The sequence below is a fragment of the Thamnophis elegans genome, chromosome 1 (genome assembly GCF_009769535.1).
Source record: "Thamnophis elegans isolate rThaEle1 chromosome 1, rThaEle1.pri, whole genome shotgun sequence".
Lineage (NCBI taxonomy): Eukaryota > Metazoa > Chordata > Lepidosauria > Squamata > Colubridae > Thamnophis > Thamnophis elegans.
In genome coordinates, this window is record NC_045541.1 from 139,628,636 (window position 1) to 139,700,724 (window position 72,089).

General features: G+C 38.3%; 2 protein-coding genes and 1 long non-coding RNA gene across 3 annotated transcripts; 1 reads left to right on the top strand and 2 right to left on the bottom strand.

Annotated features, from left to right (window-relative positions):
• The first annotated feature begins 4,479 nt into the window (after positions 1–4,479).
• PSMC1 (proteasome 26S subunit, ATPase 1) lies at positions 4,480–29,458 on the top strand. The gene is made up of 11 exons (XM_032232870.1): positions 4,480–4,546; positions 5,812–5,865; positions 7,320–7,416; positions 7,996–8,120; positions 17,123–17,308; positions 18,327–18,455; positions 19,090–19,186; positions 22,338–22,527; positions 26,112–26,263; positions 27,587–27,741; positions 29,104–29,458. The coding sequence occupies exons 1-11, from the start codon at positions 4,544–4,546 to the stop codon at positions 29,236–29,238; spliced, it is 1,323 nt and encodes a 440-aa protein (XP_032088761.1). The 5' UTR covers positions 4,480–4,543; the 3' UTR covers positions 29,239–29,458.
• A 3,998-nt stretch (positions 29,459–33,456) lies between these two features.
• On the bottom strand, positions 33,457–57,445 carry NRDE2 (NRDE-2, necessary for RNA interference, domain containing). Its single transcript, XM_032232893.1, has 14 exons — positions 57,302–57,445; positions 55,967–56,066; positions 55,035–55,241; positions 52,341–52,487; positions 50,110–50,572; positions 47,253–47,658; positions 44,952–45,085; positions 42,334–42,457; positions 40,561–40,733; positions 39,751–40,137; positions 37,777–38,687; positions 36,973–37,111; positions 35,490–35,561; positions 33,457–34,304 (listed from the first exon to the last, which is right to left on the bottom strand). The coding sequence occupies exons 1-14, from the start codon at positions 57,372–57,374 to the stop codon at positions 34,179–34,181; spliced, it is 3,462 nt and encodes a 1,153-aa protein (XP_032088784.1). The 5' UTR covers positions 57,375–57,445; the 3' UTR covers positions 33,457–34,178.
• An 11,188-nt stretch (positions 57,446–68,633) lies between these two features.
• LOC116512246 lies at positions 68,634–71,282 on the bottom strand. Its single transcript, XR_004255860.1, has 2 exons — positions 70,344–71,282; positions 68,634–69,903 (listed from the first exon to the last, which is right to left on the bottom strand). It is a non-coding gene; the product is annotated as an uncharacterized LOC116512246 (long non-coding RNA).
• Positions 71,283–72,089: the final 807 nt, after the last annotated feature.

Consider the following 72,089-nt stretch of genomic DNA (forward strand, 5'->3'; position numbering starts at 1 on the left):
GTTTCCTGTAACATTAATCAAAAGGGTTATCGGAAGAAATACAGACCAATCTGATATTAGTCCTAAAGATGTCATTGTTTAATTTTAATTAAGGCTCTAATCTCTCCTGGATTCATTTTAATGGCTTGAAGGATAGTGGATTGTTCAATTGGACTATTACAAGCACTTTTCCTAACTATCAGTTCCATTTATTTACAATGCATAATAGTGGATTCACATTTTATTACCAGTCTCAAAGACAGGGGTTCTACCGAGTAACAAAAATTCAGATGATTGCACAATGGTATCAAAAAGATATAGAAAAGCCATTGCCACTTAGGGATCATATGGATATTTGCAGCCCATGCATGAAAGCCCTACTAAATAGTGATCCCAAGCTGGCACTCAAATACAAGAATTTATCACGTGCCCAACCAGGTGTTGAGATTACTTCAGGAAAATGTCAACTGATTTAAGCCAATCCAGTTTGCATTATTAGCACTAAATATAATTAATTGTGTATGTCAACGCATTACTGTGAGATAGCATTGCAATCAGGGGTTCATTAAAACTAAAGATGCGTTTATTTAAGGTTTGAAGTGATCTCCACAAGTTTGATGTGCCACAATTTATCAATCATAAGATGTATTTCTGAGTGTCTGTACAATCAACAGGCTGAAGATAGACCAAGGGTCTGTGTCACATGGAGCCAACACTTAACATAATATGCATGAATAAAGGGCATAAAGCAATCTTTTTCTATGCAACCTGTATCTGGAATCATGTGACTTCTCTGGTCTAGTTGGGCTTAAATAAGCATATATCCCTTTTCAATAAATCTTGCAAAAGAAAACTCTGTTAGAATCACACATTCATTTTTAAGCAGTGGCCAAAGATCCTGAGGGTAAAGCATCAACACTGCAAAATTCAGTAATCTATAATCACCTTATAGGGGAGATGATTTAATAAATAAATGATAAAAATAAAATAATAAAACAAAACAAATCCAGACCGAGAAGAACTGGACAAACACTGATGACAGCAAAGAGTTACAGTTTGCAGCTTAGATATTGTATCCTAAGGCAAGAGGTCCCCCAAATGAGCTGACCTGGTAAGAACTACTGCCATTGAGGAAAGAGCCACCCAGAGGCCAAAAAATATACTTCTTTTTCTTTTGAAAATACTGGAGAGCACACCACATTTCATGAATGATTTGGAAAAAAATGTTACTTATTCTATCCTCTGCTACATCTATAACATATATTTCTCAGCTTTCTTTCAATGGCTTTAGAGCAGCGCATCAAATATATTAAGTCATTTCAGAAAATGTCCTAGCTTTGAATCTAATAATCCATTTTTTTCTTTATTTTTGTTGTTGTTCCTGAGGATAGGCAGCCCACATCTTATTGTTATATATATATATATGTTATATTTATGCTGTAACAAAAAAGGCAACAGTAAAAAAATATTGGGTTTCTGTCTGGATGGTCTCTTGTGACGAGCCTAATGACAGAGAGTGGAAGTGTGACCTTCCTCCCATACTTGGGCATACCAGGGGTTGTGACTTTAAGTGTGTATATTATAGTTATAACTCCCAGTATGCCCAAATATAGCAATAGCAGTAGACTTATATACCGCTTCATAGGCCTTTCAGGCCTCTCTAAGCGGTTTACAGAGTGTCAGCATATTGCCCCCAACAATCTGGGTCCTCATTTTACCCACCTCGGAAGGATGGAAGGCTGAGTCAACCCTGAGCCGGTGAGATTTGAACCGCTGACCTGCTGATCTAGCAGTAGCCTGCAGTGCTGCATTTAACCACTGCGCCACCTTGGCTCAAATATGGGAGGAAGCTCACTACTTCCATTCTCTGTCCATCGGCTCGTCGCAAGAGACCATCCAGACAGAAACCCAATATTTTTACTGTTGCCTTTGCTACATTTTGTGTTGTATTTGTGCTGATAAATAAATAAAGGGAGACTAGTATAGATCTATTTAAAGCTATTTAGCTCTCATCAGCTAGCCATACCCAGCACAGGTTCGAATCCCAGTAAGGGTATGGCTAGCTGATGAGCGCTAAATAGCTTGAAATAGATCTATACTAGTCTCCCTTTATTTATTTATCAGCACAAATACAACATATATATATACACACACACACACACACACACACACACACACATATACATATTCATATACATACACATATACATACATACATACATACATACATACATACATACATATATATATATATATATATGATAGAGGACCCCAAACAGTTACCTATGTTAGCCAGAAGGCTGGCTAAGTATGGGAATGTGAAAAAGGCAATGTCCACATAGGATCAAGAAAAGACACAGCCTTTTATTTCTATATAGAAACAGAAGAAGTTTTACACCCAAGGAGCATACCAGAAATCAGGCATTATTATTGTTATAAAACGAAAAGCGAAAAGATTGATTTGTGCAACTTTGATTTCTAAACAGTGACCAAAGTCCAATGAGAGAGAGACCTCTGCTGGTTTATTTTTTTATCACACTTTTAACAGCAATCAGTATAGTTGGAAGTATGGCTAATCTTATAGGTGTGTTCTTAAAATTCAAATTCCAGCACTCCTGTTCAGGAGAGAAAATAGGGAGGGCACAATTAGGCAATTGAGGGCAATAGTGAGAAAGACAGGACATTTTAATACATTTGCCAATATTATTTTTTGTATTTAAATCTCACATTTCTTATGAGCGGTCAAAGTAGCATACATGGTAGTCTCTCTGATATTATGTCCATAATAACTCTATAAGATAGATAGGGATGGGAGAAAATAACTGGTCCAAACTCATCCATGACCTGTGTGGTTAAGTCAGTACTTTGAACAATCTCACTAGTCAAAGTTTATTATTCTAACAACTATATTGTATTATTAAGAAGACAAATAGAATGGGATACTTAAAAATCTAGTTTGCATATTTGGAGACTCTTTATTAATTCCATGGGGGGGACTGAATTACCACATGTTTAGCTTAAAAATTGACTACAGGTAGTCCTTGAATTATGACCGCAATCGAGCCCATAATTTCTGCTGTTGAGACGTTTGTTAAGTGAGTTTTGCCCCATTTTACATTTTTTGCCACAGTTGTTAAGTGAATCATTGCAGTTAAGTTACTAACGTGGTTAAGTGAATCTGGCTTTCCCATTGAATTTTGCTTCTCAGAAGGTCACAAAAGATTATCACATGGCCCTGGGACATTGCAACTGTCATGAACGAGTCAGTTGCCAAGGGTCTGAATTTTGATCATGTGACCATGGGGACATCGCAACAGTCATAAGTGTGAAAAAATAACAATCATAAATTATTTGTTTCAGTGCCATTGTAACTTTGAATGGTCACTAAAATGAATGGGAAATTTTTGGTGGATGGGGGGGGGGGTGTTTGGGGATTGTCATGTGTGTTGGGCCTGGTCTCTGGGTGTTATGTGAATTTCGTTGTATGGGTTTACTGTGTATATACGTACAATGACAATAAAGTAAATATAACTGTGTAAGTTGAGGACTACCTGTATGTGAGAATATAACTGGTACCTTGCTGGATCAGATCTCTGACCCATCGAGACCAGCAATTTGTTCAGAGTGGCCAACCAACTTCACAGTTGCCCACAAGTCTCCCAGCATATGGCTTTCAGAGGCAGTCACGCTGACCTCAAAAGGCTAAAAGTCATTGATTCCTATGTTTTTAATAAAAGGGTCCAACAATTTATTGAAGCCAACCAAATTGGTAGCCAGTACTACATCTCATGGTTGTGAATTGTAAAGTATAATTGCACGTCTGCCCTAATTCTTCCAGGATTCAATTTCATTGGGTGATCTCTGATTCTCGTCCTTTAGGAAAACAGCTTCTCCTACATCTACTTATGCCATTGGGTATCCTGGCTTTTAACCATGCTTTTGTAGCAGACAGCTACCAAAAGTGTCAATGGACATAATTTGCCTCTCAAGAGATTATCGTTAAAATATTATTTCAGTGAGGTGCCTGCTTGCTATCTCTCCGCGGTTCAAAGCAAGACAAAAGAATTAGAGTTATCATGGACCACTGACATGGCATCTGAAATATATGAAAGCTTAATTTTATCACTCATCTCTTCGTCTCGTAGTCGAAAAAGAAGTCATTCAGTCGCAAGAAGCAACACGGTGATATGCTACGCAGGACATACACCCCCCCCCCCTCACACACCCACACACACACACACACACACACACACACACACACCTACTGACTTAATATGGATTTGTTATCTCACCAAGTATCGTTAGATGTAGCTCACATACACACCCGTCATAAACCAATGCTTTCTCTAACCACCAAAAGGCCAATTCATCCTTTCCACCCTCAATTCTCCCTTTCAACCTCCGCCCTCTGGGAGAAGACGAGCACCTAACTCCACCCCTTCTCTCTCTCTGGCTCGCGCGCTCTCGCCCAAACAGAGAATTGACCCTCCTCGCGCCCCGTACTTCCGCTCCGGTTCCTCTAGGAAGCCGTTCGATTTCCGGGGTTGGACTCTGAGGGAGCAGGATGGTGAGAAAAAAGGGGGTTTGCGGGGGAACGGGGCCTGCGAGGGGGCTTCTTAAGGCCCGTTTGGAGCCTCTTCCCAGTGTCCTCTGGGAGAGACCGATTCCCTTAAGCCAGGGTATCCTTTTCTCCCGGCCTGGGTCCTTTGGGCGCTGTTATGCGATGTCATGATCGCATCGTTTCATAGCTGATAAGTGCGGGGAACTGGCTTGGGGTGGGGGGGGCGGTTAGGCCGAAGCAGCCTTGGATATAAAGCGGTGGTGACGGGAAGAGCGCCTGATTTCCTTACCGTCTTCTGGTTACAGTCACCCGAAGACGGTAAGAAAATCAGGCGCTCTTCTGTCACCACCATTTTTAACTATTATCCCTCTAATTATCTGCTGGGCGGTTGTCCAATGGGCAGGTTTCGTATATAGCCCTCTGTGTGGATATACATTTTCCATATGTACACATGCAGAGATAAACACGAGATGCATTGTATTTACAGACATCCTTGTGTGGCGTGGGAATGTTGACAGTTTCTCTAGGGTTGCATGAGATTGTGAACAACAACATCAAAACAGAACATTCTTGCTTATTATTGCTTCGGCCAGCCACTGCCACATATGTAGCAGTTCAATGACTCCTAAGGGTGTTTTTGCTATTTATTCCATTAATTATGTTTAGTATTATTTAGTGACCTTAAATGCACAGATATTCTTGTCTGAGACTTTTCAACTGAAACAAATCTAGTAGAAATATAGTTGTTCAAATAAATTGCCATGCTGCCTTGTCATTTCTCCAAAAATTAACTGATAAATTGGTTGCTGCAGATAATTTAGGATGCTTAAAGTATAACCCCCCCTCCCTGTTTTAATTACCATTTGCTTACCATTTTGTATGAAATTCGGAATATGATTTTGCTTTTCAGTATTTTTTGCTGAAGTGGTAGTCACCAAAAAGATTCTTAGAAAGTAATGTCTTGTTTATGCTTAGAGGTTCATGAATTGGACCCAGGGGGAAATTAGTGTTGCCTGTATGGGTTTCTTCTTGCACATCAGAAACATTTTCTTATCTTTGTTGTGTAGCATTTCCCTGTTCTGGAGAGTTTTCTGGAAGGATTTTTTTTATAGTGTCAGAAGAATGAAGGGGGAATTACTTCGGTCTTCATTCTTTTGACAGTTGTTTCAGAAGGAAAAACTGAATTTGAGTTTGTACATAAACTATGGTTAAGTTGTCTTTTTTTTTTCCCTTTTCTGAGTTTCATTGATATTTTGTCTCTTTGAATATAGGGTCAGAGTCAAAGTGGTGGACACGGTCCTGGAGGTGGCAAGAAGGATGACAAAGTAAGGAAAAATAACTTTTACGTGGTTTTGGTTAAGAGCATATTTGTAGAAAACATTTTCCATGCTAATTAAGCAGCTTAAAATATATATTTTCCCTCAGTTGCCCTTATTATATAAACATTCAGAAAATCAAATATTGTGTTTTTATATATTTTGACCCACTGTTAAGTTTTCATTGCAGTGTTCTAGTTTTCGAAGCATGTAGTTTTACTGTAATATATATGGATAAATAGTTTATATATGCCTTGATTTATGTGCCTTTCTTTCATTTTTATTCATTGTAGTTTGTTATTTAACCTGGAGCCTATGATTTGATTTGATTTAATTTAATTTAATTTGAAACTGTCTTGTCTATGGAGATTCTCAGTCATCCAGGTCATGGTGGTCCCAAAGGTGCTTTTTCAAGAAACAACTGATCTTTCCGGTTTTTCTTTGAAGAGGCTTTGCTTCTCATCCAAGAAGCTTCTTCAGCTCTAACTGAATGGTGGGGAATGGGAGGATTTATATTGCTTGCAGACAGCTGGTCATTTGCATCCTTTTAAAAAGTTGTTGAGACACTTGGAAGTTATATGTGTCCTCAGGGTCATCTGAGTACTGCAAATGGCTCCTGTAGTCTGCAATTTTTCTGGAAATCCATCCATATTCCCACACCATTCATAGAACATTCATCCCAAATTGCATAGCTAAAAGTCTATAGAGATTCTCAGTCATCCAGGTCATGATTGTCCCAAAGGTGCTGTTTCAAGAGGCAACTGGTCCTTCCATTCACCACCATTCAGTCAGACCTGAAGAAGCTTCTTGGATGAGAACGAAATGTCTTCAAAGAAAAACCAGAAAGTCCAGTTGCCTCTTGAAAAAGCACCCTTACAACTATCTTGTTTCTTATAACCATAGTTAAGATAAATTATAAATCCCCAAAGGCACAGTGATAATAATTTATGAAACCTGTAAGACTCCCAGTAACTCTGGCCAGCTCACAACTGTAAAATTATTAAATAAAAATGGAAAGTGGGGCAGACCATATGGAATGAAACAAGTGTTCTCATTTTCCCTTGCCAAAGGACTGGGTCTTTACACCTCTTCTAAACAACAGCAGATTGGAGGCTATCCTAATTCCAGAGGTCAGGCACTGCTACAAAGAATATGTGTTACTGCGGTCCCAATAGATGATATTTCAACCTGGAACACACCAAGTCGAATTGGTTGAGTAGACACTAATGGGATACAAGCAGTCCCTCATGTAACCAGGCTCTATACTATGGAGAAATATGGAAGTAAAATCTCAATTTATCTAGAAAGCAATATAATAACTTTATAGTTTGGTTTAGGTGATTTATGAAATAATGGACAATTTAGGACTTTTGAAATATTTGACAAAAGCAAGAATTTGTGTTTGATAAGATACACATTACTTTTTATAAATTACTTTTTAACTTGTTTTTTAAAATAAAAAGGACAAAAAGAAGAAATATGAACCCCCAGTTCCAACCCGAGTTGGGAAAAAGAAGAAGAAAACAAAGGGACCAGATGCTGCCAGCAAACTTCCACTGGGTAAGCATGGTTTGTGCCATCTCCCTGAGTAGCTATAGCTAGGTTTTGGAATAGTTTTTTTCAGTGTGCCAAAAAAAAACCCAGTTTATACTTGAGCACCTTAGTTTTCCAAACTCTCAGCTTGAAACATTGAAGGGCTAAAAAGTAACTGGAATGGAACTAGGTTGCTCAGTGGTTTGTTCTGAAATAGAGCAAAATCTTAGATATTTTCATCTTCAGAGTACTATATCATAGGATCCGGAAAATTAAATAATAAGGTTGGAAGGAGCTAGATTTTTAAAATTGATTCCAGGAATTGATTACAATTATAAAAATATATAGATGTAGCCCTCTCAAGAATGTCTTTAAATCGTGTTATTGGAATTTGTTTAGACTCACATATTGCTAGATCAGTTCCATGCAAAAAAGCAACTTCCATCAAAAACCAGTGCCTGAAATAATAGGAACAAAAAGCATCCCAGACAAAAGACAGGAATTTCAAAATCATTTTATTACACTGTCTCTTTCTTCAGCTCACCTAAACAAGCTGAATATATTATTCCAAATTGTAAATTTAGAAAATCTTTTATTTAATTGTAGTCACTCCTCATACTCAGTGCAGACTCAAATTATTGAAGCTGGAAAGAATTAAGGATTATCTTCTGATGGAGGAAGAGTTCATTAGGAACCAGGAACAGATGAAACCTTTGGAAGAAAAGCAAGAGGTATGTATGCTTTGTATTAGAAAAAAAAGTTAAATTCATATTTTCTTTTGTTATCAATTTGCTTACCCTCTATTTTCTACTTCACTTCATTCACTCAGCAAAACAAACTACAGTGGGGCAAAAAAGTATTTAGTTAGCCACCAATTGTGCAAGTTCTCCCACTTAAAAAGATGAGAGAGGCCTGTAATTGACATCATAGGTAGACCTCAACTATGAGACAAAATGAGAAAAGAAATCCAGACAATCACATTGTCTGATTTGGAAAGAATTTTTTTTTGCAAATTATGGTGGAAAATAAGTATTTGGTCAATATCAAAAGTTCATCTCAATACTTCGTTATATATCCTTTGTTGGCAATGACAGAGGTCAAATGTTGTCTGTAAGTCTTCACAAGGTTGGCACACAATGTTGCTGGTATGTTGGCCCATTCTTCCATGCAGATCTCCTCTAGAGCAGTGATGTTTTGGGGCTGTCGCTGGGCAATACGGACTTTCAACTCCCTCCGAAGGTTTTTTATGGGTTTGAGATCTGGAGACTGGCTAAGTCACTCCAGGACCTTGAAATGCTTCTTACAAAGCCACTCCTTCGTTGCCTGGGCGGTGTGTTGGGGATCATTGTCCTGCTGAAAGACCAGCCACGTTTCATCTTCAATGCCCTTGCTGATGGAAGGAGGTTTCCATTCAAAATCTCACGATACATGGCCCCCTTCATTCTTTCCTGTACACAGATCAGTCATCTGGTCCCTTTGCAGAGAAACAGCCCCAAAGCATGATGTTGCCACCCCCGTGCTTCACAGTAGGTATAGTGTTTTTAGATGCAACTCAGCATTCTCTCTCCTCCAAACACGACGAGTTGTGTTTCTACCAAACAGTTCTACTTTGGTTTCATCTGACCATATGATATTCTCCCAATCCTCTTCTGGATCATCCAAACTTCAGACCGGCCTGGACATGTATTGGCTTAAGCAGGGGGACACGTCTGACATTGCAATATCTGAGTCCCTGGCAGCATAGTGTGTTACTGATGGTAGCCTTTGTTACGGTGGTCCCAGCTCTCTGCAGGTCATTCACTAGGTCCCCCTGTGTGGTTCTGGGATTTTTGCTCACCATTCTTGTGATCATTTTGACCCCACGGGGTGAGATCTTGCATGGAGCCCCAGATCAAGGGAGATTATCAGTGGTCTTGTATGTCTTCCATTTTCTAATTATTTGCTCCCAGAGTTGATTTCTTCACACCAAGCTGCTTGCCTATTGCAGATTCAGTCTTCCCAGTCTGGTGCAGGTCTATAATTTTGTTTCTGGTGTCCTTCGACAGCTCTTTGGTCTTCACCATAGTGGAGTTTGGAGTGTGACTGTTTGAGGTTGTGGACAGGTGTCTTTTATACTGCTAACAAGTTCAAACAGGTGCCATTAATACAGGTAATGAGTGAAGGACAGAGGAGCCTCTTAAAGAAGAAGTTACAGGTCTGTGAGAGCCAGAAATCTTGCTTGTTTGTAGGTGACCAAATACTTATTTTCCACCACAATTTGCAAAAAAAATTCTTTCCAAATCAGACAATGTGATTGTCTGGATTTGTTTTTTCATTTTGTCTCTCATAGTTGAGGTCTACCTATGATGTCAATTTCAGGCCTCTCTCATCTTTTTAAGTGGGAGAACTTGCACAATTGGTGGCTGACTAAATACTTTTTTGCCCCACTGTATATGAAAAAAGAACAAATGTTAAGTTTCTAAAATGACCTCAATGAAGGAAGCCAGGGCTTCAGTGGGGAAACCAAATTCACGTAACCTACTAATTACTAACAATCGTGTTAGTAACTTAACAACTGCAGTGATTCACTTAACAACTGTCTTGCTTAACAACAGAAATTTTTGGCTCAGTTGTAGTTGTAAGTCGACTACCTGTATGTATTTTGGGGTGGTGAACTTGAGCATATCAAAGAGATCAAAAACTTAATAGAAGTAGTAGTTAGTTTGAGTAATAATGTAGTGGCATATTTGCAATAACATAATAAAACCTAAGCCAAATCTGTGAATTCCATCATTCTACTCTACAAGATATTTATAGTCAACACTTTCATTCTGTTGATTACTATAATCCTAAAGTATTTTCTTTACTTCCTTTTCATCCACTCACACCCCATTGGATAATGCTGAGTTTATTTCACCTAGTACCTACTTATAGCTAAATGTCTTTGTTAAATGTATGTATTGAATGTCCATTTAAATGGCAGTCAAACATTCTTTCCTTATGGATTGGAAAAATCTTTTAGACTAATTGTCTCAAGTAGTTTGGTTTCATCAAGTAATTTCACTAAATAATTTTGCTGACCTAATTCAGATCATTTAAACCTCAGCCCCAATCTCATAGATGATCCTTGTGGGAATCTCTGTTTTCATTTCTTCATTATGAGAAAGGCAGAAATTAACCAGACCTAGTTGACAATAGAGATAGATAATATCAATTGAATATTTTAACTTGTTGCTAAGAATGTAATTAAAATAGCATTTGTGTGAGGTCTAAGTATTAATGTATTAAGATAATGCTTAGACACTTAATAGTGAAATACTTACCGTATTTTCACCCATATAACCCGCCCACGCAAATAACCCGCCCACGCGAATAACCTGCAGATTTTCAAGATCGTGTAAAATGTTTCCCGTATACCCCGCCCACTTATATAACCCGCACTGAGTAAGCCATCGGCAAACATTACATTAGCGCTATTCCATCGGACCTACCCATTAAAACCAATCGGAGGAGAAAGCCTGGGCGAGCTGGGGAGGGGTTGGAGGAACTCAACTCAAGGGAGAGATCTTGAAATTCAATAGGAAAAAAAATGCTTGGGTTTCGGGACGCCTTCGTGAAAACCCCACCCCTGGCTATGGGCGAAGCGACCAGGAAGAAGCAGGAGGTGAGAGGAAGCCTTCTCTGGGCTTGGAAGTCCGGCAGGAAGGGAAGGGGAGGATTCACCCCTCCCTTCTTTTGCTTTGCTCTGTGAAAGGGCTTCACTGCCGAAGCATTTTGGTTTAAAAAAAAAAAAAACACCGTCCCTTTCTCTCTCCAGTTAACAGGGCCAACCCAAGTGGTGCATTTTATCTGGGAGACGCCACGCAACGAGGGAATCTCCTTTTTGGGGGGGGGGGGAGACGCTGACAGAAAAAGGGCAAGCAGTGGCCGTGTGAGGCGGCCTTGAGAGCTCCAAACGACCTACCGTACTGGCTAGCGAGGTTAGTTCTCTAAAGGCCGTTGAAAGCTCCGGGGAAACCCCTTTTTCCGCCCGCGGAGCCCCCGGTGCTTCCTCAACCCCCCCCCCCACTTTTTCCTCTTTGGTTCACCCCACCCCCGCCCTCAAGGGCCCGGGACTCTGGGAAAGTGTGCAGCTGGGGGGCTGGGGAGGAGAGAGCGTCTACCGTTCCTCACGGGAGGCACTTCGAGCCCCGCCATATCTGAGAGGCTCTTAGTCGTCGGTGTGGGAGAGGAGAGAAAGGTTAAAATGTTTTTGAAACATAAAAAGAATCCTTTGTGGGCAAACTTAAAGCTGCTGGGCTGCACGGGCTTGCTGTAAATTGAGGGCATGTTTTGCCTTTATTTATTTTGCCCCCTTCCCTTCCTCGGAGGGGAACGCTCAGAGCAAAAGGGACCCCCGCCTCGTTAAAGCCGCATCCGACGCTTCACCTACAAACGATCCCGATTCTCCCGCGTCCTTCCTTCCTTCCCTCCCTTCAATGTACCGTACTCTTCCTATAAAGAGAAGGGAAGCGTGACAAACTCCGGGCAGGAGATGGGCTCGCGTAGAGGTACCAGAAGTTTAACCGTTTCACCTAAGCCACAGCTCGTCCTCTCTTGGGACAGCCTTCCGCCGACATTAAAACGATGCGTGAACTTGCGAAAAACTGTGGCAGGCACGGAGGGGAGGGAGGGAGCGAAAAAAGAAGCGAGAAACGGATATTTTCTCCCTCTCGTGAAGGGTGGAGGATCTGGTGCTTTCCGGCTCGGGCTCCTTTTCTCCCTTTTCCTGCTTGGGTTTCGGGACGCCTTCGTGAAAACCCCACCCCTGGCTATGGGCGAAGCGACCAGGAAGAAGCAGGAGGTGAGAGGAAGCCCGGTTTCTGCAGCCCCTCGCCTTCTCTGGGCTTGGAAGTCCGGCAGGAAGGGAAGGGGAGGAGGCGGCGGCGCGGCTGTGGCTCCGTTTTCACACACACACACACCCCTCCCTTCTTCTGCTTTGTTCTGTGAAAGGGCTTCACTGCCGAAGCATTTTGGTTTAAAAAAAAAAAAACACCGTCCCTTTCTCTCTCCAGTTAACAGGGCCAACCCAAGTGGTGCATTTTATCTGGGAGACGACACACACACACACACACACACACACACACGACACGTGCGGCAGGAGGAGCGGCGTCCTCCGCGCTCTCGGCTGCCACAAACGCCACGCAACGAGGGAATCTCCTTTTGGGGGGGGTGAGGCGCTGACAGAAAAAGGGCAAGCAGTGTCCGTGTGAGGCGGCCTTGATAGCTCCAAACGACCTACCATACTCCGTTTTCACACACACACACACCCCTCCCTTCTTCTGCTTTGCTCTGTGAAAGGGCTTCACTGCCGAAGCATTTTGGTTTAAAAAAAAAAAAAACACCGTCCCTTTCTCTCTCCAGTTAACAGGGCCAACCCAAGTGGTGGTGCATTTTATCTGGGAGACGCCACGCAACGAGGGAATCTCCTTTTGGGGGGGGGGTGAGACGCTGACAGAAAAAGGGCAAGCAGTGGCCGTGTGAGGCGGCCTTGAGAGCTCCAAACGACCTACCGTTTGAAACATAAAAAGAATCCTTTGTGGGCAAACTTAAAGCTGCTGGGCTGCACGGGCTTGCTGTAAATTGAGGGCATGTTTTGCCTTTATTTATTTTGCCGCCTCCCCTTTCCTTCCTCGGAGGGGAACGCTCGGAGCAAAAGGGACCCCCGCCTCGTTAAAGCCACATCCGACGCTTCACCTACAAACGATCCCGATTCTCCCGCGTCCTTCCTTCCCTCCCTTCAGAGCGAGGAAGCGGCAGCTCGTCCTCTCTTGGGACAACTTGCGAAAAACTGGAGGGAGGCATTAAAGGGGGGGGAGCCGGGGGGGCGGAGCCTGTTGCCGAGGAGGGCTCAACCGAGCTCCTCTCAGAGATCTGGTCTGTATATCTAAATAAGATCATAGATATCACCCCTTTTTGGCTAAGAAAGGGGCAGGGAGTAGCTCTGTGTGCTAGGGTCTATTTGTAATCCACAGCCTTTCTCTTTTTTTTTGGCTGTGGACAGAGATTAGATCCAGCGTGAGCGGAGCTTTTATCTCCAGCTAGTTCTTCTCAGCTGCCTTTTTTGCAGCCCCAGACAGGCGAGCCCCCCCCCCCCAGGACAAAGCAAAGTTGTTTGAAGCTAGGATTAATACGGGCGGGTCCCACTCCTGTGAGATTTATGCTTTTATTACTATCTTAAATACCAGCACCATTTGTCTTAGAGCCTTCTTTGTTTAAACGGACTTCAAAATGGCGGTTTCTCTCCGTTGGTGACTGATAGGGGATGTACTTAGCCGGTTTTACCTTCCTGCAGACCGCTCCTTAACAAAATAAATTTTTTTTTTTTGGAAACAGAGGGGAGCGAAAGCGCTGTTTATTTGTTTATTTATAATGGCACCCAGGTCAAAATCGAAGCGTCTCTCTGCAAATGTGCCTAAAGAATCTAAAGAATCTATACTGGAATCGCAGCCCTTGTCTCCTACGCCCTCTACTGGAGAATTTTTAACACAGGAATTTTTCTTTCAAATGCTTAATGATTTTAAACAAGACATTAAGGAATTTGTATTGGAGCTATATGATGATTTAAAGTCTAAAATTGACCAAATGAAGGCGAATACGTTTGCAGCCGTGTCTGCCCTGTCAGATTATTCTGCTGAAATAGAGAATAAATTGGAAAGCTTGGAGGAGGCTAATTTTAATTTGACTACTAATATTCAAATATTACAACAAAAAATTAGAGACACTCAAGAACAGCTCGTGATGATAAATTTTAATAAGAAGGCATTCGCAATAAGAGTCAGAGGATTCCGCGAAAAGGAGCGAGAGAATCTGAAACAGACCTTTGTTGAAGCCTTCAGCCATGCGGTGGGAAGCCCGGGACTTAACTTTGATTGGCAGATTCGGAAAATCTATCGCCAGAACTCGTTGGTAGCGGAACAGCGACAGCTCCCGAGGGACATAATTATATATTTTTCCACAAAAGAATCCAGAAACGCGATTATGCAAAAGTTTCATAATAACAGTCTGCGAGTTGATGACCAGGACTTGATTGTCTTCAAAGAAATACCTTTCCAGATGTTGAGAGCAAGAAGAGACTATGCATTTTTAACAAAAGAGCTTAGAAATCAACAGACTCAATATAGATGGGAGGCCCCAGCCGGCATTACGGTCACATTTGAGAACCAAAGACTTCGTCTCAATTCTGTTTCGGAGGCTCGAGATTTCTATTACAAGACTTTGAAGGCGGGACTTCCTGATTCACTTGGGAAAGAGGAGAGACAAGCTGAAGGAGAAGGCAAGCAACAGACCACATGGCTGCAAGATGGAGGGGGTAGCCTTTCCTCCCTCGGAGAAGCAGAAAAGCGGAGGTCGAGGATTTAGACATTTTAAAATATTTGCCAAAGTTGTGGACTGAATGGGGGTTTGCGACCTCTCTCCGGTAGAAAAAGCGGAACTTATTGGTGGGGTGATACTGATTGTATATATGTAAAATGAATGCGGAATGATCTATGTTGTGTAAATTCTGTTAGAAGGGATTACTTTAAAACAGAAGGTAAACTGATTCTTGTTGAAAGTATTATTTGAATATGTGGAATGATCCATGCTATTTAATTTTTATTAGAAGGGAAAGCTTGGTGAAATTATTTTGAGTTAGATTTTAAATTAATGTCTGCATAAATTTGATAGTGGTAAATATCAGAGAAGCAAGGGATGAGGGTAAAATGCATGCGGAATGATTTACGTATATTGGTGGGGTGATATTGAATGTATATATGTAAAAGGATGCAAAATGATTTATGTTGTTTAAATTCTGTTAGAAGGGAAAGCTGGACGAGATTATTTTTTTAAAACAGAAGGTTAACTGATTCTTGTTGAAAGTATTATTTGAATATGTGGAATGATCCATGCTATTTAATTCTTATTAGAAGGGAAAGTTTGGTGAAATTATTTTGAGCTAGATCTTAAACTAATGTCTGTATAAATTTGATAGTGGTAAATATCAGACAAGCAAGGGATGAGGGTAAAATGCATGCGGAATGATTTACGTTGTTTAAATCCTATTAGAAGGGAAAGCCGGTCGGGATCATCTTAAGATAGAATGTAAACTGATTTTTGTGTAAAGTAATACTTGATCCACGCTGCTTAAATTTTACTAAGAAGGGAAGGTTTGGTTAGATTATTTTGAATTACTGTTTGAAAATATGGTTAAGAAAGATTATTTACGCTGTTTAAATCCTCTTAGAAGGGAAAGTTTGATTATTTTTCTGTAAAGTAATATTTGAATATGTGGAATGATCCACGCTGCTTAAATTTTACTGGTAGGGATTACTTTTGAGTTAGACTGTATATTGATGCCTATACAAATTTGTATAAATGTTTATCTGAATACAAGGTTAAGGAAGAGGAACGGGAGAGTCTACAGGAGGTTGGGGTAAATAACAAAGAAGCAAGAGACGAGAATAAAATATAGATAGAATGACTTACACTATTTAAGCATAGATAAAGATGGGGGGCTGAGCTTAACACAAAGAGTTCTTTTTCTTTTTTTTCCTTTTTCTTTTTTCTTCTTTCTTTTTTCTTTTCTTTCTTTTTTCTTGTTTTTCTTTCCTTTAATATATTACTTTTATTTTTAATCCATACAAACACAAGATACTTTAGATAGAAGGCAGTGCCAGGTGTGGGCCCTGGGAAGTCGGGAGGATTAGGGATGGGGATTTATGGGGGGTGGGTGGGTGGGTGTTAACATAGTCTCAATAAGAACAAGAATGCACTTATATACGGTTGGTTTTTTGTTTTTGTTTTTCCTTTTTTTTTCTCTTTTCTTTCTTTATATTTTTTTTCCTTGGTTTATTTTACTTTTTATCAGATTAAACAACACTTGAATAAAGGCATACACCAAGGAGGGAGGTAGAGGGAAAGAAGAGGGAGGAGTAAGGAAGGAGTAAGGGGAATGTAAGGAGGGCGTGCTGGGAGTAAGGGGAGAAGGAAGGTTTGAGGGGAAAGGGAAGTAGGAGGGGAGTGTTAGAGGGAGGAAAGGAAAGTTGGAGGGGGTAGATGGGGTGTATGGAGGATGGAAGTGCCAGGTGGGGTTGTGAATGATGAGTTGTGTTTTCTTTTTTATTTTTTTTTATTTTTTTTATCTTTCTTTTTTTTTCTTATAGCAAATACCCTGTATATAAGTGATTGTAAAATGGAATGTGAAAATGAATAAAATATATTTTAAAAAAAACAAAACTGGAGGGAGGGAGCGAAAAAAGAAGCGAGAAACTTCCAAGCCCAGAGAGGCTTCCTCTCACCTCCTGCTTCTTCCTGGTCGCTTCGCCCATAGCCAGGGGTGGGGTTTTCACGAAGGCGTCCCGAAACCCAAGCAGGAAAAGGGAGAAAAGGAGCCCGAGCCGCCGAGCCAGCCCACTGCCGCGAGGAAAGTGGTGGTCCCAAGCTCTCCCTTTAGTTAATCTGTGTAAAATATTTTACGTATACCCCGCCCACTTTTATACCCCCGCAGGGGGCGCTGTGCATGTAAAAAAACGCATATAACCCGCGGGTTATATGGGTGAAAATACGGTAATACTGAGAGTACTTAGAATACTTAGCCATTTCTTCTATTTTGGGATTATTGAGGATGCCATCAAATTGTCATCTCTTGATTGTATAATAGATGTAGAAATTGTTGGGATGCATAGCAATTTGTAATACATAAACATACCTTCTTCTTTTGTGTGCTTGTTTGCAGGAAGAGAGATCAAAGGTGGATGATCTGAGAGGGACTCCAATGTCTGTAGGGACTTTGGAGGAGATAATTGATGATAATCATGCTATTGTGTCCACATCGGTGGGCTCAGAACACTATGTCAGTATTCTTTCTTTTGTAGACAAGGATTTGCTAGAGCCAGGATGTTCAGTTCTACTTAATCATAAGGTAATCCTTGCATTTTTTTGTCTGTGATTGAAAGCACTGAAAGTAGATAAATGTTATCTATACCTTAATATTCATTGTCTAGATTAAACTCAAAGTCTTTAAGACTTCTATCTTGATCAAAACAGTGTGGTGTCTCAGAACAGTTTGTATATGACCAGTAACAACAGGAGATTCCCTCTTGCAGAGATAAAAAGAGAAAAAGAAACCACTCAGGCATATATTCATAAATTATAACATTCTGACAGTGTTCAGATTAAAAAGGAAAAATCAATGGAAATTTGCTTAATGGAACTAGTCCTCTAACCAATATGGTGAGCCTGTTTGTTTCTTGCCTTCCCTCCCAGCTGTATGCTAGGTTTGCAGCTTTCAAGGTTTTTTGTTTGTTTGTTTCTTTCTTTTGGTTATGATTTTCTTTAGAAAGCTATACTCTCAACAAAATTTAAACAGCGTCAGAAGGAGAGATATTGCCCCCCACCGAAAATGAAATGAAGCAAGTTAAGTTGCAATTCTGAATTTTTGTTTATTAGACCCAACCAAGGTTGTAGCATTCTTTGACAAAAAGTATAAAGACAAATCATGACAGGATCATAATTTATCTACTACTCTGTATTCAGAGTGACACATATTGAGTCACAGCAAAGTGGACGTTGAGACCAGGTCTGTCTGCTGACATATAAAATTATTTGTGTTTGTGCAACCTGACACATAGCATAGAGAATATGAAACGTGACCTGGCTGATCCACAGTACTTGCTTATCCCTCTCCAAAAGGGTTGAGGTGTGTCCCCATAACCAGGAGGCCTTCTCTTTTCCCTGTGTTTGGGAAAGAAATTGGCATGAACTTAACTATACTTAACCAGAAGCTACAGATTGCCAGTCTCTGAGAAATAGATTGACCATGTGAAATGTCCTTATCAGTCTGCAATAATGCTGCTTACTACTTTATACTAGGCCTGTGATAGGGCAATGGCTTAAATGCTTTCCTACTATTGGATGCGTCTTCACATTGCTTTTAACAGGTCCATGCCGTGATTGGTGTCTTGATGGATGACACGGATCCTTTAGTTACAGTGATGAAAGTGGAAAAAGCCCCACAAGAGACATATGCAGATATTGGAGGCTTGGATAACCAAATTCAAGAAATCAAGGTATTAATATTACTTGCACTGTCCAATAATAGAAAATGCTAGAACAGAGAATCGCAGTACTTCTATTTCTGTTCCAAGTGACTTTCATATAAAATGGCTTTGGTATTTTGCTTACTTCAATAACTGCTTCTTTGAAATAGTAATTTGATAATTGTCACTGCCACCATCTCTTCTCCTTTAGAGATAGATCAAACTCACCGGAAATAAATTTTATTGATTTTATAATTTATCTTTACAGCTCTATAATTTTTTTTTCAACACTATTTACATTTTGAGTAATCTTTCATTTTCAATTATTTTGTGACTGAAATATGATACATATATGGCAAACTCCAGGCACAACTTTTGAAGGAGTTGTATAAAAAATGGGCAATGTAATTATTTGAAGTGCACCTTATTCAAATGAACATTGATTATACAATCAAGAGATAGGGAGCAGTTACTCCAGAATAAAGGAATTCAGGTTGAAAAATATGTGTTCATCTTCATTAATGGCAAGCACATTGTATTAATTAAATGTTAATATTGGGTATTATAGCAGTGCCTTCATCTCTGATTTTCTAACCAGGAGTAGTCACAGGTTAATAAAAGGCTTGATCAACCCTTGAAGGTATATGTAATTTCTTCCTTCTAGGAATCTGTGGAACTACCTTTGACTCATCCTGAGTATTATGAAGAAATGGGAATAAAACCACCCAAAGGGGTCATTCTGTATGGGCCTCCTGGCACAGGTATTTTTTTTCTTGTCTTTTTATATCAGCATGGGGCAATACATTAATTACAGAATAATATATTGAAGTGTTTATATCAATAAAGACCATTAATCTGCCTTAGCATATGTCTCATCGTATTGGCTGAAAACTATAATGAATGTATTATTGCTGTTTTTGAAATATGGTCTTTATGATTTGATGGTCTTCAAACATGCTTGAAGATGAGCTAAAGGGTAACATATTTACTTCTAGCTTATTTATCTCCATCAGAAAAAAATGGGACAGTGTTTTCAGGATATGTGATGCAGAAACTAACTGATACTGGTATTTCTCAAACAATGATATGAGTTACTAGTGACAGAAAGGAAAAAAGTTCCCATGAAGGAAAGAGTATAGCAGCCAAGGTATCAGGAAAAGAACATTGTAGCAGAATATTGTTCTAAAGTTGAATTTAGGAGCCATTATTCAGATGTATCTTTTAGCTTAGACTTCAGGGAAGACTCCTTCCTCAGTAAGTAATGCTACTTCAGTTCCTGTAAATTTTCACTATTTTACAATTAACAGAAAAAAATGATCAACATACTTATAGCAATTTTAAGGACCATAAAATTATCATAACTATCCTGTTTCCCCAAAAATAAGACCTCCCCAGATAATAAGCCCAATCGGGCTTTTGAGCACATGAACTAAAATAAGCCATCCCCCAGAAATAATCCCTCTCTGAAAATATTGCAATACAGCAGCAGCCATGAGGTGACCACGCTCGCCGCTTCCTGCACCTCAAAAATAATAAGACCTCCCCGAAAATAAGGCCAAGTGCTTATTTCAGGGGGTCAAAAGAAAATAAGACCCTGTCTTATTTTCAGGGAAACACGGTAATAATACCAGAATAGCTATACGAAAGCTTTTTATTTGTACCTTGATACCTTTTTTATAAAACAATTGGTTAATTTAAAACCTGGATATTTAGAATCACTGATCAATTTGGAATCTTAAGTGAATTGATACTTGTTTTAGTAAATCTATATGATGGTTTATTTTCATTTTGGCTTTCTGTCCAGTTTATACAAAGTGGTAATCAATTTGTAATTAACATCCGGGTACTTGTTAGATTCATTCCACAGAGTTCTTAAAGCCCAGTTAGGCTTTAATTCTTCAACTTTGGAGATTTGATTTGGCTTGATAAGCTATCTGCCCTCTGGTTCCCCATGGGTACACCATCCTTTGGAGAAAAAGGGGAGAATCAGTTTTTAGGGCAAATTTTATCCAGGAAAGGATGGTGTACCCATGGGGAACCAGAGGGCAGATAGCTTATCAAGCCAAATCAGATTTTATCTGTTTGGAAAATGATAGTGCTAGAGATACATGTGTGCGTGCACATGGAGAAAGTAGATAGAAATATATGAATCGAAATGCTTCCACTCATATTAGGTATGGAAAATTATGAAAAATGTTTTTGAAAATTAGGACATTATGGATGATTACCGTATTTATCGGCGTATAACACGCAGTTTTAAAACTAAAATTGCAAGCTTAAACCCTGCCTGCGTGTTATACGCCGATACTGCGTGTTATACGCCGGGTCCACTGTTCCCTCTAAGGTGGCAAGAAACCCCCGCGCAGAGGTTTCTTTCAAAGCAAACGTGGGGAAGTCCTTTGCAGGCAGCTAGAACTGGCTGCCTGCAAAGGACCTCCCCAAACTTGTTTCAGTGGCAGCTCTCAGCCTGGCGGCAGCGTCACACAGACTGTGGAAGGAGGGGGAGGAGGAGGGAACCAAAGAGAGCTTTTACCGAGTCTGCGCCCCACAGCCAGGACCGTCCTGGCGCCTCCAGCCGCGTTTCTTCCTGCAAAGCCCTTCGGGCAACCCAAGAGTTCCGCTTGACGCCAGAAGGGCTTTGCAGGAAGAAACGCGGCGTTTCTTCCTGCAAAGCCCTTCTGGCGCCAAAAGGAACTCTCGGGTTGCCCGAAGGGCTTTGCGGGGAAGAAACACGGCTTGAGGCGCAAGGACGGTCCTGGCTGTGGGGCGCAGACTCGGTAAAAGCCTCTCTTTGGTTCCCTCCTCCTCCTCCCCCTCCTCCTCCTCCTCCTCCTCCTCCTTCTTTCTGGAGCCCCTTCCTCAAAGATTTGGTACCAAAGCAATGGCGGTGAGGAAGTTGTGTCTTTTGGATTTTGCTGCACTGTTGTCCTTTCAATGGTTCTCAGACTGGTTGAACCTTTAGCAGCTGGGGTGATATTCTTTACTGTTAAGGTTACAATTGGATGTGTTGGACAAATCTTAAAAGATGAAACTTTTATTAAAACGTTTGACTTAACTAAAAACGTCTTCCTTTTTCTTCTTCTTCTTAAATATGATTTATTTATTTATTTTTACTTCAGAAGTTTGATGACCGTTGTACAAACTAATCCAACCTAAATGTAGAGGAGGAGAAGAAGGGGGGGGGGATTTAAAAAGAGCAGAGGAAAAAGAAAAGAAAGCATGAAGAAAACATAAAGAAAGGGATGGGAGGGAGGGAAGGAAGGAAGGCACTTTATGTTGAGGAGTTAATGTTATAATTCATGTTCTAATGTTATAAATTTTAATCCAACATTAAGTTCCGAGCTTCCAAGTCATTTATTTTTAATGAAAAAAAATTTTACTCAAATTTTTGTGTTAAAATGGGGGATGCGTGTTATACGCCGGTGCGTGTTATACGCCGATAAATACGGTATATACCCCAAGTGAAACTATGCTTCTCATATTAACTTACATAGACATAGTGTGTGAGATCTGTCAGTCCATTGATGCTGAAACTGCTGTCTTGATTTGATTACTTCATTCTATTACGTTTTTTGGGTAGATTCACCATGTAGGAATAAAATAATTTCTTATTCCAAATATGAAAGTGACAAAGAGTACTTTTTAAATTGGCAGGAAATCAGTTTATCTGCTTCTCCTTCTCCACTTCAGACAGTGAATTCAAATAGGAAAATGTTGTTAACATGTCTCAAGCATGTAAGGACTTCCAAGGTATAACTCTATTGTTTTTTGATTTAAAATGACCAACTTGATCTATAGTAGAGAGCTTGAGGACTTTTGTCAATATTCAGATTTGGGTGATTGCCTTCATGCATGAATGTGTAACACAAGTTGGAGCATGTGTTAACTTTCTGGCATTTTGTAATTAAACAGGTAAAACGTTATTAGCCAAAGCCGTGGCAAATCAGACTTCTGCCACCTTCCTGAGAGTGGTTGGTTCTGAACTTATCCAGAAATATTTGGGAGATGGACCAAAGCTTGTTCGAGAACTTTTTCGAGTAGCTGAAGAGCATGCCCCGTCAATTGTCTTCATTGATGAAATTGATGCCATAGGTACCAAAAGGTAGGACGAATGTCATAGTCATTCCCATGCTGAGCATAAATGGTCAACCCTTATACTTGTAGGGGCACAAGTGCTAAATGCTTCAGACAAAAATGTCTGAGCTTAATCATTTCTTGGGATAGTTGGAATGGAGGAAGCAGGAGAAGAGGAAATCCCATTGTGGTTACTTTTGCCAATTAATGGATTTATTGAGGGCATCACTCCGTCCTCCCCCTTGAATGTAGAAAGACTGTGGCTGGATTTCATAACATTTCGGAGACATAACATTAGAAATCCAAAGCACACCTTCCTAGGAGTACAGTATAAACTATTAACTTCAATAATGTTTACTACAGATTAAGTCTGCATAAAGTTTCATCTCCCTTTTTTTTTTCTCTTCCTCTCTTCTCATACCCCATGCTCATTCTGTTTTTTCCCTCTCTCTCTTTTCTGCTCTACAAGGAGGCAGAGTATGTGTGTGGACACGAGAGTAGTTCATGTGTATATGCAGATAGAGGAACAGATTTATTTTTTTAATATTTTTTATTGTTTTTATTAAACAAAAAACACAACAAAAGAGTCATCTTTCATTACATCTTGTAGAAAGCGAGTCAATTGGTTACAGGTACATTTCGTGCGTTCTTCCACAATCATTACATATATTTCATTCAGGTTGAGTTGTACATTTTAGAATTTATGTATTTTACTATCATTGTACCACAATTTTCATTTAATTACAGTTACTTAGATGTGTTTTTTTTCCCTAAGATCATTTATATTTGAAGACACAACCACCTACTGGCATACTTTCATAATCTCAATGTATCTGCCATAACTTTACATCTTTGTATCATCCTAAAAAAAAGTCAGTTAGGAAGATATCCAACATTCCCTCTCCTTTTTTCCCTCCAATCTCACAGATTAACGCTTCTGTCTATTTAACTTTTACTGGTATAACACACCTGTATGTATCATTAAATATCCATTAACATTTCTGTGTTGTTATTGTAGTTAACTAAAGATTATTTACTATTTATCTCTCCTCTCCTCTCCACAGGCCCAAATGAGATTATACCTTTATAACCATCTTTAAACAAAGATTTATTAATAAAATTTATAGGTCTTTTCCTCAGTCACAGATTAGTTAATTATGTGTTAACAAGATAAACTTTAAAAATCTAAAACAATCTAAGAGATGTTAACGTTTCTACTTAATAATCACCAAAAATATACATTAGCATTTCCTTATTTATATCACGTCTTCTTTCTTCTGACCCAAATTATTTATACCTTCATAACAAGATCTAAACAAAAATTTGTAAGATTTGTACATCTTTTCACCAGATCCCAAATTACAATTTATGGCCTGGTTATTTCTCCTAATTAAGGTTATCATTTTACTATTAGTATCATAGTAAAATATATGTTACCAAATAAATATTCAATGATAATCTAGAACAGTCTACAAAGTACTAAAATCTCTACTTATTAATCAATAATTAGCTAACTTTTTATCATCATTATTATTAACCAGTGTCTTTCCAGTAGCAAAATGGTCTTTTCTTCTCTCCAGCTGTTGTGTCAATTCTCTTTTCAGGACCTTTCCAGAATTTAAGGCTTCTCTCCGCACTTTGTAGCTTAAAAGATCTCTCGTGTAGTTTTGTTGCCCTTGAATTGTTATTAACGTAAGCTTCACTTTGGTTGTCAAACTCATTTCTTGATAGATTTGTCTTATTAACTCCATCCTTTTCGCTCTTTCTTTTTCTCCTGCATCTTGGAATTTGGAATGAAGCACCAAGTTATCAAAGTCACTTTTCCAGCTTCTCTTCTTTCCGCTTTCACTTACATTTACTCCATTAATAAGTTCATCTAACATCTTATCTTTGTTTTCTGTATTTTCATTCTCTTCTTTAATTTCTGGGGCTCCAACCCCATCATTTTTTTCTGAAATACCCCATAGTCTGTCCCATTTATTATCAAATCTCTCAAATCCTTCTAAAATATTTTGAAGTCCAGCCAGGATGTTTTGGATTATTAAGTTTTCTTCATCTGAATATTGATCCATTTTTCAAAGTAAAAAGCAATATAAAGAAAAAGAGGAATTTGATAATTACTGCCACTCTAGCTTGTCAAATATCTTTTGAAGAATATATATATATATATATTTATTTTAAATCTTAAGCACAAGTTATTTTATGGTTTTCAAAGTAGAAGGGTTCTTATCTTTTTCTTTCCTTTTCCTTCTCTTGCCAAAATATTTTCCAAGAGCACCAGCAGTACACTGTTCGTGTCCTTGAGTCTTTATCAGGTTTTAAAAACAAGTTCCAAACCCTTCTGTAGCAAAGTCAGTAAAGTCAAATAGGAATGAACAAAGGATACATTGTTTCAAAAAAAAAACAAACTTCAGAGTCAGGCTTCCAAGTGGCAGATTCAACTATTGTTTAATACTTTTTCCTTAAGTATCTTTAATATAATTTTATAACAAATAGAAGGAGAAATTTATTAAAGTAAAAAAAGTTTTAGTTTAAGCCCAAAAAAATTAAAGTAGTAAAAAAAAATAGAAAAAAAAAGATCAGTCCATTCCCCTCAAGCAGAGAAACAGGAAACATTGCAATCACTTCAATCCACAAAACATTGTTACAAGCAAGAGCAAAAAACTTTCTAAGGTAGTCCAATAAGGATTAAATTCGCCACTTTATTCTTACTTAAAGGACTAATTTAGCTTTTAAAAAAAAGTTTCTTAGGGCAATCTTCTAAAAGTAAAAAAAAAAAAAAAACCTCACCAGATGGAACACTTTCACTCTTTCATTCCGGAGCTGTTTCCGACTATGTCAGCCTGGGGGCTACCTGTTTGTCGCCGGTTGGAAGCACTTCCCTTGGGTCAATCAGGGACTTTGCAGTGTCCCTGCGACCAGCAAGGTTTTGTCTTCCCAGTTACCGTCTCTTCGGGATGGTTTGGGTCCTGCTGGATCATCCAGGGGCAAAAATGTCATCGGCAGACTCGGACTGTCGAGTCCACACGATGTAACGTGACGTTGGGTCCTCCTCTTTGTTATTGATTCATTTAATATTGACTTAATTTTTACAGCTTTGCCCTTTTTTGAAGTTTACTTTTTGGCAAATATGTGCATAAATAAAAATATATCATGGGTGCTTGTCTGTTGAAGAAAGATAATCTTTAGTATTGACTGAGTGAACATGGAGAGGAAACGGGTGATGAATTATATATGTGCTTATAATAATTTATTATCTAACATTTAATTTTTGAAGGTTCATCTTTGAATAGAAATCACTTAGAGTAGGAAAATAGCTATAAATACAAAACTGCTATCATGGATTATAGATTAGTTTTATGATATCTTAACTTGGAAATTAAGAAATGCTGCTCATAGCATTCTTTCAGCTGCAGAACCTGTTGTACTCTAATCAAGTTTTTAATTAAACTTCAGAAATGATGTCTTATCCTGGGTTAAACAGTGTTCTGTGTATTAGCAAAACGTAATTCATTGCCCTTTGGCTTCTCAATGGATTACTGTTGGTAAAGAAAAAGATGGTGTTCTATGGGTATTATAACCTCAACTTAGATATTTTTTCCTATTCCAAAGGTATGATTCTAACTCAGGTGGAGAAAGGGAAATCCAGAGAACAATGCTGGAGTTACTGAACCAACTAGATGGGTTTGATTCACGTGGCGATGTAAAGGTGATCATGGCTACTAACAGAATAGAAACATTGGATCCAGCTTTAATCAGACCAGGTAAAAAGTATGATGGTCATGTCATATTTAACTACTTAAAATCTAACTGCTTCTAATGATTAGTTTCATGTAGAACAATGTGGTCTATATGTCATGGTGTTTCCTAGAGCATTCTGTGTTTTTCATTAGAATGGATTGATCCAAGCTGATCTGGGAATAGTTTGAAAAAACTTGGGAATTAGATCACATCCAAAGCTTGAAATGTTTTGCTCTTTCAAAAGTTTCACATTTCACTCAATTTGGTCTGCTCAAGGAAAAAAAAAACAGTATTCTAGAGGGAATTACTGCATTTTCTACAAATTTTATAGCTTGCTTTCTAAAGCTTTTATTGTTAAGTTTGTAATTGTGTGTGTATATGTATGTCTTTGATTTTATGTCTATCACAAATATATAATTCTTAGGGACTAACAATATTAAAAATAATAACAACCTATACAAAAACCCTAACCCTATGCAAAATCTTAAAACACATAGCAGTCAAGGGAACATTGCAAAAACATCAATCAATGCAACCAGGCAACAAGCTCAAGCACAGAACCAACTCTTCAAGACCTGGTGCAAGACCAGCAGGGTTGGGACCAGTCAGATCTCCAGCAAGAAGATGGATGGATAGCATGGTAGAAAGGTTCTGTGCCAGCTCACACTCAGGATCCAGGGTGTGACCCACTTGCTGGACCAGATGGATTGAATAGAAACAGACATATATTAAATTTTAGAATAGAATATTGTGTAAGCACAAATACACACACAAAGAAAGGATCTCCCTTAAGACTTGTCATTGTTTTGGGGTTGGTAGGAACGTGGAATTTTGGGGAAGTGTCATGACTACAATTTCACACAAAGAGCTTGCAAGTATGGGAGATAGTTCTTATTACTCAAATTCTTTTTTTTTTTTAAATTCAATTGTCAATTTGCCACTTCTGCAGCCAAGACCGAAAAAGCATGGTGCAACAACTGATACTAATTAAATCAATATGTGATTGGGATTAAGAAAGTACATTTCTGGAGTGCCTATTCATGTAACTTGATATTGAACAGTACGTGAAAAAAAATTTAATATAAATATTTGTGTGGCTTATGAAATTTGAGGGCAGAAGAAATGTTTTGGTCCATCAGTAAGGAGAAATAATTGTATTTGTGCAGTGGGCAGGAAATAAAAATAAAATTCTATGCATCTAACATAACTGTCCAAAAATGCACTATTATTTTCTTAGGTAGTATCAAGGCTACTAAATAATGATGTTATTTTCCAAGGAAAGCTTTCTATTTTTGATTCCACAGGTAAAAAAACTGAAACTGCTAATTTTTTTTTCTAAATTCTAGGACGTATTGACAGGAAGATAGAATTTCCTCTCCCAGATGAAAAAACAAAGAAACGCATCTTCCAGATTCACACCAGCAGAATGACTTTAGCAGATGACGTTACTCTAGATGAGTTGATAATGGCGAAAGATGATCTGTCTGGGGCAGATATAAAGGTAAAATCCTTGATAACAAATGATTTCTCCCCCCCCCCAAAAAAAAATAATTGAGCATTTGTGTCGTGCAATATATTGCATCCCTTTCCAATGAAGACTTTCCTACAAATGTCCTTTATTTAACCTGTCATAAAAGAAATCGTGACTCTCTAGTTTTACTTCCAGAAAGCTCCAGTTACTGTCTTTCTTTTCTCTTTTTCACCCATTTAAAAAAACAAACACTTTTTTTCTACTTTCTGATACAAGTAGTCCTGGACTTACAATTCGTTTACTGACTGTTCAAAGTTACAATTGCACTGAAAAAAGTGACTTGTGACCCCTTTTCAAACTTAGGACCATTGTCATCACTGTGATCACATGATCAAAAGTCAGACGCTTGGCAACTGGTTCATATTTATGATGGTTGCAGTGTCTATGGCCATGTGACCACCTTTTGCTATCTTCTGACAAGCAAAGTCAATGGAGAAACCAGATTCACTTAACAACCATGTTAATAACTTAACAACTTCAGTGATTCACTTAACAACTGCGGCAAGAAATGTCGTAAAATGAGGCAGCCACTAGCTTCACAACCATCTTGCTTAACAATAGAAATTTTGGGCTCACTTCTGGTCATAGGTTGAGAACTACCTGTAGTAAATATTTCATTGTTACGGCAATCTTTTCTGAGGGAGGGAGATGTCCGTCCGTCCCCATAAATATTTGGAAGGGCATTAATGGTCATTGTTGGGAGGGGAAAAATCATTAATGGAAAAGAAAATGAACATTTGGCCACCTGTCATGAGAGTTGCACACTTGATGTAAAAAAACCTGTAAAGAATTGGTGGGGATATTTTCACTAGGAATATTATAGCAATAGCAATAGCAGTAGACTTATATACCGCTTCATAGGCCTTTCAGGCCTCTCTAAGCGGTTTACAGAGAGTCAGCATATTGCCCCCAACAATCTGGGTCCTCATTTTACCCACCTCGGAAGGATGGAAGGCTGAGTCAACCCTGAGCCGGTGAGATTTGAACCGCTGACCTGCTGATCTAGCAGTAGCCTGCAGTGCTGCATTTAACCACTGCGCCACCTTGGCTCATATTGGTAGCTAGGGAAGTTTGCCTATACATCTATTAAATGTGATTGGCCACTGTTGTGACTAGCATGTTACACTCTTTCAGGAGAGTTACAATCAGGGAGGATAAAATTATCTAATATTAGTAATTATTTTTTTCTAATTAATATTTAATGCTGTTCTCTCTACTTTATGGTTTCTAGCATACATAAGGATTACCAGCTTGTTTGAACATTACTGGTTCTTAGCACTTCATGCAAATCAGACTCCTGATTTTCTAATCAAATGCTTTCATTTCTAACAGGCCATTTGCACGGAAGCTGGTTTGATGGCTCTGCGTGAACGAAGAATGAAAGTAACAAACGAAGACTTCAAAAAATCAAAAGAAAATGTTCTTTATAAGAAACAGGAAGGCACTCCAGAAGGCCTCTACCTTTAACTTCCCCACCTTTGTTTTGGTCCTAGGTTGGGGTTAATTGCTTGAACCTTTTTTTTCTCTTCAGAATGTGGAAATGGCATTAGTGAGCAAGGTGTTATTGAATACAAAAAGAAGCTTTTCCTGCTGAAAGTATGATCATTCACTTATTGTGAATGTCTCTGTATTGTGGCATACATTCATTGTGAAATACTTTGTCATTAAAAATTGATTTCCAAGTGAATTGGGATGATTGGATTAAAATATAAGCAAAGAAGGGTTTTTAATGTGCCCCAGGTGTTCTGTTGCCTCTTAGTCTACAAATTGACATTCTTAGCAGACTCTGCAAATGTTCTGTAATTGGTTGTGACACTTAGTCTAAAGTGCAGCTGAATATACATTCATTGGATTTACACATATATCCAAAAAGGTACTGAAAAATATAGTGATGGAAATACTGCAAAAGTACCAGATTCATGGAAAATTCATGCAGCTATCAGAAAGAAAGTTTTGAAACAGAACTGCTGTCTACAGTGAAAATGGTTTTGATGTCTGAAGACTCTTGTTTCATTTCATTTAGTTCTCAGTCCCCTAAGGCTATGGTTTGCCAAATCACACATACATAATAAGCAATGAGATTTCATTGCCAAAGTTATTTGGACAAATGAGGTAAATCATCTTTAAAAACCAAGCCAGTTGTGCCGATTCAGTTCATGCAAGTAAGATAATCACAATTTGTTCAAAGAAGTGAAAGTAGCCATTATATATGAGAAAGTTTTCCAAATTTGACAAGGAAATATAAAATTATGGAAATAAATTTAATTATGGAAAATTAAACGTCCATTCTATCTTTAAATGAGATATTCTGATTAAACTCCCAGCTCAGTTCATAAAGTTTTATTCTAATGCAGAGCTGGGCATTTACATCCCCCAGGCTACATCCAGCTCCTTAGCTCTTCCTCTCTGACCCATGAGGTCAATCAGAAATTAGAAATCAAATGTAAATACGTGTACCGCAGAGAGCAGAAGAAGCCAAGTCAGATTCAGCACTGCATAGTAACCATGCAGTTACCTGGCAGCCATCGGAGGGCAAGAAGAAAGTGCTTTTCTACGCCAGCACAGCGCTCACCCTTTGCCTGGAGCAACCTGAGGAGTTGAGGTGAGGGAGTTTGAGGACATCAAATCAAGTTACATTGGTTCAGCCAGTTTCTCGTGGCCCCTTGGGAAAATTAATTGTCCACCCCTGTTAGCATGCATTTCCATTTTACCAATGACAAACTGGCAGGACAAATTCAGTATTGGGAGGTTCTTGTATACCATTAAAATGATGCTTTTTGCATTATGTTTGGGATACTTTGTATGCTCCAAAAGAAGCTTCATAGATTTAATGAAGTGAAAAATGAAAAAATCCGTCCTTTCCTTCAAGATATAAATGGAATTTGTGTTGGTACCAATTCTGCTTATTCGTTTTGGTATTTAAAAGACTTGCTAGTAGTTAAGCAATGCATAACCTTGCCCAGAGCCCTTTCCAAATACAGGGCTATATAATCTGATTTTTTCACTGAGAGTGGTAGCCTTAAATCTGTTTCCTATTTTACCAGGCTTGCTTGGAACGGGTTTTATAGTACAACAGTAGAAATTCATCAGGTTGAATTATTCTGCTTTAGATGAATAGTAAATCCTTGGTAGTTCAATTCTCTATTGCTGATGGTAGTGGGTATCATGGGCAAAGTTCTTTTTCCCTTTAGGCAATGTAAAAGCAAGTTGAAAACTAAAATGAAAGTGTAGCAGGCTGTTCAGCACACCAATGTTATGTATGAATTATTCAAAACAATTGAAGCCATATTCATGTCCCTGTCATACAGTAGATAAAATATAACAGATGCCCTGTTTCTGAATGAAGAATGTTGTAAGCCTAAGGGGGAATTCTCATTGCTGACATGAATGATTTAAACCATGTATGACCAATGTTGCTTACATACTATGTCAAGCTCAACAAGGCAGCCTGTGTCAATATGGGGACCAGAAATAAATGTTGGCAGTAGAGTATTATAAACAGTTATAAATAGGTGCTCTTTTGCCAATTAGATTTCAGATAAATTTGATTGTGGGCTTCCTGGCCACAGATCTCTTTGCCCTTTTTTCTAGTACAAAGGTTGGTGCCCATTGATGCCCACTTGACTATTCCTAGAATATCTGCTCAACCCACCTTTAATGTCTCTGTTTTTGTAAAAGAACTGCCCTGCTATAAATATCCAGCTCCTAGCCTTATCTTGCAAGGAAAATCTAGGTGCCCCAGAGCCATGCTTTAAAGACAAGTGATTGTACGTCTGTAATTTATTTTAAAATCTCCTTATCTAGGTGATACTGTGTCTGGGAAAATGAGGTCATGATGGAAGCAATCTCACTAATTTGCTTTCTAAAAAATTGCAGGGGTAGAAGCTTAGTAAATAGTTAAAAAATATCTTGTTTGCATATATTTGTAGCAGATGTATAAGCTGATATCCACATTGCAAGTTTAAACCAGCGTAACTGGGTCAGATGCCAGAGATTCCTTCAGTGCTCAAGTTTCTTTGGCTGTGAATACAGCTGAACAGATTGAACTGTTTAACTTTGGCAGTATCATTATTATGTGTAACCCAAATTATTTATAGGTGCCAAATGCATTTCTGAATTTGAGTTTAACTTGAATGTAGGTGCTTGATTGGTTTTATGAATTATTTACAAGTCAAAAAGCCCAGATAATATATCATGCCAGCACTTTTCCAAGCAGATGAAATGTTCACAAGTGTGTACTTTCTAGAACGCTCTAAAAAAAACCTTAGTGGGTGAAGCAAACTCCCTGTCCCACGAAATAACGTCTTTGGGAATATTATTTTGGCTTTTCTGTGGTCCTGTTAGTGTTTTATGACAGCCTGAATGAATATTTTCACCAGATTAACTATCAACAGCATGCAAGTTAGTTTTAATTGTACCTTGCAGAAATGGTTTCTCAGGATAATGAATAATTAACCAAAAGTTTCAGTTTGTTCCTCTTTTCAATACGGTGAACAACCACTGTATTTTATTGTGGTTATAAATCTAAAATATACTCAGAAGTTTTAGACGATTCAAAGCAGAGTTTTTTCAATGCGTGGGTATATGAAATTTCTACTGTGACTCCAATAGCATGTGAAAGTTCACCATTGCGCTCGAGTGATGACTTTTTTAAAAAAGAGTTCCCAGGCTTGTTATTGAAGGGGCCAGAGCCTCTGTACAAAATCAGGAAAGACTTGGCATTGCTCAGCATTATTTATTTATTATGTTATTTTCGGATTTCCCTAACCTTGAGCAGAAGGTGCTGCTCTCATCTTACCTGGAAATAAGAAGCTAGTAGCCTATAATATGGAAGAGATTTCTTTTTCTGGAAAATTTAACACTTTTAAATACTCTAAGAGAGATGAAGTGAGGGAAAGTAAGTGAGTGAGTGAGTGAGTGAGTGTGTGTGTGTGTGTGTTCTGGTCCCGCATTGGGAATTAAGCCAGCTGGGTGGCCTTGGGCCGATCACTAATCGCTAGGAAGGAGGCAGTGGCAAAACCTTTCAATTTCTCCCCACCCGCTAACTAATATGGTGACTTTGTTCAGCCTTGAGCCTATCTGTATGGGACATCCACACTTGTACCAGAACAAGTATGGCTCATCAGCGCTACTATCTACCGGATGCTGCTTTAAATTAAAAATGCTCTCTGGCTAGGCTGAATCTAAAAGCCCTTTTACGTTTTAGATCAAGCCACTGAAAGCCACTGCTGCTGTAAGTAAACAGCATTTAGATTTATATCACTCCATAGTGCTTTACAACATTTTCTGAGCAGTTTACAGTCAGCCTATTGGCCCCAACAATCAGGATTCTCATTTTACCAACCACAGAAGGATGAATCAATCATGAACCAGTCAGGATCAATCTCTTGGCTGTGGGCAGAGTTGGCATGCAATAGTGCACTAACCATTGTGCCACCACAACTTCACACCACCACAGACAAACACTGCTTCAATATAAACTATAATCTATTAACATCAGCGGTGCCCAGACACACTGAATGAAAGCACCAATCAGTGCAATATAAGTTATTGTATTCCAAGTGCCCTTCCCTACAAACTTTTAGAATTTTCTCCCATTGTGATTACGTTTGCTACACTTCTACATTTTTAAAATCTGTAAACATTAACTAAAGAAGACAGATATATAATTGTAAACAGCAAAGCTTTAAATGTTAGAATCCATATGCATGCTTTGTTTTAATGTTTGTTATTTCAACCTATTTCAGCAACAGCCTATATAAGCTAATTGCAACAGTTCCACACAGTATTTTTGGAAAATCATTTTTTTCTTGTACGTCAATGAACAATAAATTTCAATATAGTAATGAAGGACAAATCAAAACACAAAACATTTTTAAAAGAGTCCACATTCCAACATAACATTTGTAATTATGTTTACAAAGATATTTACATTTCCCTGCCCCTGGGTCACAATAAACATAATAAACAATAAACATAAACATAATAAACATAAAAACATTCAGTCTTCATTAATTAAAAATTTCTTCTAAACTGTCAAATTGCTGCATACTTCTACAAGCTTAACCAATCTGTACAATTCCAAGGTGTTTCAATCTTGAATAAACATTCATCCATAAAATCTGAATCAACTGGAAACAAACAACTTCCCATTCAACTGTACTTTATTCTAGATGTATTTGGCTTATATATCTGGACTAGTATTTTTTAGCAATGAGGCAGTTATGAGTATTACTTAAAAGCCTTACCCATATCTGCACTTAACGGAATACATGTTTGGATAAAAAAAATAAAACTCTTAATCTCTACATTTTTACAGATGCTAAATTAGTCACAAACATTTTCTCCCTAGCTTTATTGAAGTCTCATTAAACCAACACACTGATCATTTGTCTTCATATCTTTCTTCAGTCTTCAAGCAGCAGCTCCAATTCTTCTATTGGTACCCGTACTCGCAGTTCTTTCTCAGCCATTAGATCGAGGATCTCTTGCAGCTCATCTGGAAAGTATTCCATAGCATCCATATATAATACCTATACAGAGATCAATAAAAAAATTATCAACTCACCTCACTGCTATGATAAGTCAAACCTAGTTTTCACTTAAAGAACAAGTATAAAACAATGATTTATCAAACTTTTTATATATTGTTTTAATTTTTTCTAGAATAAACATTCATATTTAATGGACGGTACATTGACTGGGTCAAGACTTTTTTAAGCCACTTAAAACAATAGTAATATGAATAAATATATATACTTCAAATCTTTCAACTTCAACAATATTGGTCTCTTTCCACAATCCTTTATCATTTTTCCAATAATTCATTTAAATATAAATAACATTTCTTTTTGCCCTATAATTATTATCCCCTGCTAAGTAATTCATTTAATAGCTTTTAAAATTACTCAATATTCCACCATAACTTCAATGTCCTGAGTGTGTAGGGTTGCTAATAATGCCAATTATTAACAATATTTAATCAATCCCGGCAGAGGCGGTTTGCTACCAGTTTGCACCGGTTCAGGTGAACCAGTAGTGGAAATGGCGACTGGGTCGCCAAACCGGTAGGAATAGTAGGATCGTCATGCCCCCGAACTGATTCCCCGGTTGCCGCTGCATGTTTTTTTTTGACATTTTTAATGTTCTGCGCATGTGCAGACCTGTTTAAAGGCAACTGTGCACACGTGGGGAGCACCGAACCAGCAGTAACACCAGCAGAAACCTACCCCTGAATCCCGGGAATATATTTCCCGAGAGCCGAGGTGGCGCAGTGGTTAAATGCAGCACTGCAGGCTATTTCAGCTGACTGCAGTTCTGCAGTTCGGCTGTTCAAATCTCACCAGCTCAGGGTTGACTCAGCCTTCCATCCTTCCGAGGTGGGTAAAATGAGGACCCGGATTGTTGTTGGGGGCAATATGCTGACTCTGTAAACCGCTTAGAGAGGGCTGAAAGCCCTATGAAGCGGTATATAAGTCTAACTGCTATTTCGAACTCCCCATAATTTTTATTCCTTGCTATTTTAAATTCACAATATACTTTAACACATTATTAATGTTATTAATACAATGGTTTTTCAAACTTGTATGCTCCCTGACTCAACAATTCTGGGTGGTCACCACGAAGACCTTAAAATCAACGAAACATAAAAATGGTAGGGGTTTTTTTTGGGGGGGGAAGGGGGAATTGTATTATTATTACAAAGTAAGGAAACCTACTTTTGCCCAGGGACAGTTTTGAAGCGCTCTGTAAAATATGCCTTTACTTTTTGCCTTATCTCCCATAGAAACCTGCAAAGGGAAGAGAAAAGAAGCTGCACTTTAAAAGAGCAATTGTTTAGAAAAGCTATGAGTTACAGTATATATATTTTAGTTTAGAGATTAAAAAAGAAGAAGAAATGAACAAACGTAACAAGTTGTGATCAACAAAAGGGAAGTGAAACTTTTCAAAATGCTCCCTGCAGATGGTCCAGAAAAAGGGCAAGGAAACAATTTGTTTGCTAAGGCTCATTCATATTGTAATGAGTTGCTCTTAACAACCTTCTCTGGCCTGATAGCAGTTGTGATAAGGAATGCAATTTGACTTCCTCACCTTCCAAATGGGTGCAGCAGGAAATAATCCCACAATAACAGGAACCAGACTGAGCTTTTATGGTGTCCCCATAACCAGGATTTTAAGTGTGGATTAGGAAACCTCTGGTAGAAAGTAAAATACCCATAACCACCTTTAAAATTGCCCTAATCCACTCCCCAAAAGACAGATCTAAATTCTCATTTTGAGAATCTGAAGGTTCTAAGAGGATGGGATGGTTTGTCCTACCCTAACTTAAAACAATTTAAGGCTGAAATCAGGCCACAAATACCTACATTTGGGGAAGTAAAGAAAAAAAAAATCAGAGTGAAAGGCCAGGTCCTCATTTTTACACTTAAATTTAAACCTAATACTGCACAGTTGGAATTGTGATTTGGGCAGCACAATTTTGGACTACTGAGAAAGGCTACCCATCCCTGTCCTATCAACCAATTACTGGAATTGTAATTGGTAAAGGAAGAATGTACAAATCTCACTATTGTACAAGTACATAAATAAAATGACAGTCTAATATTTGCTTTCAGAGATGAAGAAGCAAATGTTCTTTTTTTATTTTACAATTAATTGCTTCCTGTCAATCTGTTCCTAGGTCTAGGAATAATATGGGAAATTAATGGAAAATTATAGGTTCACTTAAAGTTAAAGATTTTCCCTGCCCAATCATTTCTGACTCTCATCTGTTTCTAGGCTGAAGAAGCCAGCATTGTCCAAAGACATTTTCCATGATCACGTAGTCAGCATGACTACAGGCCAAGGCACACAGAATGCTGTTACCTTCCCACCAAGTGGTACCTATTTATCTACTTGTATTTGCATGCTTTCAAACTGCTGGCTTGAAAGAAGCTGGGGAGAGGACAGGAACTCACTCCATCCCCCAGCACAAGCTTAGTGTCCCTTACCTTACTTTAACAAAGACAAGACAAAATATCAAAGCAAATATATTTAATACATAAACAACTTTCTAGTGATTCTGCTATCCATATACTTCCACTGCACCCATAGGCATAAAACCAGTTGTAAAATGTACCGTTCTAAAAGCTTTTAATCAGTAATATATTCAGAGGTTACCTACAGGATTACACAACGTAAGGCAAATGTTGATGCACTCACCATGAAGCATATATACAACCTCCAGAGCAATGGGCAATGAGCACCATTTTCAGTCTGAATTGCATGTTCAAATAAAGCTTTGATTCGATTTGTTAACCCAATTTCAGGAATGGTTGCATACATATCTCCTGTCGGCTCCCTGGAGAAAAGCAAAAACTGAATGGTCACAAGAGGATCAAGAGTCTTCATCAGCATATAGGAAACACTGGGCAACATGATTCTATGTGACTAAGGTTCTCCTGGGGGCTCCAAGATGAACTGCATAGGATATCTCGCTTTATATTTAACATTTATTTTTCGTGTTCATACTTTCATTTTGTATGTATAACAACTTTATTTTGGCAATGACTGCAGTGGGGAAAAAGCTAGTCATCAGCTCATAAGAGGAAGAAAGACAACTAAACAACAAAGGTAAGAACAGAACTGCTGACTGGACCAGTTAAGATAAACTGTGCTAATTGGATATGCTAGAGCCAACGTATGCCATCCTTTGCTTGCCCATTGTTCATCTCCCTGAGGTGCCACTGCATTGGATTCAAGTGGAGCATATTCAACACAACTGACCATCCCAAGGCTAGGTGAACGGGTGGGTTCTGCTTAAATCCAAGGATGGCAGTGGAGGCAAAACTTTTCCAGAATTTGTCTTGGCAGAAACTGGGAACAACTAAGTTCCTTAGTTTCAGTCATCCTACCTGAAACAACTGGCTGACAGAGTGCAGTTGTTTCAGGTTCAAAACAAAACACCTTTTCTATTTCATAGCTCTTCTCCAACTGACCTGACCATCATTATAGAGATGACATTACCTCTGGACCATTTCAATTAGTTTTTTCCTCATTTGCTCCAGCTGGATTGCAAACAGCCAAGGCTCCAGCGATTGTGTAGTTCTTGTAACAGCATCAAAAAACCGTCGGGCTTTGCTAACATTGTGGGACTTGCTTTGGATCTGGATGTATGAGCTCCAAAAAGACTGGTTGCTGGGATATCTCTTTAAAACCTCCAACAGTACTTCACGAAGAGGACTCAAAGGATACACACTGATTTTTATGTGGAACCTGAGTAAGCTTACATGCATGAGGGAGAGGGCTTCAAGAGGCGTCGTGAAATGTTGACCACTAGGCCTTTCCCCAGGATCCTTGTCTTTCAGCTTTTGAGAAACCTGACAGAATACTGACATTGCAGAGTCAATTCCAAGAGTTAAATATTGGAAAAGAGTGTAACAACCAACCAAACCAATCAGATGGCTGGAACCATTAACATGTTCTTGATCAGAAGTGAGATTTTCAGTTAAACAATCTTGAAGTAGGTGCTCATACATTTTTCGAGCTTTCAGAACATTCACCGATGATACTTGTCCATGATAAGGAACGTAATGTCCCCTTTCAGCCAGCTTGGTCAATATGTACGTTGCACGTGATTCTACAGCTCCTTCTAGATTTACTAGTAATTCTGCTTCCAGTTTAGCATAAAGAAGGCTAAGATGACAAAATTGGGGGTTTTGAATTCCACTAATTCCAGCCATCCCCAAAGATGTATCAAAAACTTTTCTAGCATCTTCTATATTGCCAAGTAGCCACTCCAGGTAAGCATACAGTTGCCAAAGGGAAACATTATTTCTGTTGTCAGGTGCCTTAAGAAGATTTTTAGCTAATTTTTTGCTTTTCTTGCCTTGCAATTTTAGTTTCTTTTTCTTTCCCATTTTCAAATACTGAGCAACCTACAAAGTCAACAAAATCAAATTAAGAAATAGCTTTAAAATGTAATGTACTTTGCATACAACATAATGAATTTATTTATATGCATTCCAGCTAGGTCCACCAATCAACAGCAATTTATCTTTGCTATCTATATATACTTTTTGTTTTCATAAATGTTCTATACCAGGAGTCCCCAACCTGTGGGCTGCAGCCTACTACTAGGTCGCGTCCTATTCGCAACTGGCCCATGTGAGTGGTGGGCCGGCGCATACTAGCACAGTCCCATGTGTGTGGCGAGCACCAAGTACTGGTACTCACAGCCCAGCTCACATGAGTGACGTCCCAATGGCTTCTCTCTTGCAGGAGTGGATCTGTGTGTGCATGCCAGCCTACCACTTACATGTCCCAGTTCTCTTTCCCCCCTACCAGCTGGGCCGCCAAGCCGCCTTCACCTGATGTTCCAAAACCGGAGGAATGACAGCAGAGGCTGAATGGGCGGAGTGCACCCTGCTCAGCTTTGCTGTCTCACCAAGGCTACTTGTGCAGGACACCCCATCCACTTTTGGAGTGTCAGGCAGCCTTGGTGAATCTGAAGAAGCACGAGACTGTGCCCCAAAGGCTTCTCTTCTCCACACCAAAAGCTTTTGCAAACAGACAAAAGGTTTTGGGGGAGCAATTTTGCACTGCTTCAGACCTTCCTTGCCTTTGCAAAATGTGTTTGCACGGATAAGTCTGAGTGGATCAGCTGCGCTCCAAAGGCTTCTCTGCTCTCTTCTGTGTACACCAGCTGCTCATGCGGCCTACTTTCCCTCCTCCCACCCAGCCAGGCCACCAAGCCACAAAGGTTGGGAACCACAACCTTTTCTACACAACCTTTGCATTCATCATTAGTCTAAACCCGCATCCAGAACATCCCAGTCACAACCCACCTTAGTATGCGCTATGTCACAGACTGAAATGTTGAATATTAAGTTATATTGGATATCCTTTTCTATCCAGAACTGTCAACTTTAGAAACAGATTTGTGGATATAATGTATATATTTGATCAACTATCTGTATAAGATAAGAGAAAGAACATTACCTTAGCAATTTCATATTGAAGCCAAAAAATGCATAGGTTAGATCTGTCTTTGCCTGAAAATAAGGGCAGCATCATATGGAAAAGATTCTGAATAAATTGCTCTCCTTCCTTAGAGTGAGTCACATGCTTCTCTCCTTGGACCATTGAGTCCATATGACCAATGTTACTGACTCCAAAAAGAGGCATATCCAGAGAAGTCAGAATTCCTTGGTTGTTACACCCATTGCCAAATGAGTTATTTTCATCCATCGCGATATAGAAAGAAGAAGGCGAAAGTCTACAGCTGCATGGAACTCCTAAGAATTGCAAAAATGAGGAGAATAGTTGAAACTGAAGTTCAGGACTGGAAAGTCTTATCAATGATGGTCCAAGGTCATCAAATAAGACCTATGAAATAATAAAAGGACTGTTATTGTAAGGAATATATTTTAAACATAAACCGGCCTGAACCTAACATTTATCAGAAGAAATCAGAAACAAATTGGCACACAATAACAAAATCAGCACTAAATACACAATCCTTCCAAAATCTGGATGTATGCTGATCAGCCAAAAACACACGAGCAAGGCACTTATAGAAAGAATGGAGCAGATACATTGTATTTTTCACTTTGAAATATGGGAGCTGATAACACCACGTTTTCCATGAAAGGCATGTGTTTTTGAAGATTTGCCCAGCCCACATCTTCCTAGAAGCAGTTGTAAGTAGTCATTCAGTGTCAGCTTCCATCTTTGTCTCAGGTGTGTCCACCAGCACCATAAAAAAAGCTTCTCTTAAAATAAACGTGGGCCATATTGCATCATACCAACCTGCCTCTCTGGATCTTCACAATCTTCTAACGGCGGTTTCTTGTTTTTTTCTGGACGCCAGGGCAACCAGTGTCTTGCTTCCCGGGAACGTTCAATATGAAGCCAGTTTTGCCATTTTGGTAGAGATCTATCCTTTATTTCTTCTTCATCCTCTGCATCTTCCTCATCTTCGTCTATTTAAAAATCGCATTCGTGAATTTTTCAAAATTGCAGCTGGATATGTAAGTTCTAAAAAGTTTATTACAAATTTTAAAAACTCGTTGTAAGATGGCCACGACTGCTCATAATAACTGAGAAGGATCAGGGTGCATGCAAGTTCAATCTTCAACATCCTTGTTCTTGAAACTTCCATAGAATGACCACCTTTTAGAGACATGATGCCAAAGGGACAATGAGCATGATAAGGCCAGGGCAAACAGGTTTACCTAATTAAGAAGAGTATTCTTAGAGGAGAATAAAGTTTTGAATTACTTCATGCTTTAAAAAAAAAAGACAAGAAAAAGCAAAAATATTTCTACAGATTTTTTTAAATAAAGGGAAGTAATTCAGGATTATTTTTTTAAGTGCTGTTTGCTCTAATGCAGGGTTGTCAAATTCAATTTCATTGAGGGCCGCCTCAGGGTTGTGTTTGACCTTGGGGGCCCAGGGAGCGTGGCCAGAGTGGGCATGGTCAGTTTGTCACTCGTGTCAGGGGCACCTGTGGTGGTCTGGGCAGGGCTGGGGAGATTCTCCTGCAGTCCTCTGCCAGTGAAAACAGAGCATGGGCCCCTCCCAAGCTCTGTTTTCACTGGCAGAAAACATTACAGGCCAGTCCACTGTTTCCAGGGCAGCCCCACAGGCCAGATCTAAACACCCCATGGGTCAGATCCAGCCTGCGGACCTCGAGTTTGACATCCTTGCTCTAGTATTTAGGCACCAGACTAGAAACCAGGAGACTGTGAGTTCCAGTCTCGACTGAGGCACAAAACCAGTTCTCTCACTTGGCCCTAGGAAGCAGGCAATAGCAAAGCTCTTCTGAAATCTTGCCAACAAAATTGCAGTAATTTGTCCAGGCAGTTGCCAGGAGTCAACACTGATTTGAAGGAACAAAAAAAAATCAATATCATAGTAAAACAAATGCTCACTGTTCATAATCAGTGAGAACTTTGTCCTTCACCAAATAAATGATAAAAAACAAAGGAACTTAGTCCTCCAACTAACTACATGTTCATATACCTGTCATTTACAAGCTGAATAAATGTCATTGCTAAAAGTGTTTAATTGTGCCAGAACTTTTATGTTCACTTTTATAACCTAAGGCCTTCCGCCTTTTCAAAGCAATTTACATAATTCAAGCCTCACTAAAATCAGAAGGACACTGAAAAACAAACAAATGTGGGCAACACTTCTGTTTTTGAAATCATCCTTTGGGACTGAAAAAAATTATTTTTTCTTAGATTCAACAAGATGATTGCAGATGACTATTTTCCAGCTTAGCCTAACTTAACTAGTGCCTACAGAAATATTGATGTACAACTCCCATTCTTCTTCAGTAAGCCAGACAGTGTCTATACTAGCTGATGTAAAATGGGATTTCTAATTCCATAAATCCAGAAAGCAAAGAACTTGAGAACACTGTTCTAACTTGCGGACATAATGAATCATACTAGCATGACCGAGGCAGTGCAGACATTTCATAAATTATCTATTTCTTTTGGGCAAACCAGAAACAATAGAAGAGTGTGACTTTATCATGTGCCTTGGCTCCTCAGATCTGAAATGCAAAGTAATTACCAGGTGGGTTGATGAGCACCCAGCCTCCCTTCTCTTGTTGATGCATCCAGGCCTTCCAACCTTTAGCTCCTTTTTCTCCAACTCGAGGCTCTCCACTGTCCCAAAAGGGTTCAAAGAATTCCCTCTGGAATTGGGGGTGGAAAATGAATAAATACAGGAAATTACAATCGCAATATTTTAAAGACTCCAAAATTCATTAATCGCTTTAAAATGTCCTTATAATATCTCCCATTAAATATTCCATTGAATGGTTGGGATTTTTAATATAAAGTTTTAGAACAAGTTATTTAAAAAGTTAGGGAAAATATCTTCCAAAGATGACTAATGGTGCCATACATGTTCTTATTACTTCTTTTTTTAAAAAAAAACCTTTTCTTCAAAATTGCCCGAGCCATATGTACACACTATAGCCTTAAACAATTGACTAATTGCACAAAAACTGGAAGAGTGCTAAAGTAATATTTATTTGATTAATATCTACACATATTATATTTTTCTTTCCTCATAAATGCAGCCTGCTTTTTTGTTTTTGTTACCCAAGCCCAAGTCCAAAGTCATTCAACTTGCTATCATGCCTAAGGTAAGAGTCAGTCTTCTGCTTTCTAGTCTAGTGCCTTAACCTCTGAATTAATTTGGTTCTCAGCTATTTTTAATAATCTAAATATAAATAAAAGTACAGGTCACACAAACAATAGAATAATAAAGGTAGGAAACAAACAAACAAACAAACATAAAAATAATATAAATACATCTAAATGAATATATACCTTCTCTAACTTAATGACCACTACTTATCCTGGAATCAAATTATTAGTCAGTTTGGCCAACGCTGGATTAATGGAAAGGAAGAATGACAGTATAGCACTGTTCTTTAAAGAATTTGATGGTCTAAGACCAGGATATTTTAAAGACTGATGACTTCTCTATCAGTCTTTTCTAATTTAGGTGCCCTCTAGATTTGAACATACAGAATTCCCCAGCCAGCATGCATTTCATCTCAGTTGTTGGCAGAGAGAAAAACGATGAAGGCTCTTTATTTTGAAGGAAGTATAATACTGGAAGTAAAAGTAAAAAACAAATACAATTTGTTTTTTGACACAAAGCAGTTTTTAACCCAAGCTGAGGGGGTGAGGGGGGATTAGAAAAGGACAATGCTAAAGAAAAAGTAGGTTTTTAAGATTATTCAAATATCAATTTTAAAGTGCAAATGAAAATTCTAGTTGTGAGACTGCCTAAAATCATCCAGTACACCCAGATGAACCATAAAAAGTGAATACATAACTAGAGCAATGGGCCATGTATTCCAAAATTACTCCTGTGTTTTTCATTCACAGTGCAATCTTGAGAAGGGAACCAGAATTTGGAAGCACTCATATTTTGAATTAAAGCAATCAAATGTGCCTTTATGTCTGCACTGGGATGCCTGATAAAATTTATCCTACAGATTTATAGGATTAAACCAACCACTGATCCTGGAATGTTTTAATAAATGAACAGCTTGCCATTTCTGGATGTAAAGATAAATCATGGTGTGGCCAAAAAGAAAAAGAATCAGATGCTTCTAACCCTCATCCTCTGTGGATGGCAAGCCCGAGCCTTGTCATATAACAGTAAAAACTGCTTAGTTGCTCAACAAACCAAGCTAATGAGTTTATGGCTAAGAGAAGATATATACTTGGGACACCTCAGCTCATCATTACTACTTATACTCTTTGCATAAAAGAAACATTCTGTTCCAAGGCATAAATAGAAATTTGCATTAAGCAGTTTTATGTGCTCTGGTATTCTGATTAGAAGCCAGTTTAAGGTTTGAATCAATTCCTGATTGAAAAATGATTTTAGAATTGCTTAACTTGTATAATCTTCAATCACCCTTTACCTCAAGCAATAAAAACCAATAAAGAAACCAAAGGATTAATACAGTTAAAGTCATACATCCTTGTGACATTTCTTGTTTGGCCTTTATTTCATTGTTCTAAGTTGGTGCTGACAATCTGCCAACCACTAATATATTTGAAATTCAGCCTTGTTGGCATTTAAACTATAAACAACTATAAAGCAATTTTGAAATGCATAAAAAATAATTGCAAAACAGCATTCACTTATTAAGCTATTTATTGCTAAGCAAAGCCTCTATTCTCCAAGCTGGTGAGAGGCAGATTCTCATTCTTTCTCACATCCTTGAGCTATAGGGCACAACCCATTTGCAAGGTGCAAGTCCATTTGGTTTAGGATGATCAGGGTGCAGAAATACTCACTGAGCAATGCTATTCATGATCGTACAGTCCGTGGCACACAACCTAAAGTATTTTTAAGATTAACATGTTTTCTAATTCAAGGAGCAAATCAGAGTTAATATCTCCCTTAAGGGCATTCAGCAAGATCAGTAGTTTACTACAGAAAGCAGGTATTCTGTCTGTCTGTCTGTCTCTCTCTCTCTCTCTCACTCACACACACACACACACTTGTGGACAAAACAATAGAACAAAGCAATAGCATGACTTCTGGGTATTAGAAATCATCAGCTGAGTTCATACATTTGTCAGATTATTCGCTTGTTTTAAGTATGTTAGTTGGGGAAAGAGAAACTGGAAAGAATGAGAGAGGCTAGTTTTTACCTGTCCTCTTGTTGGCAAGTCCTTGACATTATCTGGTTTAAAAAAGGTAAAGTCAAGCATGGCTTGGAACAAGGACACAGCTTTTTCTGAATGCCCAGCCTGCCTAAGGAAATGGCACTGCTGAAGAAAAATGGCTTGGGAGAAAAAGAAACAACATTTCATGTAACAGCAGTTCAAATACAGATGACAATTTCTTTCTTTCTTTTTTTTTGTTATTTATGACCGCATCTCTATTAGCAAGTCCCAGAGTTTGAATTACAGCAACCACATTAAAAAAAAAAGAAGACATATAACCCCTTAAGTAATACTTTTTAAAAGAAATCAATGTTGCCAACCAAGATTAATCATTGTTTTCTTTCAGTTCAGTCAGTTAAATGCTCCAAGGTTTTGCAAAACTCCAAACAGAAGTAACATTTTTGAGAACAGAGGTCAAATTCATGAATGCAACCAGGAATATTTTGGAATACAGTAGGTGTGTAGCCAATTGCACATTAGGCATATTTTCTACTTCTTTTTTAAAAAAATATTGTCACTTATTTGAAAACATAAAAAAAAACTTTTGTCTGTTATGTTAGAAATTAAGAAGAAAAATGGCTGAAATAAACTTAGTAACAGACGAATATCAGGCGATTTTTGTCACTCATTCAAAGTTGTAGCAGCTCCTCATGGGTCCCAAAGATAGAAGTTGTTTCAGCCAGATGACACAATGAGTGGGACTGCACTCATGGCCATGTGCATACAAGGCAACTGTCAAGTCATGGAGTTATTGAGACCGTGAGCCTTGTCTTCTGACAATAAAGCCAGGTAGACACATTTGGATCAACTCAGAGTGACCCTACCTAAACCACTTCCTGAAGCATCCAACTTCCACTGTGTTCCTTTCTGACAGGTTGTCACTCTGTCGGGCAATAAAAGGAATAACCACTAAGTGGCAGAAGCCTTCAGTGTAACTTTCTTCCTCATCTCCTGTTCAAAGACTCTCATTTAAAGTCTGATATATCTTTTTAAACAAGATTTTTTTAAAAAACAACAACATGTAAGATTATAAATGACTGACAAATCCTCGATATTCTTAATCAGTAAATGAGAACGTCAGGGGAGAGCTACTCCTCATTAGAGGCACAATTTAAAAAGGAGCCCTCATTAAGTCTGGCACCCAATAGTATTTTTTCTTTCCCATCTGGGAATGTCTACCAACTTTAATACTCTGTCAAAATTAATTTACTCCAGTTCTGGCAAATATTGTTCAGATTGAACCCAATGTGGTTCTCCAAAAGAAATAAAATTCACAGAAGAAAGGATTCAATTGGGTACCTGAAAGTATTTTTAAATACTGCTGCTAACCTAACAACAAGCTCATCTTTCAACTATGTTCACTGATATCAAAAATAGCCAGCCCAGCTTCCCTGATGTGAGGCCTCCAGGAGCTATTACACCATAACTCTTGTCAACTCCAGCTAATACAGCACCGGGAATACGGAGGGTGATTGGAACTGTAGTCCAACACTCTAGTCCAAGGTCAACAAACTCCAACAGAGGGGCCCCTGGCTTCTAGTGGGTTTATGCTTTAAATATATAATAAGCCCAACCTTCCCCAACATAGCATCTTCCATATACGAAGAATGAATTCCCACAACTACTAACCAGCTTGGCAAATAGCGATGCTGTGAAGAGATTTGAGTCTTACAGTCCAACTGCCAGACTGGAAGGCTAGAACAAAGGAAGAGTCTGCAGGATTCAGGGGAACAACTCTTCCAGCTGAACAGGCAGGCTTATTTAAGGATTTCCGCCAAGGCAAGATCATAATTAGTGATCCCACAATACAGCAGAGAAATGTCATGTATTAAAGTCTCTCTAAAGAAATTACCTGAGATCTGTGTGGAAAAAGCAACTGCAGCGGACTTTTAGATCAAAAGGACCATTTGACTATGATTCAAAACATTTTTTTTATTTATGTTTTTCACATTTTCTCCCACTACCCTTCATATTGGAAAATATGTTTTTGATTGAGTCCTGAGTTTCGTAAGTAAAGTTTCTGTCAGCTGTAGAAATATCTACAAAAACCTGGATTTATAAAAGGGTCACAAATCAAGCAAAAAAGAAGAGAGGAAATTGGACCCCCAAAGCAGCCAATGAGAACCAACCATGATCTATGCAAACCAAAACCTGAGATTAGATCTATTCTTCGGGTTCATCTTCATGCCTCATAAGTAAACACAAGTCCCCAAAGACCCAAACATGTCATGACAGGAGAGAGGATTGGTCTTGTAAAAGGCCGAAGAAGCTCAGATGCCCTCTTACCTAGCATGGCTTCCTCTGTGCCTGGCAGTGCAGGATGGGATACCATACTGCCATCATTCACAGCTGATAATGTGCTCAGGCATTTTCCGTAGCAGCCATGTGTTTTGGAGACAGTAAAGGTACTGAACTGACTCTGGCAGAATAAGAGATATTTCTGCCACAGGGCTGGGTTGTTTGGGTGCAAGAAAATCAACTTTTGCCATTCCTTCACCACAGCAGATGGCTCCCAGAACTCTAGGCAAAGTTTTAGCCGTGCTAGTTTCAGGTCCACTTCATTTGGGTTGTTTTCTATTGCTCTTTCCAAAATAGCCAGTTTCTTCTCCAGTATTAACTTGGATGATTTCTTTCTCTTTTCCCGTTCTCCCTCACTGATGGCATAACAACTAGGATGTCTCATGAGCTCATCCTTAAAAATAAAAGCAACAACAAAAAAGAATATAAGACATTTTAAATAAAATGGAAATAGAACTGTGTGTCCTTTAGAAAAACCCACAGCCAATCCAACAATTAAATTTGAATTGGGTACTGGAGGAAGTGAAATCAACAGCCAAGGCACGTGCACAGGCCTGCTTAATCTCCTCCTTCCAATTCAATTCTGGTTCTCTTAGTTACATTCCAAGAGACCATTTGACTTTTAAAGAAATATATCAGCAATAGAGTGGTCAATGCCTGGAATGCGTTACCTGACTCAGTGGTTTCTTCCCCAAACCCCCACAACTTTAACCTCAGACTGTCCACTGTTGACCTCACCCCATTCCTAAGAGGTCTGTAAGGGGGGTGCATAAGCGCACCAACGTGCCTTCCGTCTCTGTCCTAACAACCCCATTTATTTGTATCCATTTCATGTATTCATAATCTAGTATGTACCTATATCTATTATCGTATACACGCTTGACAAAACAAACAGACAGACAGACAAACACATAAATATCTGGAGCTTATTAATTTTACATTAAAGTTTCTTCATACAGGGAGTCCTTGGGTTACAATGACAATTGGGTGTGGGATTACTGTCACTAAGCGATGGGGTTCTTAAACATGTCATGTGACCGCATCGCTTAGCAACAACAACCCTGGCAATCCCAGTTGCTATTATAATCCCAAGACAAATGAGCTGTTAAGTAGGAAGCAGTGGGAGTCTCAGGTAAGGAGCACAGAATTGTTGCAAAGTGTTTCAGGGAGGTGGGAGAGTCCCAATTGCAGGAGTAAGCACAGGAAAGCCAGGGGACAGATAGCCTGGTCTGTGGTGACATGAGTGCAGGCTGAGGGTGGACAGTATGGAAACTGTGAGTGCAGAATGGCTGGGAGGTCTTATCAGAATGACTTACAACCTTCCCAGCCACCTCTCCATTGACTTTGCTTGTGGAAAACTGGCAGGGAAGATTGCAAACTGTGGGACATTGCAATTCTCATAAGTGAAAACCGGCTGCCAAGTATCTGAATCACAATCATGTCATTATGGGGATACAGTGATGAATGAAATTTTGAAGAACACTGATTCAGCAGCACCATCACAACTTTGAACAGTTACTGAAGGAGTGATTGGTAAGTGATGACTACTTGTATCTATGGAGATTCTCAGTCATCCAGGTCATGGTTGTCCCAAAGGTGCTTTTTCAAGAGGCAACTTGAAAAACCTGCTTGTTTTCCTTTGGAGACATTTCTCTTCTCATCCAAGAAACTTCTTCAGCTCTGACTGGATCGACTGGATTCTCCGCTTCCAATCCTTCCATCTCCCACCATCCAGTCAGAGCTGAAGAAGCTTCTTGGATGAGAAGAGAAACGTCTCCAAAGGAAAACAAGCAGGTTTTCAAGTTGCCTCTTGAAAAAGCACCTTTGGGACTATTTGTATCCTCTTTTTTTCACAGAAGATAAGAGTGGCAAAGCAGTGCAGGAAGTGGTAGAAAATTGCACTGACAACATACTAAGCACCTACCAATTTCTGAGGCCCGGTCTTCTAAAAAATAGAAGGGAAATCTGCAGAATTAGGGGGAAAGGGGCTTTTAACTCAAGTAGGCAGAGAATATTCCAAAATCCAATCTGCACCTCTAAAATAATCACCTTTTGTCATAACTTTACATTAGATCGATACCTTATTTTTCAGAGTATAAGGCGCACCTTTTCCCTCCCAAAATGAGGATGAAAATTTGGTTGTGTCTTATACACCAAATGTAGCCCACCCAGCCCCACCAAAGGCCAAAAATGCGAGGCATGGAGGCAGCAATGGTCTGTGACAACCCCTGCAGCCTGGAACAGCTGATTGGAGGTATTCCGGCAGTCCGATCCACCTGCCAATTCACTGTGCTGAATCAGGCTGCAATAAGTACTGAAGCTGACCTGGCTGGTCAGAGTTTGCAGCAGCAATCACATTCAGAAAGCACACACAAGTAACTGATTCAGCAGGATTCAAAATAATAATATATAATACATTAACAAAAGCAGGTTTTTCAAGGTAGCAGTAAACACAAGCAAAACACAAGCAGTTTCACTTTCAATTCTTGGCTAAGCCAGGCTCCTTCCTGTTTCCTTGTTGCTCACACAGCAAATTTCAGAGTCCAAATAGCCCTCATTGGCTGACTTAGTTGCTATGCCTATTCATTGGCTGACCTTGTTACCATGAGTCAGTTGAATACCATGGATGCTGGAAGGCAGAGGTAGAATTGTTTTTCTTATTTTCTAATGTGCGTCTTATACTCTGGAGCATCTAATACTCCGAAAAATATGGTAGATAGAATAGATAGAATTCTTTATTGGGCAAGTGTGATTGGACACACAAAGAATTTGTCTTTGGTGCATATGCTCTCAGTGTACATAAAAGAAAAGATACAACCTTAATTGTTAGTACAGACATGCCTACCTGAAAAGAAACCAAATCCATCCATGCTTTGACATCTCTGGGATTCTCTCTGACTTTGCAGTTATATTCTTCCACCTTTGCCATTAGAAGGGAGTCTACATTTTGGGGGTTCTCTTGAGGGTCTTGCTTATTTAGTAAGCCATGTTCAGCAGAGGGCCCTTTTCCTTGTAGCCAGAGCGTGGTCTGCAGATCATAAACCCCAAGAGGGTTTACCCAGCTTGTAGAAGGAGCCTCTGCTGGATCTGGTTGCAAAATTGGTATCCAGGAGGCTGAGCCAGATGAGGAGTCCTGATTTTTACCACTGACATGAATGCCTGCTTCGTTCAAGAGTTTCTGACCAACTTTTGTGAAGTAGCGTTCTGGTCGCTTATAGGAAGATGATTTTTCTACTGCTGAGCTCTCCCAAATAATATGTTGCTCCTTAGGTTGAAGGCCAAGGCAGAAGTTGCTTCGTCTCCTATACCTTTAAAAGCAATAATTAAAACAGACTATTCCCAAGGCAGTGGAGGGAGAAAAGTCTTTCTCAGACCCTAATCACTGTAACTTTTAAGATTTTGTTCTGGAATATTTTCCCCCACAAACTCTCTGAACCTTCCCAGAGACTACTGACCCTTAGGACATTAGACATTCACCATAACCAAACCATGAAGTAGGAAAGCAACTGCTACACATTCTGCACTGCTCCTCAAATGGCAAACATCAGCAGGACTGCCACCTCAGAAACCAAAATCTCAGGGTTAATCGTTAGTAGGCAGCTTTTGATTTTTGTAATTATCTAGGATCCCTTGTTAAAATGAATTTATCGATTATTTCAATTTATGCCTTGCCTTTTCTACTTAGAAGCAGGAAATCACTTATTTTTACCTTTAAAAAGAAGTAAGTTTGTTATGTATGGAAAGCACCAAAAGCACAAGGCAATGTATATGAGCTGTTTTTAATGTAGTGCAGAATAATGGCATATTTTCAAACTCCAAAATTATTTTTAAAATGTTACAAATGGATACCATATCTATAAACTGAACAACCTCTTGTCAGGTGCAAGACAAGACTCTGAGATTTAAATGAGCTCAATCCTATGTTTGCTTTTATCTAATGGGCTGAATTTTGCCAAACTAAAGTTACAACTTTTTAATCTACTGGAGGATGAGGATATATCTGAGAGATTCTGGGGGATGACTACTCTGAACCTCTTACTCCCTCCAGATCAGGATTGCACAGTCTCTTAATTTAGGCTTCTTTTTAGAAAAACTCTTGTGTTGCCAAACTTTCCCCCACTGCTCCTACAGATGCACATTCCATCACACTGCCAGGTTGGTTGCCGGGTCACAAACTGGAAGTCTGATGACCAATTTTTTCAGGGCAATTTTCTTGTCCACTGTTCACCTTTCCACTATTAAAAAGCAGGAATCCTACTCTGCTGCACATTAGGTGAGGGAGGGAAAACAGGACAAGGCTGGGTGAGAAAGTTGCCAAATGCTGCTGAACAATCAACAACAGAGGATTCCCAGATGCAAACACTGAACTCTCTCCGATGTGAGACTTAGGCAAGTCAACTGTGTTGCTAGAATGGCCAGGTGCAAATCCATTCGACTGTTGGCTCTGCAGAGTCGGAACTTATTAAATTAGGACTCAGGTGGTGATTAGTAAATGAACTCACTGGGCAGAATTATGGCACTAAAAAGCAAATGTCTTTTCCTGTGACAACAGGCTTCAAAACATTTTTACGACCTATTATAAATGTGGAAAGATTCTCAGGGGATCCTGTTATGTGCAAGACGAGTTGCCTATTAAAAGAAAAGATGTACATTTTTTAAAAATAAAGGACAATCTTTTTTTAAAACATCCGCACGCTCATCAGCTTAGCTTTGATTTTTAATTCTGCAGTCAGTTAAATATCAATACCAAACAGGACAAGGAACCTAAAGATATTACAGTCAAGTACTATTGTGACTACACAGCAAACTCCCAAATCCTAACTTCCCCTCTCACTTCCAGATCATGGAGCTGCTTCGTTTCACAAAATTGAGTAGGGCCCACGGGCTGTTTGTTCTCACATCTAGCCAAAATGAGGGAGGGAGGGACTAAAGGAAGAGAATATCGCTCAGCCTTTTACAAATTGCATAAAAGAAGATGCCCCAAGTTCTTCCTGAACCGGAGATTATTAGTATTCTGAAGTTATATTTTACTCTCAATAATATTATCTAAACTGTTACTGCTCCCAGATTGATTACCTTGCAATGTTGCCTCGATATAACGATTTATATTGCCAATTTGCAGGGTCTGGCTTCTTATCTGTTCTGAATCCTTCTGTTGTCAAGCCCTGAATGTCATCAAGCCAAGTAGAAGAATAGGGCACATTTGTGGTTTTTTCTTCTAAGCTGCAAATATAAATTTTAAAATGAAGGAAGTGGAAAATAAGTACAGGTAGTCCTTGGCTTACAACATTTGTTTAATGACCATTCAAAATTACAATGGCACTGAAAGAAGTGGCATGACTAGTTTTCACACTTACAACTCTTGAAGCATCCCTTAGGATCACATGATCAAAATTCAACCGCTTGGCAACTTGCATGTATTTATGATGAATGCAGTCTCCCAGGGTCATGTGATCACATGTTGCCATCTTCTGACAAAGCAACAGTCAATGGGAAACTAGATTCACTTAATAATCATGCTATCAATTTAACAACTGCAGTGATTCACTTAACCCCCATTGCAAGAAAGATTGTAAAATGAGGCAAAGCTCACTTAACATCTGATTAGTCTAGCAACAGAAATTTGGGGGTCAATTGTGGTCGTAAGTCAAGGATTACCTCTAGTACAAATCAAATCAAATCTAAAACAAAAATGTAAGCAATATATTTTAAACCAACTAAAATTTAGGCTTCCTCTTATCCCTTAATATGTATGAAAAAGGGAAAGAAAAGCCAAATACTGAATGAAGTGAAAATTTACCATGTCATCAGTAGGATTTATCAGTATCTGCTGAGAAAAAATCCACATCAGTTTCAATGGAGTGTGCCTCAACTTAATAGAGGTAGGATCCTGAATCAATTCATTCAATATGTAAAGTATTTTCTTTACTATTACATTATTTCCTCTTTTAGAATTAGCTGGATTTGCATTGAGGTGCTGCAAACATAATTACTTTTCCTCTGCTATTATTTAAAACAGTATTGGGGCTTAGCATTTTCAGGCGCCCTGTGTTTTATTTATGAGTTATTATATTTCTAAAGCCATAAGTATATATTATTTTTGTGGGGGAAGCATCTAACTGCAGAAGGACAGTTCTGATATTTTATTAATAATCAGTTATTAACAAGAGCTAAGAAATACAAGAGACAATTCAATATAGTATTACAAAAGGATCACAAAGCTTAAAGACAAAAATATTAACATGAGATATTACCTTGATATCTACAATTATTTAACGTGAATAAAATGACTGATGGAAAGCTAGTATTGGTTTTCTTTTGAAATCATTCCCAATATTGTGCCGAAAGCTGTTTCAAAATATTAATAGTACATTTACAGAAAAAGGATTTGAAAAGAAAGGCAGGTTAAAGATCATCCAAATTACTGAACTTCTAAAATGAGTGCTAAATTAATACATTAAAAAGTTCAAAATTATCTATTGAGAAACTTTCTCTGCTCCAGCTCATATTAATCTGAATAGTTTGCAAGGGAATTTAAGACATGCTAATAGACATTTGTACATATTTCTGGTTAGCAAAAGAAGATAAAATTGTTTCTTAAAATTCCAACCTGGAATTCAGATTTTGAAGGCGATAAATGCCAGGTTCTAATATTTAGTTCTATTGCTTGTGACAATGACGAATTTCTGCCCAATATGAATAACCATAAAAAATGTGAATAACCCAAAATTATTATTCACAGAATATAACTTAGTATTATAATAGTGCTTCATTCCAAAGCCTGAATGAATGATTAATTAACATTAGTCAAATTACAGCTTCTCAAAAATTTACAGCCAATTACTCATTGATTTCAGTAGTACAGAGACTGGCTGCCAGTTATTCTAAACATTAATAATACAGCATACACTTAATTTAAATGGCTATCATTACAGCTTGATCTTGACAGTCTAGTCAGTTTCTAATAATGCATTATGTCTATTTGTTATTCATATCACAATGGCAATAAGAAATAAGGCGTAAAATAACCCCAAGTTCCACATTTTGAACAGAGGACAGACATTGCTAGCATCTCCAAATATTGAAAAGAGTGTACTGACCCCATTTAAATCTGCATTCTTTCTTTCCCATTCAAGTAATTCCAAACTCCAACAGGACTTGTATCTCCACATAAAAGTTATTATAGATTAGGGAGGCTACCTTGACTGTTGAGTTCACTATCTGGCTTCAAGCCAGCTACTCTCTCTCAGTCTATTTTACTTTACAAAGCTGTTATTTTGGTGACAAAAAGCGCAATACATTGCCCCTAAGTGTAATGCCTTGAATTCCCAGATGAAAGACTTGGTATACATCTAATAACAAAACAAACTGCCTTTTACTTTGACTCCATTACAATCCCTGTTCATCTACCTGCCCATCAATCCAACAAACCACTACTTTTTTCCATTTATTTTCTTCTCAGAGAGACACTTCTAATATGATGACCATACAAATTACACTGCAGTCGACTTGTGTCTTTTTGTCCCTAAAAGAAAGGATAGGAGACATCCTAATTTTTAATGCATCCTTAGTTGTTAATTCTCATTGATTTGAAGCACAATCCTGTACACATTTATTTGGAAATAAGTTGCACCAAACTCAAAATAGCAAAAATATGTATGAATTATTCTCAAATCTGAACTACCTTTGTCACTAATCCTATTCACAAAAAGGAAGAAATGATTGGATCTACGAGAAATGCAAGTTCAGAAATGAAATGTACTTACGTACTTTAATTCTGTTCCTCTTTTTTCATTATTTCTATCATCTCTCCCATCCTCAGATTCAGACCCACTGGTGCTCCATGCTTTTCTTCTTTTCTTTTTCTTTTTCTTGTGATCTTGTTGCTTTTTCTTTTTCTTTCTTTTTTTAGGTGACACTTGAAAACTTTTGTTGGTTTCATTTTCTCCAGGGAGTTCAAAACTGGTGGCTGTATTGCTTATAAAACAGATAAAATCACATTTTATGGCGCAGATTATACAGCATACTTTAAAGTTCAGTTTTTCCAAACACAGAACAAGTTAAATATGAACATTTAGGCTGCATTTATAAAGTTCACAGCTAGTTTACATGTCATATTTTTCTTACAAAGCGATAAAATCATGTATTTGCCTGTCTTTGACAAACAGGTATGTTCTAGTTTGAGAGACCTGAAATCCAATTATCCCAACCACTAATCTTCTAAAATGTCTCATCTCTGGAACAAAGATACAAAGATTTTGTATCCAAAAAATGAAATTAAGAGTTAATTTTAAGAGTAAAAAACATTAATCTGAGCAGCATACTGTTCCATCTTCACAAAGAATTAGAATTTATCTTATTTAAAGGAAGGAGAAAATTTTAAACAATAGTCTTTGTGATTTAGTGTGCATAAATACAGAATGCTATAGCAATTATATAAGCATGGGCATCCTCAGGCTCCTGCCACTTTCATCAACTGTCACAATCCTACTTTTCTCAGACTGACCCACATGATGTGCAACCCTCCCCTCCCCCACAGATGATATTAGTCTGAGTCTCTCGAGAGTGGACGGCATACAAATCCTAATAAACGTAAACGTATTAATATATAAGAAACCAAACCAAACTGAAATATAAAGCTTCCCCTACTTTTCTGTTTTAAAAGTACATTATGAACAACAAAGCTAAAGATCTTATACTACCTTTGGAGAGGAGAAGCACTGTGGGTAATTTCTAAAACATTTTGGTGCAATCTCAGTGCATCTTCATTGCAGAAGCTTTGATTTGTCAGCCAGTTTAAATCTAAAGATTGAGAAGACAGACAGTAAATAAATATACAATAAAACTGTCATTTGGAGGTTTTTTTAGTTATGGGTGGTCTTTTAAATTTTCCTTTGCCTCTTAAATGCTAATTTGTTTCAGCACAGATTAGTGAGGCTACAATTTACCAAAGGCAGGCAGCAACTCTAAATATGTTTTTCAGCCTGCGATAAGATGATATTCACTCATGTCCATTCATGAATCCGGCTATTGGAGCTTTTGTATCTGACAGCCAAAAGAGAAATAAAGAAGCCCAAAGTCTGTGGAGAAAAAGTGATGCTGCTCTGCACAGTACTGCTTCTTGCTTATGACATGCATCTTCCTGCAAATCCCTTACAGTCTCAATGTTAGTATGCTTGCCTTGTATTACATGAGATCTGGCTGCAAGAGCGACTAGGATATCTTCCTGCTTAGTCACCAGGGATTTCTTAAGGGAACTTGTAGGATGTCCTCTATGACTTATGAACAGGAACCCTGTCCTTCCGGGCTCCTTCATGCAGCTGGGATAGGGAGATGGTTTCCCGAATCTGTAAGCTGTTATTGCCTCACTGTGAGAGGAAATGCAGCCAGCAATCTTCAAGGAAGCAGCAGTGCACCCATTTCTCAAAAAGCCCCCTCTGGATCCAAAAGTATGTGGAAATTGGGCATCTGGATTTTTTAGAATTCTCACCGTGTGACTCTTTTATAAGGGCAACCACGAAGACTGTGGAATATAAAGTGCGTGTTGCATGTTTTCTGTTCAGCCAGATCCCTTCTGTCACCTTAACAGGGAAAGAGTGGTGTATCTCATTGCACATATGTTGTGCAATGACAATAACAATAACAACAACAATATAGTATCTGTATATCTGTCCATTTAGAGTCAGCTTTGTTAACAGATCCAGTTAATTGTAACTTTCAATACGTCAATATGCTTTACTGCCAATGAATAGTTTCAGAACTTTTTTTGCACACACCAAGGATTTGTCAGGCAGAGGGCTCCAGAAGCGTTGGGACTACACCTCCCAGAAATCGTCCCGAGCGTGGCTCAGCGGGGAGGAATTCTGGGAGTTGTATTTCCATCTACTCGGAAGACCTGCTTTGGAAAACGCTGCGTCTCTGCAACGGGCATCTGTAGAAACAAGCGTCCGGAAGGAAAACCAAAACATGGTTTAAACGAAGAAGGGCTTTTTTGCCCGTTTGTTACTGAGGGACTTAAATAAGAGCAACGTCATTACCTCTGTTCGAGCCTTCGTTTGCTTGTACGTCCTCGGCATTAGCAGCATCGGCAAAAGCAGGAAAAAGAGCCATCACAGCAGGCCGCGAAAAACCTCCAGAACTATTACTTCCACTGCCGCCTCCAGCAATAGGGCAAGGAAGGCGACAAGATGGCGCGAACGCTTTTCCTGAGCATGCTGGGAAATGTAGTTTTTCTGAGCGGTGAGCGCAAAATGGCGCTGCTCCATTCATTCGTGAAAAGTTTCTTCGTGTTTCCTCCATGCAACGTGGGCTTAAAGCAGATTCTAAAACTGCTAATCAGGAAATTCGTGTTTTCAGATTATTGGATGGAATCTTTTTTTTAAGTGAATGGAAATCAGTACATATTTAAGCAGAAAATCTAACTTTGAGTACAAGAAAACTTTTAACAATATCCTTTTGCTATAATTTATAATTTTGTGTGTGTGTGTGTGTTAAAGGACACGGATTTATCAAAAGGAGATGGTTGAATACATTTTGGGCTTTTTCTTTTAAAGGGAAAGTAACATTAAATTTCCAGAATTTTTAAACAACCTCAAACGAAAGTGTACATTATATTTACATTTTATAAAAGGAGAGTTTAACAGGTTAGAAGATGGCATCCAGCTGGAATATTTTGAGAGAATGAGTTTCTATATAAAAATATGCTCATGAAGGTGTTACTTTTAAAGCGTTAATAATGTATACCATAGTGTGATAACAAATCACTCTGAGGTGTTGAGAAAATGGAAAATTATCAGCAAGAATCAACACCTTTCTTTTAAAACTGAAATACATACTTACCCAGAAGATTTTAAAACAACAAAACTGATTTAGGTCAGGCCTTTCCAGTGATTTTTCTATTTGATTTTCAGTCAGTGCATTAATATGTCTATTGGACATAAATTAAGCAGCTGTGGACATCCTTAACTATGGATAGATTTTAAAAAAGGAGGTTACATTATGCAAATACAGAACCCAGAGTCTGCTGCTGCTCCTTTCTCATGTAGGAAGTATATTCCGCTAAAACAGACATTCCATGAAAACAATCTGGAAAATTACTTCCAACACTCATGTTTTAGAAATTTTGTCTTTTTTTGTACAAACTACTTAGACTCCCTGTGTGTATTTTATTATGGGTATTACCATGATTAAATGAGCTCTGCTTCTGACATCTGCCACCCTAAGCTGCTTCTTCACTTTCCCTAAAGAGATAGCCTGAAAATTGTTTTTACTGGTGAACAACATGTTCAGATTATCAGGTGTCTGAGCCAGAGTTTTCTAACACAGTGCATATTATACAAATTTCTCTATTCTCTGCATATTAGATGTAATGGTAGTGGTAAATTTGACTGCACTTACACAGTGTAGTGTGAAAGCTACACAATGAAGTGTGAACTATGGAACCAAGCTCTGACACAGATCAGAAAAGTGGCCACGAAAGATGTAAACCACTGGGCTGTGCATATCGACTGAAGAGAGGTGTGCTTTGCCACTCCATCCTTTCTCATTAAAAAAAATGTAGAGTCTGCAAGTAGCCAGACATGTCCAATAGCAGATGCTCTTTTTATTAATTTTGCTTATGAATCTATTATCTTTTTCTACAACAAAGCAATCATCCTTTTCCACAAAACAATGTAAATGTATTTAGGGTCAGAGCAGCAGAAGCAATTCGCCCCCCCCCTTTTTTCCTACTAGGGATAATAATAATGGTGCCATAATTAAAGAGATTTTAAAATGAGAAACAATATGCCTAGGATTTTTTTCATCGCTGATGGGAAGTAGGTGTTTTGGTTTGGTTATAAAACACGGATTGGCAAGGAAAGGGATAGAATTATGTTAATTGGGTATTTCACATTTGAAATAATACACATGATTAGGTAAAGAGGGCCTAGTGAAGCTATTAATTCAGGGTCTAAAAATTTGGTGGCTGTTCCAGTACTACTGTATTAGTTTTCATAAATTACTTCATTTGCAAAAATACTAATCTTTTTTGGCATATTTCAGATTTTGTCTTCAATGTAAAAGTTTTTCAACTTTGTTTCAAAATTCCATTCTTATTTTGTTCCACTGACATTGACATTGCCCTCTACTTCACTCCGAAAGTTTAATTTGCTTTTCTTTGATTATTTTCTACCCAAATGCACTATATGGCATGCAATTCATGGCATATCTAATCTCCCTACCCCCAAAATAGATTTGAATTTGAATTTTGTTTCAGATTTTAAGTTATTTTTTTCCTTCATTCCCTTTGTAAACTTGCAATAGATTGATTTTCAAATATTCAGTTATATATTACTTATTATATATGCATAAAGCTGTTACTTTAGAAACTAAATGATGTTATGCAATGCATAGAGAAAGAAAGAAACTGTAGGAAAGTCATATACCAGGGACAGAGCAAGTGTAACTAAATCTAGTTTACATCAATTGCACACTCCTTATCTCTCTATACTTTTTAATTCTTGCACAAACCATCCTGGCTTCCACTACATCCACAAACATCATCATAAGATTTAACTGTTAGTTTGGCAATAAACCTCCAAAGGGGATGATTGCCCCCAAAAAATGCAGAGACGAGCTTTGGGAGTTTCTCACCAGCCCACAGATTAGCATTATGTGTTTACCATCAGAAAACAGCTGCTGACCCTTTCCAGATCAACTGGTTCTCAGACAAGTGTATAACGTGTGTGTCAAACATTGTGGGTGTTTGAGCACTCATACATCTGCGCTTCCTGCCTTTGAGCTTGGCAATTGATGCAGTCCTCAAGGTTTGGAAGGGAGCCCATGCATTTACTGCAATCACTAAATTGCTGAGTTCATTTTTTTAAACTGCAATGCTGTATGACACTTGACTAAATCTCCTTATCAGCTGTTTCCAAATACAGTTTTAGTGTAATAATCTCAAACGCATTTTATGCATATTGGCATAATTCAAATTTATGACAAACTCTGTCTCAAACTATAAGAATAAAACTCTTATTCTGCTCTGATCAGTAACACCAAAATCCAGAGATACGTTTTACACTTCAAAAGATAGGGAATTGGGGTCAGTATTTAGTAGCCATAGTATAATGGAAGAAATAACAGCTTACACCTGTTTTATGATTTCTTCTCACTGCATAATAAGACACAAGAAACTTGCTTGCTTAGTTCTGCTCAGTTTATGTAATCCTTTTCCTCCTATTCTTTTGTGGGCAAATTTCATGAGCAAATAGCACATATTTATATACCACCCCATAATGTTTTACAGCACTCTCTGGGTGGTTTACAATATCAGTATATTGCCCCCAACAATCTGGGTCCTCATTTTACAGACCTCAGGATGGAAAGCTGAGTCAATCATCTTGACATCCAGATAATCTCTTAATGTATTTTTTTGGATTATAAAATGCACCTGACTATAAGACGCACCCAAATTTAGAAGAGGAGAACAACAAAAATGGGTTTGGCCTTGGTGAGCCCCTTTTTCACCCCTTCTTTGGGGTCTTTTTGACCTTTTCCCAGTGTTTTTTCTACCATTTTTGAAGCTTTTTTGGCCCATTTTGAGGCTTTTTTCAGCCTGATTTTTTAAAAAAAAAATGGGCCAAAAAAAGTGTCAAAAACGGGCTGAAAAAGACCAAAATAGGCCTGAAAACAGGGCATGCAGAGGCCCCAAAATAGCCAGCTGGTGGGCGTGGCTTCAGCAATATTCAGTCTATAAGACACACAGAAATTTTCACTCCCTTTTGGGAGACAAAAAAGTGTGTCTTATAGTCAGAAAAATACAGTAATTATCTCTTCAGCTTAGGATAGGGGTGTCAAACTCATACAACACATCATCACATGATGTATTGCAGATTTTCCCCCCTTCGCTAAGCCGGGGGTGGGGGTGGCCAGCGCATGATGCATCTGGTCTGCAGGCTTCAAGTTTGACACCCCTAGCTTAGGAAGACATAAAACTTTTCATCACAGTTTTCATTTTTATTGCATTTCTTTTGGCATTTTCTCATCTGTTAACAGGCCTCTTCAAAAAGGATATTTGTGACTTATACCCGCTATCATGAATTAAACATTTCATAACACTTGTCCCTCCAATCATTGACAAGCCTCTCCACGCAACAGCATGTGAATACTAGTAAAAGCTATGGGCATTTGATCATTGTTTATAACAGTGCTTTTCAACCTCCACTGCTTTTAAGATGTGAGAATTTCTACTCCCAGAATTCCCCAGCCAGCCTCTACACCTCTCTTAAAAACACTGCTGTTGCTCCTAGCTATTCTCCCTTGAAGGAGATTTCTGGAGGTAGGGAGAGGAGGCTGCAGACAGTCATGATTCCTGGAAGGAAGACATGAATATTTATACATGTTTAATAAATAGCTTGCTTCTTCTCAAAATATGCCCAAACACCCACAGTTTTGGAAGTGTCACACCCAATTTTCATTTCAAAGGAATGTTTAAAAAGAAACAGGAAAAGGACAGAAAGAAGTAACATTTCTATCCTTGAAAACATCTAGCAAATTAGGAATGCTGTGACTGTGTGGAACTTTTATGCTGGATTCAAATTTAAGCCCTCCAGAGGATTACTTTCAAATTCTTTGAAAGGCAGTCATACTGTGTGTGCCTGCCCTCACAGTCCTTCCTGCCTAATAAGCATGCCTAAAATGCTTGAATATATTTGCACCTCAGTTCTTCAATGGATAAGTAATTTAAGGGTTGCTCAGGCTTTTGATTCTTTGCATTGTGATCACAAAAGACTACATTTTTCTTGTAATATGGCTGAGGCTGTGTGGAATTCAATATATTTTTATTTATACCTATATTATATCTATGGGAGAGAAAGAATAAAAAAGAGATTCACAGTTAGCTCCATCTTCATTTAAGGAAAAAAACTTGTCTTAAGATCTTTTTCTTTTCTTTGGGGTTAACTAATGCTCAGTGCATACCGTAGTATTATTTAAATTAATGTTTATTAAAATAAATCTGTTTGTTTGTCACAGAAATGGTAAGCCAGCAGTGTGATGCAGCTGCCAAAAAAGCCAAGGTAATCCTAGGCTGCATTAACAAAGGGATAGAATCAAGATCACATGAAGTTTTTGTATCGCTTTATAATGCCTTAGTAAGACCACACTTGGAATATTTCATCCAATTTTGGTCACCATGATATAGAAAAGATGTTGTGACTCTGGCAAGAGTGCAGAGAAGAGCAATAAATAGTTGCAGGAATTGGGTATGTCTAGTAAAATGAAGAGAAAGACTAGGGGGGTCACATGATAGCAGCCTTCCAATATCTAAGGGTCTGCCACAAAGAAGGGGGGGGGGCTATTATCCAAAGCACCTGAAGGCAGAACAAGAAGCAAAGGATGGAAACTAATAAGATGAGAACCAACTTAGAAATAAGGAGAACTTTCCTGACAGTTACAAAAATTAGTAAGTGGAATGGCTTGCCTTCAGAAGTGGGTACTCCATCAATGGAAATTTTTAAGAAGAGATTAGTATGAAATGGTATAGAGTCGTACCTGAACAGGGGTTTAGACTAGAAAACCTCCAAGGTCACTTCCAACTTTGTTCCTCCATTAAATGCAAAAAAATAATAATCCTGGTGGGACTGATATAATAAAATTACTGTTCTTTCCAATAAAGAAAAATGTGTATAACTCAGGGTTGGAATGGAGGATCCTTGGTGCATGATTGTTTTCTTGCAAATGTTTCATTACGGTACCTAAACTAGGCAAATCATCAGTGGTAGTCAGTAAAATTACTGTTTTTTGTAATCTGTCTACCTTTGTAAATACAATTTTGCACTAGCTATTATGCTCAACAAATTCCTATCTAACAGTACAAATGAATAATTACAAAGATGTATTTATTATTTAGGGAGTTACTGATTACACTTTAATTTTTTCCCCACTGTACATTTGGTTTATTTAAATGAATTGCGGTACATATTTTTCTGGCATAAATTTGTAATGCAGAGGAAGTCTTCATTTGAATATTATTGTGGATCCACAGCAAGCTCCTAAAAGCTTTCTGAAAGTCTCGGTAAAAAAAATTTCAAGCAATTTTATTAAACAGTTCTAATACTTTAGATCTTAACTGAATCAACAGTTAAATTGGCCAACTGGATATATTTCAAATATATGCATATGAAATAAAATAGAAATTACCTTTAAAATGATTCACGTAAAGCTATAATCAATGGTATATTCATACATATATTATTTATCATGTATGCAATTATTGTTGCTGTTTTGTTACTGTTAGTTATATTTTTTTACCAAATTTGCAATTAAATTCAAATATTTTGGCTTTGGATATTCATCTGCAATTTATCATCCCTATTTATTTATGTAACAATTTATCTTTTATATTGGTTAAACTTCCTTCTTTGGGGCTAGAAGTTGCTTCATATAACTGACCTTAGTGGGTTCTGCATTTCGTCAACATATATCTATTAGAAGGTTTTTCTCCCTTAGGTTTACACTATAAAAACTTTATTATAGGACAAATGTTTCCTATCTAGATCCTTTTTGACCAATCCAATGACTAGGATAAGGAGACTTTGGGTGGAAATGTTCGCTTCATTACTATCATGGGAAGTTAAGTTGGGGAGATATAGAGTTGGGGAGCATATTATTAGAAACATTAAATTAACCTCCCTTCTCCTCAAAAAAGCCCCCATAAAAGGCTGCACTATTGAAAGTTTACAATCAGTCAGAATCTCTTCAATTTTGCTTTCTCAATGTTTGCATTTCTTTTTTGTTTTGCTGCATTAGTTAAAGATAATTATTTACAGCAGAGAGGATACCAAAAGGATGAGAAAGTAAGATGCTACTATAGTTATATTAATTAAGTCTTCTGCGGTTTAAGCTTGAAGCAAGGTGACTTTACTGAGGCATATTGATCTCTGCCAGAGATACAGTTCTTCGTTGTTTTTTGTTTTAAACTCCAAGTATTCATTACTCAGCTATGCACCCAGCTATGAAATGGTTGATACAGAATGCTTGTTTATTGCTTGTTTGCTCATTGGTGATATTTCTTTGGCATCGGTCACTATTACTTGGTTTTGAGACATCTATTTATTTGCCTCCTGTATCTTATTTCACATTTAATTCTTGAATAGTTTTCAGTATGGCTATATGAATTTTTATTACCGTACTATCCTTTATGTGTTATTCATATCCATTCTTTACCAGCTGCACATATATATTTTTAATAATTTCAATATGTGATCTTAGTATTTTTTCCATTCCTACTTGTATTGATGGGGAACTGACCCTTTCACCGTTTTATCCTAATCTGTTAATCTCTTGTCCTGACTTGTATTACCTACCTGATGAATTGTTCATTATGTACTGGCAGATTTCCAGATTGTTTTAAGCATGTTTTTCTTCAGCCTTTGTGGAAGAGAACGTCTCCGGATCCCTCTTAATGTTCAAGATACTGGCATATGTCCATGATTCCTTTTTCTAAAAAAATCTGAAGTCCTTCAGACAATTACTCTTATAAAACTGATTCCTCATTTATCTTCCCGTGACCTTCTATCTATATCAATCAGGTCTGTGACAGGCCATTCAATTGAGACAGCACTATTTCTAATCCTGAATATTCTGGAAACCAAATCTCAACACTTTCTATTACTGCTGTTGTTTTAGACTTTATGACACTTTTGATATATTGGACCATCAAATATTGATTGATTAGATTTTTAGACCAACATAATCTTTTCATAATGGATAGCTTACAGAGATGAAACATTCACCATACTGTACAACCAAATTAACTGAGATAGTAAAACCATTAAAAAACATTATCGTTAATATAAAATGAAACATTATCCCAATAATAATTAGTAATTCCAATGGGACTATATTAGTGAATTGATTAATAACAAACCTGCAGAATAGCTCCAGAAAGACAACTGCAGTAGGGCAAACACGTTGATCAATAGCCACCTCAACTTTTTGGGCCCTCCCCTGCAGATACTCTTTTAGGTATTATTGCTTGTGCTGTTGGTTTGTTCAAGCATTTCTTGTCTTCTCACTATTTGATTAGTAAGTTAGTACAGCTTTTTAAAAAATTCACCTTATTCAGCTTGGCAGTTATTAGAGTAATGTTTTATATGGATGTACAGCATTTGGCTACATTACAGAGAGCTATTAAAATGCATGGCTTTAGTGGTTTGTGTTTCTTGTAAATATATTTTCTGTTGTTCTGATTAATAAATTGTGAAGCATTTTTATTGGACATTTTTTGTAATTATGTTTCCATGCCTTGATTGGGGGGGGGGGGGATAAGTTATCTCCATCTTCATAATCAGTATGAATGGAGACAGAAATTGAGGCAGAGTCCTTAATTCTACTTTCCATGAGAAGTATGGTGCTCTCCATCTTTCCTGCTAACCTTGAAGTGTGAAGGGGAGCTAAGGATTAAGGAACAGAAATGAGTTATACTGTGCTTTAGACTCAAAATGCGCTCATAATGTTCATTGTAATGATACTTTCCACCCTAACATCAGAAGAGCAGGAGAAGAAAATAGTGTAGCCTTTCATTTTTGAGAAGCAGACGAGAATGGCTTCTGCCATTGCATGAGCCTACTGAGGCCTTGAAAATCGAGCATTACTCTATGGACAGCTCCACCAATTACAAAGCTGTTGTTTCAATTAAAGAGGACTTTTGGTTGTAAACCTATCTCTAAGAATCAATATACTAGAAGTTATTCCTATATGTACTTTAAAAGGCTATCTCAGTCCAATCTTACAAGAAATTCTATCCAATGTCATGTAAACTTATTTTATTTTTACCAACCATTGTTTATGCAAACAGCTGATACAGGATGGTTGACATGTCAATCTACTTGTCAAAGACAAAGTGACAAATATAAATTCAAATCTGCCAAGAATCTTCCTGCATATACAATATATACTATGTCAGTGTTGGTGAACCTTTTCGGCACCAACTGCTGAAACAGACATGCATGTGTGTGCATGGGAGCACCGGAAATCGGAAGAGCAGCTTCCCAGCATGTATGTGTAGGAGCGCTAGAAACCGGAAAAGCAGCTCCTGTGTGTGCACGTGCGGGAGCACTGGAAAATGTAAGAGCAGTTCCCCAGGACGCATGGATACAATGGGAAGCTGAGCACACGCTTGCACACTGGTCATCTGGTCTTCCATGGCACACATGCACATGTGAAGACCCAGAAGCTCAGGTTCCTGGCACATGCATGCGTGTCAGAAAGCTGCTCTTCTGGTTTCCAGCACTCCTGTGTGTGCAAAGACCAGCTGGCCGGCATGCATGTGTTCGTCAGAACCTGGAAGAACAACAGACAATGGCAGGCGTGCCCAAAAGATGGCTGTGTGTGCCACTTCCGACGCGCATGTCATAAGTTCACCATCACAGTACTATGTTATTCAAGTCAATTAATTTGAATTAGACCAGTATTTTTCAACCATGGCAACTTTAAAGATGTGTGGACTTCAATTCCCAAAATTCTGCAGCCAGCATTCTGGGAGTTGAAGTACACACATCTTAAAGTTGCCAAGGTTGAAAAACACTGGTGTAGACATATATCCAGCAACATTCTACATAGTAGAATAGGAAACTCTAAGAAAGTGGCAAACAAGTCTTAAACTACCTAAAGGGTTAGTTTATGCTTCTCAGGTTGAGTCCTGATGTTTCTGAGTAACTTTTTGAGTAAATTGCATATTAAGAAAGGATTACATGCTTGAAAGCCTGTTCTTCATTAGTTTAGTGCCACTGGGATAGATTGCCAACCTCAATTTTACTTCATCTGAACAATGCAGTATTGGTTCCTTCTCAGGCTATGATTTAAACATCCATATCCTAATTGTTTTGCAGTGCAAGCTACTACTCAGTAGCAAAGCACGGACAAAACAGTATTTTATTATGTTGGCAGTTCTTTCTATCACCATAGCAAATGCTGGGTTCTGATAAAGGTCACTAGTAAACAAATGTTGCTAGTGGGAAAAACAGACCAAAAGTATTTCTCCCATATTGTAGTATACACTTCCAAGATGGTTGCAATGCAACTAGAGGGAAGAAGAAAAGTGCCAAAAATTTCTGGAGCATAGAATCTAGAATCTCCTTCCAAAGTTCACCAAGTGCAGACTCAGAAAATTATTTTTGTACTCACTGCATGGCATTTCAGAAGGGCTTGCTTTTTTACATTTACATTTGAAGCTTATTTGATCTTAGTTTCATAACTAGTTTGTTTTATTCAATAAAAAATGCAATATTTTCTGATAATGAAATATGGGATGAAATATGGATACAATGACTCCTGGCTTATTATAAACAAGCTGTATCCATTGCAAATGTGCTTTCACTTGATTATTTCTAACAATAGCAGCAAGCAAACAGGAGAAAAATAACATACTTAATAGATCATCCAAGTGGGATTTCTAGTTTGGTTTCTAAAGAGCTTGGAATTTATACATAAATAAGCCTGATTCATAACTCTGACTTTGAAGGGCAACAAGAAGCCAGAAACCTCAAGTTTCTGAAGCACTAAGTTTATTATTGCAGATTAATTTTAGCAACTACTGCTTGTGAGAAGAACCAAGTGAACATTTGCCATTTGTCTTGCTTTGCAAAGAACAACTCTGTATTTTTATGCTGTCAGAGGCTCGTAACCTTGTAGTTTCCAGAGAAAGAGCTATATTAGTATGTTGCTGCTGAAACAGCTACTGTAAAGAGTAAGGATTTATTCTTTAAAGTATCCACTTCATCAGATGCATAATGTAGTTTTAGTATATCAGGCAAGCCTTTTTGCTACCATATATCAGAAGCTAAAAAGTAAGATTTAAGCAAAGATTTAAGCAGCATACACTGGCCCTAGCAAATAAAAGGGCATGCACGAGACACAGCGGTAGAATTCAAATAATTTAGCAACCGGTTCTCTGCCCTAATGATTTCTTCAAACAACCAGTTCACCAAACTGCTCAGAAAGTTAACAAACAGTTCTCCTGAAGTGGTGCGAACTGGGTGAATCCCACCACTGATGAGACATGTTTAGATGGGGGAAAATGGGGATTAGAGTTAAAAGGCAATGTAATTTTAAAACAATAATCTATGATAATTCAGTTAAAACTTAAATATATCAAAAATGACAATTACAGCAATAATGATTGATATTACTGCAATCATCTTGGTAGATCTATGCAAATTAATAGCTATTATGAGACAATAAAGTATTATATCTATTCAGACCCTCCCAAAATAAGGTGCAAATTTGCTATGAAGATTCTATTGGATGATTTTACTTTTTCACTTTTATTCTTGCATTTTATTGTTGTTGTTAAACAATTTGACATTTTTTCCATTTTTGGTCATCAGTAAGATTTGTGATTTTACTTTTTCTTTTTAAAACTTTGTTACATGAGTGGAAAGATGTGACTTGTTTTTGAAAAGCATAAACTTTGTTTTGGCAGGAAAAAGATCTTCTCCAGAATTTTAATCTGCTAATATCAGAAAAACTGCTTTATGTTCTAGGTGAAATATTTTAAAATAAATTGGCTAGTGCTTAATATCCCCTCCAGTAAGAAAACATTTTTTTTCAAATTTATTCAGTTCTTTGGGATATATTGCCAATATAATTCAGTGATATCAAATTTTCAAAAACAATTGCCAGTTGAACTCATGAGACTTTGCTCTTACTTCAGCATTTTGAAATGGAAAACTTCCCCAACCCACTTATATTGTTCATCAAAATAATATGTTATCCCTACTGGCTTTATAACATTATGCTTGAAGCTCTTCTTTTATTACAAAAATGTTTCTTACTGTGAAAATTAAAATGCTCGATATCAATTATATTTGAAGAACTGTAGCCTTCCGATATACAACAGAATATACAACAATATTGTATTCAAACAAAGATGTTCAAATACGTAAAACATCCATGCCAAAAAAACTCAAACTTGAGTCATCTTTCTGAAAAAAAATATAAATAGGGGGAAAGTTTCAGTAATAATCCCAATGACAATCTGACAACGTAAGAATTATAAATGTATATCATATTATTGTTATATTTTCTGTTTTGGTAATACCAAACAGGCTCAATAAAATGGCAGAGCTACATATATCTAATAAATTTCAGTGATGGTACCATCCTATAATATACTTGTACAGTTGTATACCATGAATTTTGTTTGATTATTCAATGAATTATAATCCTTTCTCCTGTAGAACAAATTCAAGGTAATCTGAAGATTCTAAGTTGTGACAACTTTAGTATACAAGTATATGACAAACATTAATTAAGTTGGATACTTCCATGTTTTTCTGGAGGCATATGTTTTTGAATATACAATGATTAAATCTCAACTTGCAAACTATGTAGCAGGCATGTATGTGAAATAAGCCATAGCTGAACATCTTCATTGCAAAATTTTGTTGCAAGTTCCACTTCTATAGCTTTTTTTCCAATGTAAAAGTTTCTGCTATTATCATCATTCCCGTTTTGTAAGTGACTGGAGAGTATCCTTCGTCTTTAATATTCTGTTGGAAGAGGTATTAGGCAGAGATGGGAACATCTTTTGGAAATCTCCATGGTACCCAATGTTAAAGATGCCAGAGACCCATTTTCCACTGCAGTTGCTTCTCTGAAAAACAGCAACCAATTACATTCTCAACAGGTACTTTAGTCCTTCAGGAATCTCCTGTATATCTCATCAATATTTCACTTGGAAAAAAAAGACAACACAGAAAAGCATCTATGGTTCTAATGTCATTTGTACCAGTAAAATAATCTGATATCACAATCATTTTTCATTTAAACTTTTTAAACCATATATTGATAAAATGATACTACTGCACTAGGTGACATTACTAAGTAAATTTGGGATGGAGGGGGGAAGGACTGCAGAGAAGCAACTTAGGAACCGTCTGTCTATTTTCCAAGTGACAAGACTAAATCGTAAATACTGAAAATAAGAAAGAAAATCAATCGGTTGAGTCTGATTTATATTCAAGTTATGCATATGTACACGGACCATTTTAAGGTATAAATCCAACATTCACAATCTGATTCAGGAGGACTTACATGAAGACACTTCTGCATGTGTTGTGTCTTACATATTCAGTCACGAAACTCCAGTGAAAGTTTTACATTCACAGGCTGATTGCTGACCCGCCCTTACCCCCAACCTGAGATTCTTTGTGTGTTTGTGTATGCAACCAGACAAGCAGGACTCCCTTTTTTAAAAATTAGGTTGCACAACGAAAAGGACAGTAAAGAATAGTTCCTGGTCTCTGTTCAAAACTTGTTCTGTCCGGTCTTATTCCCAGCCGGCTCCAAGTTGGAGGCTGAGCGACACCCAACCAGCCTCTCTCGGCCAAAAAGGCCGAAGAGTTCCGGGCGCGGTTACGCCTCGTCCGGCCAACCGAGCCTTTCCAAGCTGAGGCGTTTCTCGGTTGGCGTTGTGCAGATGCCGAGCGCGGGAGAGAAACGGATCGTTCCCCCAAGGCGAAGGCGCGTTTTTCTCCGCGGGAAAAACACGTGGCGACCCACGGTTGGCCAAGCAGATGGGGATGGGTCTGCCCTTCGTCTGCAATCGCCGTCCCAACTCTCAAGCGAGGGGGCTGCTGTCCGAAATGCTCGCCTCGGCAACGAGGCAAGAAGGCGTTGCTGCTGGTTGTCGGGCACAAGCGCTTTTCCCCTTGGAAGGGAAGGAATGAACGCCCTGCCTTTCCTTTCCCTTCCCTTCCTCTCCCTGCCGGGGAGGCAGCCCAGCCCCGGACTCCCTTGCTGCAAACGCCCAGGGGAAGGGAGGTCTTCCCCGTGCCTGTCCATGCAGCCGCAGAGAGGCTCTGCAGTCACCTTTGCACTTTTTGGGCTAACCCGCCCCGTCACCCACCGTTCCCCAAGGCCTGCAGCCTCCCTAATTCCCTCTCTCCTTCCCGTCTCTCTTCGGATTCAGCCATTCATACAAAACTCTCTCCAGCACATTCATGCCAGCATCGTTCCTTGACGCATTGCAGGTGCAAGGCCACCAATCCAGGAGGCCGACTCATCTGTGCCAACCATTGCAGAGTCCCGCCGACCAATCAGAAAGCCGTTCACAAAATACCCAGAGAAGACGCCTCGGCAATCGGATGCTTTATGGGTTGGTCCACTGGTTGAAAAAAACGGGTAACCCTCCGCGAGGAGATGTAATCCCTTCCCTTAAATTAATTGATCATGCAAAAGCTTCGCTTCTTTGGCGCGGACGCTGCTTCGTTTTTGGATTCACACCACGGCTGCTGAGAGTATTTGTCTTGACAGTCTAGGCTAGCTTCAGCTCGGGTGCTGTCGCTTGACATAGCTCTGGTTTATATGAAATGTGTGTTTACTAAATATAATGAGCATCTGGAGTTTACATGCATCTTTATTATAGATTGCTACAGCAAAGTCAAAGAACATCGAGTGAAAACGATTCTCTAGAATGTCTTTGGACAGAACTTATCCCTATAAAACTCCTATAGGAATCTGCCTGTGAGATAAACTAAGCAAAATTTCCTTCTACACAGTAACATTTTCTCCTGATTGTCCAAGCTTGGGGATAGGCATTTTTAAAAGTAGCAGAGATAAATAAGAAATGCACCCCAGTGGCTGTATTTCCCACCAGAAACGTGTAACACTCACAGCCCCCATAACGCAATAAATATAATGGATAAGAAGCTCCCTTACTTTGGAGTGTTGATGAGGAATAGCCAGGTTTTCCTCTATTTCAGCCTTTTAAACAGCAATAAAATGATCCCATCACCAGAAAACTGCATTTGAGAAGATATCATAGTGCAGATTGAAGAG

What these genes read in the sequence shown, in the direction of transcription:
- NRDE2 (XM_032232893.1), bottom strand. Translation starts at nt 57,374, where the DNA reads ATGGCTCTTTTTCCTGCTTTTGCCGATGCTGCTAATGCCGAGGACGTA. An exon ending in TTCAATATGAAATTGCTAAG is followed by an intron (nt 38,688 to 39,750) that starts GTAATGTTCTTT and finishes TTGACTTTGTAG; the next exon opens with GTTGCTCAGTATTTGAAAAT. An exon ending in GGTTGTATATATGCTTCATG is followed by an intron (nt 35,562 to 36,972) that starts GTGAGTGCATCA and finishes TTCCCTTTGCAG; the next exon opens with GTTTCTATGGGAGATAAGGC.
- PSMC1 (XM_032232870.1), top strand. An exon ending in TGCCAGCAAACTTCCACTGG is followed by an intron (nt 7,417 to 7,995) that starts GTAAGCATGGTT and finishes ATTTAATTGTAG; the next exon opens with TCACTCCTCATACTCAGTGC. An exon ending in GTATGGGCCTCCTGGCACAG is followed by an intron (nt 19,187 to 22,337) that starts GTATTTTTTTTC and finishes GTAATTAAACAG; the next exon opens with GTAAAACGTTATTAGCCAAA.